The sequence below is a fragment of the Pollicipes pollicipes genome, unplaced genomic scaffold (genome assembly GCF_011947565.3).
Source record: "Pollicipes pollicipes isolate AB1234 unplaced genomic scaffold, Ppol_2.1 Scaffold_5724;HRSCAF=6776_pilon_pilon_pilon, whole genome shotgun sequence".
Taxonomy (NCBI): domain Eukaryota; kingdom Metazoa; phylum Arthropoda; class Thecostraca; order Pollicipedomorpha; family Pollicipedidae; genus Pollicipes; species Pollicipes pollicipes.
In genome coordinates this window covers 8936452-9005741 of record NW_023596746.1, presented here as the reverse complement: position 1 = coordinate 9005741, position 69290 = coordinate 8936452, and the positions used below count along the sequence as shown (strand labels likewise).

General features: G+C 50.9%; 2 protein-coding genes and 1 long non-coding RNA gene across 3 annotated transcripts; all 3 read right to left on the bottom strand.

Annotated features, from left to right (window-relative positions):
* Window positions 1-13129: 13129 nt before the first annotated feature.
* LOC119102458 (zwei Ig domain protein zig-8-like) lies at window positions 13130-13456 on the bottom strand (the record flags this gene model as incomplete). Its single annotated transcript, XM_037225829.1, has 1 exon — window positions 13130-13456. A coding segment is annotated over one exon (327 nt), but the record flags the coding sequence as incomplete, so codon positions are not given.
* Window position 13457: 1 nt separating this feature from the next.
* LOC119103979 (uncharacterized) lies at window positions 13458-37633 on the bottom strand. Its single transcript, XR_005094848.1, has 3 exons — window positions 37507-37633; window positions 28635-28719; window positions 13458-13494 (listed from the first exon to the last, which is right to left on the bottom strand). It is a non-coding gene; the product is annotated as an uncharacterized LOC119103979 (long non-coding RNA).
* A 3671-nt stretch (window positions 37634-41304) lies between these two features.
* On the bottom strand, window positions 41305-46767 carry LOC119102192 (uncharacterized). The gene is made up of 3 exons (XM_037225544.1): window positions 46706-46767; window positions 43207-43843; window positions 41305-42517 (listed from the first exon to the last, which is right to left on the bottom strand). Exons 2-3 carry the CDS (start codon window positions 43840-43842, stop codon window positions 41993-41995), a joined length of 1161 nt encoding a protein of 386 aa, XP_037081439.1. The 5' UTR covers window position 43843; window positions 46706-46767; the 3' UTR covers window positions 41305-41992.
* Between the last annotated feature and the right edge of the window lie 22523 nt (window positions 46768-69290).

Sequence of the window (69290 nt, the reverse complement as noted above, 5' to 3'; positions counted from 1 at the left end):
GGCTGTGCCCCCCCCCCCACACATACACTTACATCTCGGCCTCAGTACCCTAGCTCGAAAAGATCGGCCATATCCAGTTATAAACTTGAATGTCGATCAAATATGGGGCAGTTTTTCACAATTTTTCGCCATTTAATATAAATAAACAAACCGTAGTAGATGTCATGTTTTTATTGGTGTGTTGTCAACTTTGTCCGATGTCAACAAGCATACACAAATAAACTGCATAAAACGCAAGTTTAAACCAGCCAAAAATGAGCCTTATTATGTGTTTATCACAAAGTGCTGCTGTCAACAGATAGGTGAGTTGAGATGATGTTCAACATATAGGTTACTCTAAGTTAAGTTAAGTTAGTTAAATGCATAGCAAGTGACAATAATCATCTATGGTGCATAAAATCATAGCAAGTGACAACAATAATGACAAGATCTTTTTGCGATGAAATTTTTTGCTCCCACCCTAATTCAAAACCGATTCCACCTCACTGGATTTACCACCGTTGAGGTGCAGAAACATTGCACTAAAGCAACGGCCCGTGCGGTGCTTGGTATGGTTGGCAGGCTATGGAAGCACGATTTTTCGTGTGGTTTTAGTTTGTCCGCATGCGCCATTACTTGTCACACGTACTGATTGTTTCCGTCCCGTTGGTAAGTGCAGTTCTTCCCTGAAAGAGCCGCGTTCGCACCCGCGTAGCGCATACGGCCATGAATACCATGGATTATAGCAAATTTATATTAAATTATCATCGTTGGGAGCCTAAAGTGGACTTCCGTAGCTGCCAACATTATTGATCTAAATATTTCCAGGTGTGACTTTTTGAAACATCGGAAATGCTAGACACTCTCACATTCATCAAACTAACGGCAACTAGAATGTTGGCGTTAGCGCGACTTGTCAGTGTATGTGGAGTGTCAGGTGAGCTGATGCTGTTGTCGAAATGGTGCTTTTTGTTTACCACCGTGACGGAACCGACCTCAAAATTTTGATTTGTTCTTTATTTGACCAAGTTTTTGACGAGTTACACCTTTGAACTCTGACATCTCGTAACCGTCTTCCACTAGGCGCAGTTGTGCAGTTGAGTGCGGCGCCAATGACTGCATGCCAGCGTCGCCCGACGCCTGATGGACGCTTGGGGGTACTGCGCCGAGACGGGTGGGCGGCCGTCGAGCCTGACGAGCCAGATCGACCCGCGACAGCCGGCGCCGGCCGGCCTATCGTCTCCGCCAGCTGCCCGCCCCGACGATGGCCGACCTGCATAGGCGGGACAGTGGACACCGCCCGGATGACGGACACGGCTGCTGCAGACCGGTGTCAGGGCCCCAGCGACAGACTGCGTGGTCTGCTACCGCACACCGCGGGCCGCTCCGTCCCCGAGCGCGGCTCTGACCCCCGGCTTCGGGGGCACTAGACTCACCCACTGTGCGCGCCGCGTAAAACGTGCGCCGAGTACAGTGCGGTGTTGTCATGAGTTGAAAGTTCCTATGTTTAGTTACGACTCTCAATGTACCAACACTGGTTAAACGACGTCCTAGTGCAACAACGATTGCACCGATGACACTCAATATTTCGAGCTGTGCACTTCCTCAACAGTACGCTGACTGACAGTTTCTAAATAAGATTCACTACATTCACCATCGACCAGAACTATCCTAGCTAGTAAGGATAAACAAAGCGCGAAATGTTGAGCGCCGTTAATATAATCGTTCGTTAACATTTCGACGTCTTTCAACCTGCAACCCGGTTTTTTGAAGGTTCAAGGTTCAAGTATCAACAGAAAAGCTTCCAGCTCATAATGCCAAAAAATACGAGCCGAATGGAGGCCTTTCTTCAAGTACGGTAGGGTCTACAGAGTGGATGGGGTTAACACTTGCCAGAAAAAATGACACATTTGCAAGCAGGCATCATTAAATAAATCCGCGTGCAAAGAAGCACTCCCTGGGAATCCCTGCTTGCCAGCCGCACTCCCCGCTTGACAGCCGTGCTCTCTGTTTGACAGCCGTGCTCTCTGTTTGACAGCCGCACTCCCTGCTTGACAGCCGTGCGCCCTGCTTGGCAGCCGTACGTCCTGCTTGACAGCCGCACTTCCTGCTTGACGGCCGTGCGCCCTGCTTGACAGCCGTACTCCCTGCTTGACAACCGTGCTCCCTGCTTGACAGCCCTATCCCTGCCTGGCAGCCGTACGCCCTGCTTGACGGCCGCAGTCGCCTGGTGGCTCCCAATCGATATGTTTCAGCAGTTCAGTCATGCGAACGATATTCGCCTCGACGTTCAGTGCTCTTTCGCTGAAAATTGCCGACCTCCAGTGCATCAGTAAGACGCTTTGTGCTGTGCGCCACCAGTGAAATGATATCAGACGTCCTTATCACTAGGCAGACGGTACCTCGCATAAACGAATGGAGCCTGTCGGTCTTCGGGAAAATATATGATAGGGATTATCAAGACACGAGATTGCGATGCTTTCATAACGCTAGAAAACCAGCATTAAGGGGAATATTTCACATTTCAACATATTAAAGCATCAGATTTAGTGTGACAGGCTCGCTTATAACTATTGAAATACTAAGTGGAGAAGATTGCTCTAGACAACAGTATTTTCCATTTAGGAAATATGCTCCTTAATGCGTCATTGTTTGATCACGGTATGGTACCCTGCACAACGTTGATTGATAGCCAATTGACGGCCGTTATGTCTGGAAACCGTGCTCACAAACAATAGATATGAAGGCGTCGACAACTATGTTCTTTACTGTCATTGATCGCTGCATGGTTTATGGAATGGCAGGATATGAGTAAGGTTATCATGACGTCATGAATACCAAAGTGGCTTTGAAATACTCTCCACATTTTCGCGGACACTTAACTCAGAAACTATAGGGACTTAGATCTTGAGAAAAGCATTGTTGTGAACAGCACCAAAAAGTCGTCAAGGTGGCTATTTCAGTTCAAAACCACTAGAACTATAGAACACTCCCTTCAAAAGGGCGTGTTCCACGCACAACGTTCGCACTCCACTCCTTTAACACCCCCTTAAAAGGGAGTGCACCACATTTATATGGTGGTTTAGACTGAAATAGCCATCTTGAAGACTTGTCGATGCCGTTCACAATCCTGCCCTTCTTAAGACTTAATCCTCCCTAGTTTCCTAGTTATGCGCCCGCGAAAATTGGTAAAGGTATATCGGGGACAGTATGTCACAGTGACCTTGGCATTCATGATGTCGTAAAATCGTCATTCAAATTCTGCCATTCCATACGCCACGCGGCGATCAAGGCCAATTATAACATATTTGTCGAGGCGTCAATGTGCGCGATTTCCAGGTATAACGGCATTTAATTCGCTATCTATCAATATTATGCAGAGTACGATGACGTTATCAAACCATGACGTATTGGGGAGCATATTTACTCAACGGAGAATTGCGCTGTCTAGAGCGGTTCTTTCCATTTAAAAAGTATACCGATAGTTATACGATCATATCAGATGCTTGCTTCGGTATCTTCAAATGTGAAACATTCCCCTTTAAGCGATGCACAACCTTTTGGATATACCGTTTGGTGTTGGAGGGTGTCTTAGACAAAAAGTTTCAGTCTTGTACTTTTAATGTTTCAGCATTTGCTTCTCACCTATAGTAGCTTTTTGTGCTGATTTCGCCTGGAGCCAAAGTAACTGTACTGTAACGCCAAAGCTGGTGCCGACGTATCGGGAAATGTTTCCAAACACCGTCAGGTCCGATTGCGCGCGGGCGGTCTTGGCTGATAAATGCCTCAAATATGTGCTGGGCTAATATTGTTCTACGCATTCTGATTCAGATCCAAGTGGGTAGCACGTTGGTTAAAGGGAATGTTCCAGATTTGTGTGGCGTTTTAAACTGAAATAGCCATCTTGAGGACATTTTGATGCTATTCACGGACATGCCCTTTTAAGACCCAAAACGCTCTGGTTCCTGAGTTATACGCCTGCAAAGTAAGAAAAGGCTTATTACAGCCAACTTCAAAATCGCCTTCTGATTAATGACGCCGTAGAAACGTCATTAGATCCTCGTGATATCACAGGCTGTTTTTTGTTTATGGTCAAAACAGCATGGCCGCTGATACATTCACAAAGGCGATGATGCTGTACATGTGGTGTAGTCCGCGGAAGATGGTTCGAACCGGGGGATCGAAATGCGTGTTATCACTGGTGGTGTGTGCCAGTGGCTTGTATTGGTATTGATGTGATGGGGAGTGTGCGTGCGAGTTTTGTTCTTCTGAGAAAGAACATTGTTTGGGTATTCTTCAGTCTACTGACTCCCAATAAAATGCGATATATTGATGCCTGCCATATTTATGCCTACTGATATTGATGCCTGCCTCTACCTTTATGTTTGTGTTTGAACATGACAAAGGAATGCTGGCAAACTGAGAGAAACGCTAGCACTTTTATTGCAGGGGTGTACGAAGGCAAGTATTGGTACTGGTGCTTCATTATGATTTGGCCAACATTGTGAACTTATTGAGATATTGTAGCATGTAATTAATCCATTGCATGTCATTACACCACCAGCAATCATTTTGGCCGTAGGGCATGTGTGTGCAGCTCATTAATGGACATGCTCAGAATAGGTTCACACTATGTGGCTTTGCCAAATTGTCTTTCCCTGAAGAATTCTGAAAATATAGCGTTATTATTACTGATGTACATTGTACTGCCTTCGCAAACATTGTGTGCAGGCGAGCATTGCTCCTGAAAAATCAATGTTATAGTCACTGCAACTTGCGTGGGATGCTGGGTGCTGAGGAAGATGGAAAAGTATTGCTGCTGGTGTCTTGAACAGCACTTAATGATATGTTTATCATGAGGCTGGTGTGCACTGGCAGCCTCATCACTTCCTTGCATTTTGCCCATCCAACCATAACTGCATGTACTTGCCATGTCTCCAGCAATGTGCAAGGTCAGCATATTTGCAGTGTCATTTCACCACATGTAAAATTTTCCTGCCATTTCTAATAAAGCAGCCTGATGGCTGCAGCATGTTGCATGGCCATGAAAGTGAAATATGTGTTTGCATCTTTCTTACCTGCGTTTTCTGGATTCCCAAAGGAGGCTGAGCAAGTGATGCCATTTAATGGCTGTCCGCTTTGCTGAAAGTGTATATTGCATCATGTGTTTTTGGTCAGTGATATGCCAGATGGGAAGTCAATACAAGAGTGCGTGCTTGACGGATATGTTCGTGCTGAAATTTATTATGAGAGCGGCGTGGATTGCAGTCGAAAAAAAAACGTATTGTTGTTCATCATGTCATGCCACAGAACAGCACCGAGATAGTGCCAAAATGAAGCTATTGACCAGTGTCACTACACAATGTACCACATTGTTTGAGCACTCTTTGTCAAGCCTACAATATAGCAGCTTATAAGTTATGAACGACTTGTAAAAAAATTATTCAACAATGCCAACGGACTGTCTACGACAAGAATGTTGTTGTGCCACAATGGTTATATCAGGGTTAACTATGAATTGCATGAACAATCCTTAGCAAAAAAAAGTCATTGTAACCCAACCTTACCATCTTTACCATAGCAATACCATTGCTTTGACAATCAATGCATGGCAAGATTACAAATTTATCAATTTTTGCAGGACACCAAATTTCCAGTTACAAACAATAAAACAAAGTTACAAATTTATTTATATTTGGACGACACCCCACTCCCAGTTACAAACAATAAGGACAGTAACTACTGTACACATCACATTATATCAATGTCAGGGATACGGCACGGCGCGCAACGATGGGTCGACAATAAAGTATTGACAAAATCATGAACAGCAAAGCAGCAACAGCAGCAGCACCGCATATCGTGCCTTGATAATAATCTACCATAAAAGCTGGCGATCGCTACCTTGCGTATGTCAAACAGTCCACGAAAGCTTTTCTTACGGCCAGCATCAATACAAAAAAATCCACAAATAACCCACCCACCAATCCGCCCTCCCCCCCCCCCCTCCCCCCGACACAGCCCCCGCGACGAGAATAGCCGGTTAGCGTTAGCCTTCGTGTGTTTCGAGATATTCTTTAAGTCTGGCTGCCAGACGCTGCCAGGTTTTGCTGTCATCACAAGTCCATTTCATGACGCCATCAAACAATGACGTAATGAGGCCCATTTTTTAAACTTTGAAATTTTGTTACTTAACGTCGTTTTTGAACTTTGAAGGCTTACCAATAGTTACAGGGAAGCATTTCCCACGATATCTGATGCCTAACTCAACATCCTCAAATGTGGAAAATTCCCTTTAAGGGCTAATGCTATATACATATAATATATATATATATATATATATATACATATGTAGATTTATTTATCTATATATATATAAACGTGTATATATATATATATATATAATATATATATATATATATATATATATATATATATATATGTATATATAGCATTGGCCCTTAAAGGGAATTTTCCACATTTGAGGATGTTGAGTTAGGCATCAGATATCGTGGGAAATGCTTCCCTGTAACTATTGGTAAGCCTTCAAAGTTCAAAAACGACGTTAAGTAGCAAAATTTCAAAGTTTATAAAAATGGGCCTCATTACGTCATTGTTTGATGGCGTCATGAAATGGACTTGTGATGACAGCAAAACCTGGCAGCGTCTGGCAGCCAGACTTAAAGAATACTTCGAAACACACGAAGGCTAACACTAACCGGCTATTCTCGTCGCGGGGGCTGTGTCGGGGGGGGGGGGAGGGCGGATTGGTGGGTGGGTTATTTGTGGATTTTTTGCATTGATGCTGGCCGTAAGAAAAGCTTTCGTGGACTGTTGACATACGTAAGGTAGCGATCGCCAGCTTTTATGGTAGATTATTATCATGGATTAATTACATGCTACAATATCTCAATAAGTTCACAATTGGCCAAATCATAATGAAGCACCAGTACCAATACTTGCCTTTGTACACCCCTGCAATAAAAGTGCTAGCGTTTCTCTCAGTTTGCCAGCATTCCTTTGTCATGTTCAAACACAAACATAAAGGTAGAGGCCGGCATCAATATCAGTAGGCATAAATATGGCAGGCATCAATATATCGCCATTTTATTGGGAGTCAGTAGACTGAAGAATACCCAAACAATGTCTTCTCAGAAAGAACAAAACTCGCACGCACACTCCCCATCACATCAATACCAATACAGGCCACTGGCACCACACCACCAGTGATAACAAGCATTTCGATCCCCCGGTTCGAACCATCGTTATCGTATATACATCGCATATATATATAATATATATATATATTATATATATATATATATATATATATATATATATATAGTTTTTTCATCAGCGCTGAAGTCGCCAGTGACATTTTAAATCTCACAGTTGAATTCTCACCGTTTCGGAGAAAAAAATCTTCGGCAATATCTTGTTGTGTGGTTGCAAGACTACATTCGGTGGCGATTTTTTCGGCTCGATTGCAATATAACTTGGCAAAGTGAAGCGTTCAAGTGATCAGAAAACTGTCCACAGTTTTTTATATATCATTCCTAAAAGCGGTCATCCCTACAAAAAAACAAGGTTTAGGGCATTATGAGCTTTTGCAAGGCACGAAAAAAAATACTCGTACGCTATGTTGACCTGTTTCTAGTTGGGTGTGGTAAGACGTTGATTGGTCTCAGATTCCAATACGGTGGTATCCGCTTGCTAGGACATGGTTCATGCGCAGACGAATCATGCGAACGTACCGCACGAAGAATGGGCCGCGGCGGTGCGCCGCAGCCGGCTGCGGCGCCCCCCCCCCCCCCTATGGATTGTCGGGGCCGGGATAATTGGACAGGAGGGGGATGGGAAGGTAAGTGCGTACTGCGAGAGTGGTGTCTCTTGTTCACGTGGGCGACTCAGAAGTCAGACAAAGGCCTAGTGATGGGCATTGGGCTGGTGCCTGTGCGGCTGGAGCGCGTGGGTGTGTTGATAGTGCTTTGCGACAATGAAACGCTCAAAAAAGCTCAGTTTTGCGGATCCATTTGTGAAGCACAAAACGAAAGCATGCCGAGGTTGAAGCACCGCATCAAAATAACTGGTAAATCGTTTCTGCGGCCCGTGGATAGCAGCATGGCACGGGGTGAAGTGCATTTATATGATATTTTGAACTAAAATAGCGATGTTGAAGATCATTCCATGCAATTTTTAGCCCTGCCATTCTTAAGACCTAGGACCCGCTTAATTTCCAACCTGCGGGCCCGCAAAGATGCGCAGGCGGCTATTTTGTATCAATCCATTTCAGGGTTAACCGGGGATATATAACGTCATAATAACGTCATTCAGATCCTGCCATTCCATAGGCGGACTTGAGCGGGTCCATAATTTAACAGGCAAAAATATATGTTTGCTACCCTTTAGGTTTTAAAATCATCCAAAAAACATATTGTACTGCCAAACAAAAACCAATCATGAAAGATCATATATTTACTATTTGCAGCAGGAGCGCGAGTGCCAGAGAACCATGACAACACAAAACACATCAGAAATCAGTTTGCACACACTGAACAGCCTTAAGCAAACATCTCACTAGAAATGCAAAGAATGCCGGCCGAACCTTAGTAAAACTCCGGCCCCTGATTTCATTGAGCAACAGTGGGTAGTCAAAGTGCATACAGCTACACACTGCACTTAGGTGTTATTGTAATGGTGTGGTGTACCAACCTTTCCTAGTTAATACCAACCAGATCTCAAATATCACGATCAACGTCTATGCTGAATACGATACAAGGGAACTGTGAACCTTTCCTTGCCCCAGCTTTAATGACCTGTCAATACAGGCCGCGGACCCTGGTAGTATCAAGTGCGAACAGTTGTCGAAACTGAAAAAAAAGTGGTGGCATAGAGTTCGTCCACCCATATCTGAAAATATGCCAATTGACGGCTACGACCCACAGGGCATTTAATATAATACGTTCTACCATCACTGCAATTATTATAATATTTCGAATGTCCTGCATTACAGCTTCCGTTTTGTCCGATTTGTGAATTTTTTCTGACATTTGTATCTGAACGCAGCTCCCTGTGGAAAAAATTCACCCACAATAATACGTCAATGGGTGATTCGATTAAGACCGAAAGTTGAAGTCATCAGGTAATGTAAGAGGTGGAATCAACTCCTGGAATTCTTTTTACCACTTTAGTTGTTGATATATATGTTTTCTTCAGCATACAGCGGTACGTCACGTTGTTTGTTATGATGCTAAATGCCTTAATAATGTCTTTGGATGGGGAAACACTCATGGACAAAACATTATTGATATCCCTGCTTTCAGTTATGTCATGCAAAAATAAAAATGTGGATGATTTCAGAGCCACCAAGTGGTTTTTGTTTCGTGTTGTTGCATGATGGACAGCTTGCAGACTAGCTTGCAGATTACACTTTAACTTGTTTTTACTTTGTCAGTGTTGAGCCATCAGTCGATACATAAAAGTTAAGAAGAAATGGACTGTAGCCGTTCAGGTGAAGGTGGAAGAGTAAAATCTTTGGTACATTTATTTCTAGTGCAATGATGATTAAAACACAACACAAATGTGGGGTGGAAGGTTTTTGAATTATTTTGACATGATTTTTTGTACTGTTTCCTTTCATACTACGTGCATTACAAATGTTCAAATGCCACAATCAATATTTTCAACCAGTTCCTTGTGCAATGACGATTCCAAGCGCGGCAGACAGGTGGTTGTATTAAATGTGTTACCACGATGTAAGAAACTGTACGAATCTTTATAATGAAATGATATCAAAACCTTTCATGATACGTGTGTGTTGTGGTTGGAGTTGTCGCACCAGACATATTGATTGCGGCATTTGAACATTTGCAATGCATGTTGAACCATATTTCCACGGCATTTTGAACATTCTCTCATTTGCATGTAAAATAGTATAGTTCCCACGCCCTGATTCGACAATAATAGTTCTTGTGATATTGTCTGTTACGTGGATCTTGACTGAGGTCTGAGCCCCTTTTTGCTCCTTCAGAGCCTGTCAAAATATGCCAGATCTTGATTCTGAGCCAAGCAAGAGCCACGTTGTCAGGTACATTTGCAAGGAACATTATGCATATAGATGGGACAGTATTGACAGCCTTATTCCTCGTAGAATAAACGGGGGAATAGAGAGATAAGTGTGATACTTCGGTTACATGCCTTCATCGAAACGATTTTCATTAGCAAATTCAAAATTGCCTGCCGATGCTTCTCAATTTTTCTGTTTTTTTTTAAACAGCGAACAACAATTTTTTACAGGGATTTTACAGTGGTTTCCAGTATTTAGGTTTACGTATTTACTGCGGTTTACAGTTTTCAAACTAAACAGGCACCGCACATCACTTGTGTCACTTTTACAGGCCAATGATTACAATAAAACAGGCATCACGCGTCAGGCATCATACATGAAAACGATGTTAAACTGGCACGCATCACACATCAAGGCACTAGTCACATCCTTATAATCGACCATGATGAGCCCTGTTCGTTAATGTCTGTTCACCGACTTCTTGTAAGAATGGTTCACATATTTTCCTGCCTGGATGGCCCTGTGCTCTGTGGATGACTTCGAGCTTTTAAAGGGGTAAAGGGTCCGTACCTGTTTGGATCTCAACCTGCGTGTGTTTTGTCAAAGAAGTGGAACCTGTGGAGTCTGCATGTAACCGCGTTTTTCGCGAATCCTAGTTCTTAGCTGTTTACTGTATCATAGAAATGAATAGTAGTGGCTCCTTGTTTAATCCTCTAAATGTCGGAGACCTGTGAAAACTGCCGCTCCTTTTTTCAAAAAAGAAATAAAAATCGGGTGGGATCAGTAGACAATTTCGAATCTACTCCTGATATTCTCTTCGATAAAGGCACGCAGCCGAAATATCACATCTACCTCTCTATTCTCCTGTTTTGCCTGCGAGGAACAAGGTTATCATGGTTGTTTCATCAATGGAAAATGACGCGCGTTGGCTGGGGCTTAAACGTAATGAAACGCACATTTACTGAACTATAGTTAACAAACAGGCGAAGCAATCTGAAAGTTCTGAATACATGGATTTTTGGGTTCAGGGCTCACGGCAAGCGTCATCTGTGGTGTTGCCCTGACCCCTACTATCCGATCGTAAAGTTCCACATCGATGGAATAATTTGATAAAAAGTTCAATACGTCTCAATGCTCGGCACGGCTTGTCCTGCTCCCTGACGTCACTTGACCTTTAGCGGGGACGTTGCCACCGGCCGCAGACCATCTCAGTCAAGGACAAAAACCGAGCGCCTTAAAGCGACTCCAGTCCACGCCGCCACGGGTGGGTGGATCGGGAGGCAGGCGCTGTAACCAACTGAGCTACGGAACGGACGATGTGTACATGGTGTCTCCCCAACGTTGTCACGAGTGATAGGTGACGGGTGTCACCTACCTCTCTTGCGGCGCAACCTTCACCCCGCAGGGGGGGGGGGGGGTGACATGTTTGTCTGTATTTTCCCGGCATTGGACCCGGCACAGGACCAGCTTCCATTGGAGCAAATATTCGATAGGAATACAATTTGCTATCTATTTATTTTTTCAAAACAAACATATATGCCGGTGGTCCCTGGCAGCTGAATGCTCCACCCTATATACTATCGTTTCATTGAATGATTCCTCCACGCCTCATATAACATGTGCGTTTCAGTTCACCATTGGCCAGTGAGGTGAGATGTGAACATGTTATGCATATGAAAGGACATCTTATGCATGTGAGAAGATTATTTCCGGAAGGCTCAAAAGTCAATCCTGGATTTTCATCAGCTAATCATTGGTCCTCCATTGAAGGATGAACCTGACCACCTTCACCTTTTCCAAGGCCTTATTGGACCTCGGATCAGCCGCCAAAAGCAATGGCAACAATGATACTACAGCGCACCCTGTTTACAGCTTCTGTCGATGGTCCAAACCCCTCGCTGAAGAGCAGCTCAACGACATTTTCAAAATGACTTCCAAAATATGTGACGGATTGCCGCCTAAGTTTATATAGCTGTAGACAATTGAAGAACCATGGCCATGGATGAAAGGAAATTCTATTCTTGAGAAATATTTCATGCTGATACAAAGAATGCTTGGAAGCAGCCACACAGCATTGAGATGTTTTCTTTGTGAACTATCCATTCAGCTTAAAATTATAACCAGTGTTGTTGCCCATGGCTAAGGTCTGGTGCCGTGATGAAGACCGAAATAAAAATTGTAGCTGGAAAATTGGTTCGCAGGATGGCTTCTTGATATTTTGTATATGTCATGATTTCAATGCTTCGGGGTTCCATTCTCCTTCCCACCCAAGCGCGTCGTATTTAGTGGGCCGCCCGAGCGCGTGTTAAATACTCTTGCATTTTCCAGTTTGTTACGGCCTGTTAAGCCTTCTCATACAGACACCCACGCGTGCGCACACACACACGCACACGCCCGCACCCACAAGCACGCACTCATGCATGACCACATGCCAATGCACAAGCGCACCCCAAACGCACAACCATGCACAAGTGTTAACGAATTAGAATAAACACGAGGACAACCTAAGCTAATAAAAAACCTGGTGGAACAATGCTCGTCGGCAGCTAAATGTGGGACAGTGCAGAGGGTGCCCGTTACTCTGGCAGACGTCACGATGCGATGGAAATGTTTGTGTCCGTTTTACACGGTCGGGGTGTTTTGGGCAGTGATCCTCTTTCCTTTCCTTGACGATATTTAGTATTTATAACGCACCAGGCTGGCAGCCGTCTGCAGTGCGAATTTCTCTTAACATCGCACCCACATTATGCGTGCGTGAATAACAGCTGCTAACAGGACTGAAAAACAGCCTCTTGGACGGCTAGCTAGAAGTGCGCACGGTGTCCACGGGTGTCCAGGACTGGCGCATCGACCGCGGTGTACATCTTATGTAAGAGACCACACCACCACTGACAGACCAGAAGATAATCAATTTCAACGTGTGATGGTGTGAAACCGTACATGAAACAAAACCAATTAAGAGCTTAGCGCTGTTTCCACCCTTCGGTTGCCATGACAACGAACTTCACGAGGCCTCCCGGCCGTCAGGTCACTAACTCTCTCGAGACGCCCGTGGCGACATGTGTCCGCAAGCATGGCTGCTCGTCACTCACCTATGACGGTCAGGTGGACGGGGTAGGAGGCGGGCGGCGAGGTGCTGATCTGGCAGGCGTACATGCCGGCATCGCGGTGCTGCACGAACTTGACCTGCAGGGTCCAGTCGTGCGAGCGCGGCGAGTGGCGCGCTCGGAAGCGCTCGTCGCTCGTGTACGTGCTCTCGCCCACGGTGAGCAGGTGCACGTCCCGCAGGCGCACCCACGAGAGGGTGCGGTTGCCGAGGGCGCAGACGCGGCAGCTGAGGTAGGCACTGCGGCCGAGAAGCGCCGTCACGTTCCGGGTGGCGTCGCGCTGGAACCAGGGCCGGCCGGCGTGCGGTGCCACCGGCGGGTCCACGTCCAAACGGACCGGGTCTACCGGCAGGCACAGACAGACACCAGGTCAGCGGTGGCGGCAGGTCAGCTGTCAGCAGGTCAGCTATCAGCAGGTCGGTGGCGGGACCTCGATCGCTCCGAGCGCGTGTGCGGACATACGTTGACGTCCGACGGCGCTCAGGGAGAGACCCTCTTTCGGGGAAGCAAGGTCGGCCGCCGTCGAATGTCACAGGACAGCAGCGGAGGATAGACAACCGTAGTCGAGCTCGTGAGAGGAGGAGTGGAGCTGCAAGACGTTGATGCCCGGCGGCCAGGGTGAGTCGATATATGGGCGGCGGTGTGCGACACTGACTCACATCTCGATGCGAGTTCTGATATTTGACATACGAGTTCTGAAATACGCGGGCATTACGATAGCTGGGAACAATTGTCTGCTTCTGTTCTACCAAAGAATTTGGGGACCGCCATGGCAACGAACGATGATACATAACGATACGATGATACGATACACAATGATACGATGAACAACGATAAGATGATAAATTAAGTTGCCAGAATCGATGACGGCGAATTTTGTCAGGAGTCGGGTGGAGCGAATCTTATTTGTGACTCGCTTGTCTCCATGTAACGCAATTGTTTTAAGAAACGTGCACTGTAATCGCATTGCAATAGTACCGCTGTATGCACGTGCAGTAGTCCTTGCAGCTGCAATGAACAGCTTGCTCAATTGTTGTAATGCCAATGTTTCGAAAGAACCTGGGGTTCCTGCCAACCGCACTCGCTAGGTCACCACCTTCTCCGCACTCGTTCTTAATATTCCATCACGTGGAGCGCTTAAGTAGCTTCATTGCTTCCGGACACGCAACATTGCAGGCGAACGCATGCATGCAATGTCAGAAAAGCCTGAAATGAAGAGCCGAGTGCGACGCTTCCCAAAGTGCAATTGCGTCTCGTTTCTTTCAAATAAGCTCATAGATGTCTCTTCATCTATCATCTAAATAATTTCAACGTAAGTTCTAGCTACTATGCGTTTCTAAGGCAGCTGGCGAGCTGCGATGTGCAAAAGTAAATCCGCCGCCCACGCCACGTTACATGGCTGGCTGTTCCCGCCCCGCTGTGGTGTATTGCACCTGGTATGTGAAGGCCACAGTTCGCTGACACATGAGACCAGTCTTGTCTATTTACGCAGGTGAGATATAGCACCTACTTCTCTCGCGCCTCACAAGCTGGCGAAATTGCGCGTGCCGGGCGAAGTGCTGCTGTCACCGTAACTACTGCTGCCGGCCCGTCTTATAATGTCCACAGTGCATCAGGTTACGGTTCATAATGTCCACGGTTCATAATGTCCACAGCTTACCATATCCACGGTCCTTAATGTCCACAGTTCATAATGTTCACAGCTTACAATGTCCACAGTTCTTAATAATGTCCACCGCTTATAATGTCCACGACATATTTCCACCTGCGTCCGCTAGGACACTGCCTCGCTGTTATGTTTGAGAATACGGCGCCTGGAACCGCCAAGCCGACGAAACCAGTGCAGGGTCAAGCAGGGGGCAGGAGCGTGAAGCGACCTGTGAAACATATTATTTTCACAGTTCGTGGTGCTGAGTCGGATGCATAACACGATGGTATAGCCAATGAGTCACAGCAATTATATGTTCTGGAAAGCCTATTTTACGGCGCGTTCCAACTGCTGAGGTTGGCTGGATGAGCGCCAAGCTATCTATAGACATTTTTCTCCGGTTATTTTGACGTCCTCAATAATAAATTTGCTACGTGACTGTCCCAGTATAGCCAGGAACACGGTGACCAGTTTTATGCAGGGTCGAGTTTATTCCTGCTGGGTTGGTTTTCGGCTATCATATGCAAAGTCGATTTCATTTCAATCGGTGTGTTTAGGCCTATTATTCAGAGGCGGCCTCGTTCCAGTCGGGTTTATACAGAATCGGACTTCGGGAAGCCGCGAAAGATTCACTTTGCAGCAATAGTGCTGGACTGTATCAATTTAGAGGAAATGACTTTGGCGGACGCCTATCTCCCATGCGTACGAAATTTCTTACCCTGGCGGGTGCAGGCAGAACTAGCTTGCGCGCATTACGAACTGTGGGAATTTTGAACCGTGGACGTTATGACCTGTGGACATTTTGAGCTGTATACATTGTGAGCTGTGGACATCAAGACCTGTGGACTTAATGAAGAACCCCTATTACTGCATTGGACATGATGACCTGTGGACATCGTGAAATCCCCATTCTGCCGCAATAAGAGCTGGGCCGGTACAGCACGACACGGGTGGGCCGGGCGCTGACGCCGCCGACCGTCGGTCACTGGACGACAGCTGGTGCCGCGCGCCGGGCGCTGACGCCGCCGACCGTCGGTCACTGGACGGCAGCTGGTGCCGCGCGCCGGGCGCTGACGCCGCCGTCCGTCGGTCACTGGACAACAGCTGGTGCCGCGCGCCGGGCGCTGACGCCGCCGACCGTCGGTCACTGGACAACAGCTGGTGCCGCGCGCCGGGCGCTGACGCCGCCGTCCGTCGGTCACTGGACAACAGCTGGTGCCGCGCGCCGGGCGCTGACGCCGCCGTCCGTCGGTCACTGGACGACAGCCGGTGCCACGCACCGGGCGCTGACGCCGCCGTCCGTCGGTCACTGGACGACAGCTGGTGCCGCGCGCCGGGCGCTGACGCCGGCGAGCGTCGGCGAGCGGACGACAGGCAGCTGGTGCCGCGCACCGGGCGGAGCGACGGCCGCCAGCGCGTCGAGGAGAGGCTGGCGTGCGCCGTCATTTGTCCGCGTCACCTGACGCTAATGTCAACTGGCAGTCGGCTGCTAACTCGTCCGGTCCGCATCTGCCTCCAAACAGCGAGCCGACGGCTGGCAAAAAGACGAGACGCTCACGGCCGTCACGGGCGCGGCGTTCTTGTCCGCCCGCCGCCGTCGCCGCCGCAACAGCGAGGGGCGGAGCTGGGTCGCAGGCGGTGCCGCCACTCTCGGCTGCTTGGGGCTTACGTCTGAGTCGTCCTGCAAATGCATGTTCATCCATGGTGGAGGCGTACCAAATGTGAAATTGGCCCGACATTTGTGCCACAAACATGACTGTACCACGTACATGGTTGTCAAAGGTCTGCCCAGTTTTCGCGTCGCGTCGTGCGAGACCATCAACAGCGCTAAACAAATATTTACACAGTTCTGTCCGACAAGCATAGACAGCCGTTTTGGGAATAAGGCACAAACATGAATGAGACGATGCATTTTAATTTGTGCCAGCTAGCTCAGCGGAAAAAATGCGCGCTTTTGAAATATTTTACTGACGGGCATGCACCTGGTAAAACATTTGTATAAATATAGCGGATTAGGGCTGCATAAAAATGTGGTAAAAACCTGTCACGTAACGTAACGATACAAGGCCATGTTCGTTGGCACACATTTTTATGATAAGAAAGAGTAAAACTTCATAGACCAAGCGTTTTTATCGGCAACGAAAAGTACCACTGAGACAAAAACCACGAATGTCACGTTGACAGCAAAGCATCACATGGTTTTGCCAATGTTCGGCAATGCTATGTTTAGATGGATGTTCGAAGTTTTCGAGGTCTTATCACTGGACGTGGCAATGCTTAGCTATCAGAATCCCGTCGAGATAATGTAGGAGTTTTGATTGCAGTATGTGGATGGCTCATCCAGGAGTGCATCAAGCACTGTATCTGAGCGGGCACAGCAAACGAGAGTACTTGCAATAACAAAAAGCAGGTACTATGAAAAGAAAACGGCGCAGACTAAAGCATTCTGATGTTTGAAAGGTGCAGAAGTCTTACCATGTCTGAACATTCCAATGGGATTACGATCCGAGCCTTCCTAATGTATCACATTTCTTGAACTGGATTAACCACGATATCCAATTTACGAATTTCCAACCGAGGAATAAATCGAGTTGCTCAGTGTGCGTGAATATGCAACGCTGGACCGGAAATTCGAAAGCTGTGTGTCGTGATTCATAGCACATATTCTGCAAGAGCTGTCCACCATGGAGAATCAAACGGGCTAAGATTCAAACATCATGCCAATGCCCCTAAAACCAGGCTATACTGCACGCCACAAGCCCAAACCAAGCATCATGCTCAGACTGCAGGCTAGCCGGTTCGCCTAAGCCCAGACTCCCTCCAACCTCTGGTCGCTGGTTGGCGTGAACTTTTTTGGTGCGCATGGAGGGAGAAAATCTTAGCAAGGCACATTTGCACTTTTTAAGGAATGCGGTTGCACAGTTGCCAGCACTTTCCCTGGTTGCTCAAGTGGCCATTTCCCCCAAATTATTCTGGAGCCACGAGACAAAAACCAATGGATTGCTTTTGATCTAAGGTCACGGAAACTACCGCTGGGTGAGCAGCCGGATGCGAGGCAGATGTAGTAAGCCGGCAGCATGCCATGTCTGTGTGGGGTTCATTTAGAGGCCGTTTGACTGAAACCATTTGTAAGGCACTGAATGAATTCCTCACACGAGCTTTCGGGCTAGACAGACTGATGACATCGCGAGTAGCGGAGTCGAGGACTTGGGTGTCATCGGCGTAAGATAGTAAGCGGCCGTGAGGCAGAAACGATCGTCTAGGCGCGCGATCTTCCAGGTGCATAGAAAAGTGCGCGGTGTGATAAAAATGCTAATGAGATATAAAACGTGAGCGTCGATTACGGAGACAGCACATTTCATAACAATTTTGCACTGCGTAGCAAGGTATGCCATCGACGCAGTAGCCCTCGACGCGCTCATGTTCCCGATGGCTTCAGATGACTCCGGCAGGGCGGCTGAGTGCAGGGACTGCGACGAGGCACAGGCACGGCACGGGCGTGGTCCAGCCTGGGTCGCACCAGCACAACCACGCCCTACCACCGCCCCCGCAGCGATGTGGGGCCGACGGCAGCGAAGTGGGGCATGTAGTCTGTCCGTCCGCGTGTGTTGCGCGTTCTCACTGGCTGCGACCTGAACTGCCTCAGCGGCTCCAGAAGTCCTACAGCCCTGTCAGCAGACCGCTGCTCAGGCGCGAGCGTCGCACGAGAGCGATCAATCCCTTCACTCTGTTACGGCACCACTAGTACGCGCGGCGGCCTCTGCGGTACGGCAGCGCTCCCAGGTCTCGATGGCGCGGATGCGCTCCTCATGGCTGCGGGGACTGCGGTATCTCCATGCGGCCATGGGCAGCCGAGCCGGCGTGACGTCACGGCGATGGTCGTGCAGTGGGCGTGGACTGCGACGTCCCATGCTTCTATAAATATGTCCACCCTGTCACCGACGGCACCGGCGGCTCGCAGCGCGGTTCCGAACCGGCGAGCAGTCCTCAGGCTGAACGCGGTGGCGCCCAGACTGGCCGCTGGCGCTCTCTGGGGGCGGGAGCGCAGAGCAGCGCCGGCTGGGCTCTGCTGTCGAACAGCGCCCAGACGCCGACCGTGACGTGTGAAGACCATGTCGTCGTGTTGCGTATCCGAAGCGAGGGGCCAGTACGCTGGCTGGTGTGGACTGCTCCGGAAAAGAACAGCTGATAGTGGCATCGATGTAGGAGTAAGGGAGGAGAGGGGGAGTGCGGCTTCCCGCGACCTGCACGGCGTGGGGTTGACAACTACCTGACAATTACCACCACAATCATCACGGAAAGCGGGTGGAGCTGAGATCAAAACGTATCATAGCCGGGCCGAGGAATCAATCACTGGTGGTACGTAAAGTGATGCAGTGTCCTACTCATTTGGTGCCAGGGGAGTTAGCCCCCCACGCTTCCAAACTTGGCCTTCAACCACCTAACTTTGGAAGGAAAGTGCACCAAATCGGAGAGAAGCCCGTTTGTTGGCATCTTTTGGGGGCAGATTGGGGCAGTTTTTACTGTTCAGTTCCCCCGACTCATCTTGCGAAACTACGCCACTGGATGGGCATGTTGCCCAGTCTCCGCGCAGGTCACAGTGAGTGCGTCGTAAATCCGGCTTATGATCCGACTGCAGAACAGTGATGCCAATACCCCGCTTACACCCCGTAGAACGCTGACCACGGGCTCCGTCTACAGCCTATCTGTTGCCATGTGCATTGCTTACGGCACTGTATGAATCAACCCGGGACGCGCGAGTCCCGAAAAATAATGTAGTTTTACAGGTAGTCCTGTTTGAACGGTATGGGAAGCAACCATCTGTATTATGTTATGAAAACCTTCTCTTTTTTAGCAGGATCCCTGAGCGCCATAAGGCGGCAGATATATGATCACTGTCGTGCACATGTCGAACAGTCGGCTAGCAGGGAAAACGCTGGTACTGACGTGTATAAACAAGTTCACCGGTTTCATTATCTAATAAAGTGAGTCGCAGCAGATGATAAAATCGACGCACTGTCCACGCAGCTTCTGACATCTGGGGCACCCCAGCATATCGAGACAGGCTGCGGAGCTAATAAAAATTCAAAAGACGCCAGAAGTTTTTTAATCTGTGAGGCATTAATCTTAGACATTCGGTAGGATGGCATCGCGACGCTATAGGAAAAGTTGAAAAACACCACCGTGAGATAAAGCGCCAATTGCCTACCCTGACAGACAGCTGCGGTGTCGAATGGGAAAGTCGTTATTGGCTGTCGTGTGTTCTGTGAACAACGAACACTCCGATTCGTATGGATGTTCTCCGCATTTCCTTAAATTCATGAGGCACATGGGGTCGCCATTGTTTCGCCTTATCTCGCAGCTGGTTTTCAAGTATTCGGAGGATTTTGTACACGAGGAAGAGTGGTAGCCAACAACCACCCTTGCAAAAGGCCCATTATGCCTTAGTTCCGCGCAGAATGCTAGGAAGCAGTCAAACGGTCGGAGGCAACGAGTGCGAGAGATGCTATTAAGCCGGGTGACCGGTCAGAATGAGCAATTTCGTTATTCGTCTGGGTTTATCAGGAAAGGTGACCGCTTCCCTGATCCCCAATATACGTGGTAGTTTGGTGGCTGAGCGGGCGACACGTCGAGTACTTAGATCGGACGGGCCGAACTACGGACGGGCCGAACTTGCCGCACGCATGTAAAGTATTTGAAACCGGTGGTCGACAGATATGTCGACTGGTGAGTACACGCGCGTATGCTGGTGACGGGCTGTTCGGAAGATGTCTTGCGCTGCATTCTCGTATGGATTCGTGTGTAGGTCTTCTTTTGTAAGGAGGGGGGGGGGGGCAATCTCACTCGGTCAACAACAAATTTTTGGCGAGCGGGCCGTTGCCCGACCCGACGCCGGGATAATGCATTCTGGTGCCGAGAGTTTCAGAGTGAGTAGCGCCGGCGTTTATAGATAGCCCTGACTTGGTGGCAGCGCGGGTCTGATCAAGTGCGGCTTGATGTCAAAATTCCTTTTTCAGATTGCTGGAAATGACGCACCCACGAAAGATTAGCTGTGACATGCGAAACAGTTGCAGAATATAGGTTATATATGGTAAAATAGATACGAACAAAATGTCCAGGTGACAAAACTTTTATGTGACTTGTAACTGGTGCCTTGATTAATTTTTTCACGCAAAACAACTTGAGCACACAACTTTTTTGTGAGACAATACCGCTACAGACGAAACCTCTAAGCGATGACATTCCCAAGTTAAAAAAAAAAACGTGACGGACAACCCTTCCACCGACAACATTCCCAGCAATAGGGCCTGCGCGAGAACGCCTCCACGTGTAAAACTCGAAGTCGTTCCGCATGCGCCGAGCTGTACCCGACTGACACCTTGTCAGACTGCACCACTGAGTACCTCTGGTGCTGGGCCGTGCTCTCACCAGCCGACCAGACGTCAGGCTGCACCACTGAGTACCTCTGGTGCTGGGCCGTGCTCTCACCGGCCGACCAGATGTCAGGCTGCACCACTGAGTACCTCTGGTGCTGGGCCGTGCTCTCACCGGCCGATCAGATGTCAGGCTGCACCACTGAGTACCTCTGGTGCGGCTGGGCCGTGCTCTCTCACCGGCCGATCAGATGTCAGGCTGCACCACTGAGTACCTCTGGTGCTGGGCCGTGCTCTCACCGGCCGATCAGATGTCAGGCTGCACCACTGAGTACCTCTGGTGCGGCTGGGCCGTGCTCTCACCGGCCGACCAGACGTCAGGCTGCACCACTGAGTACCTCTGGTGCTGGGCCGTGCTCTCACCGGCCGATCAGATGTCGGCCTGCATCACTGAGTACCTCTGGTGCTGGGCCGTGCTCTCACCGGCCGACCAGACGTCAGGCTGCACCACTGAGTACCTCTGGTGCTGGGCCGTGCTCTCACCGGCCGATCAGATGTCGGCCTGCACCACTGAGTACCTCTGGTGCGGCTGGGCCGTGCTCTCACCGGCCGACCAGACGTCAGACTGCACCACTGAGTACCTCTGGTGCTGGGCCGTGCTCTCACCGGCCGACCAGACGTCAGGCTGCACCACTGAGTACCTCTGGTGCTGGGCCGTGCTCTCACCGGCCGATCAGATGTCGGCCTGCATCACTGAGTACCTCTGGTGCTGGGCCGTGCTCTCACCGGCCGATCAGATGTCGGCCTGCACCACTGAGTACCTCTGGTGCTGGGCCGTGCTCTCACACCGGCCGATCAGATGTCGGCCTGCACCACTGAGTACCTCTGGTGCTGGGCCGTGCTCTCACCGGCCGACCAGATGTCAGGCTGCACCACTGAGTACCTCTGGTGCTGGGCCGTGCTCTCACCGGCCGATCAGATGTCAGGCTGCACCACTGAGTACCTCTGGTGCGGCTGGGCCGTGCTCTCACCGGCCGATCAGATGTCGGCCTGCACCACTGAGTACCTCTGGTGCTGGGCCGTGCTCTCACCGGCCGACCAGATGTCAGGCTGCACCACTGAGTACCTCTGGTGCTGGGCCGTGCTCTCACACCGGCCGATCAGATGTCAGGCTGCACCACTGAGTACCTCTGGTGCTGGGCCGTGCTCTCACCGGCCGATCAGATGTCGGCCTGCATCACTGAGTACCTCTGGTGCGGCTGGGCCGTGCTCTCACCGGCCGACCAGACGTCAGGCTGCACCACTGAGTACCTCTGGTGCTGGGCCGTGCTCTCACCAGCCGATCAGATGTCAGGCTGCACCACTGAGTACCTCTGGTGCGGCTGGGCCGTGCTCTCACCGGCCGACCAGATGTCAGGCTGCACCACTGAGTACCTCTGGTGCTGGGCCGTGCTCTCACCAGCCGATCAGATGTCAGGCTGCACCACTGAGTACCTCTGGTGCGGCTGGGCCGTGCTCTCACCGGCCGACCAGATGTCAGGCTGCACCACTGAGTACCTCTGGTGCGGCTGGGCCGTGCTCTCACCAGCCGATCAGATGTCAGGCTGCACCACTGAGTACCTCTGGTGCGGCTGGGCCGTGCTCTCACCGGCCGACCAGATGTCAGGCTGCACCACTGAGTACCTCTGGTGCGGCTGGGCCGTGCTCTCACCGGCCGATCAGATGTCGGCCTGCACCACTCTGGGTCTGTGATATAGCCCGGACCGTGCTGCCGCCGGCTGATCAGACGTCAGTCGGGGGGCTCGATTGGACGGGTCACCGCTGACGGGGCCGACGGTGATTGGCTGGGCGGAGTCGTCCAGCCGGCAGCCGGCGTCGGGCGTCGGGCCAGGTCGCCGAGCCCGGGGCCCGGCGCGACACGATACACGCGGGTATAGCCACTGGAGCGCTTCCCGGATTTGATCAATCTACGCATCGGGGATCAATCCGCGGATCGGACCGGACCGGATCAGAAGTTTTTACCAGACATGGATTAGGACCGCTCCTGATTTTCAAATTTACCATTTTATACGGATGGAAACAAATGAAAAATAATTGCATAGAAATTTTCACTCCACGCAAATAATTCGTGCACCAATTCCAAAAGCAAATTGTCTGACGAACAGATCACATATGTGATAACAGATAACTAGTATGAGTGAGTGGCAATCATATATGCTGCTATGGAAAACTGAAGCTCTCATTTTTTCAGAGTAAATACAATGTTCAACAATATACTAACCTCCGTTAGTATCACCTAACTACCATCACTCCTGATCTTATCAGCAACACAATTTAGCTCCGATGAATTGTACTACATTTCATGGTTGACAAACTAGACAGGAGCATGTTTTATTGGTAAAATGCACACCACAGATTTCTGAAATCCAAGCTCCTACCGGGGTAAATTACAAAAATGTGAACTCAATGAAACACTGTAGTTTCTGTTGAGCTAATCACCCATACAAATTTGAGTCTAACACCAGCCTAAGACTAAGTACCTGCTTCAACCGATCCATTTCCGGGTGGCTGGCAATAAATAATGTTCCATCCTCACAGATCATTTCCTTTATCCTCACTCCCAAATTAATGTAATCAAAGAATGAACATGTTGACCTCTACAACCAGAAACCAGCCAGGTAACTTTATCACACAGCAGTTAGCTGTTTGATGTGAGCTAGGTACTCCGTATCCAGCAAACGCTTTGGGCATTTAGTGGGTCCTTATTGATTTATACTGTTTCTTATAGTTGCATGCCTGCTATTCTTCTTTAATTATTTAAAAGGCCCAGGGCACTTAACACAGAAATTCAGGAAGTCATTAACGTGGATGAACATCCCCATGACCGTTCACTCATATCTCAAATGAAGATTTGGTAAGATTTCGGGTAGCTTGTGCGGTCACCAGAGCCTTTGGCAAGTGGCTAGCATGTCTACGATGTGCCAAAGCATCAGCGGTCGTGGCAAATGTCGAATGACGGGCGACTGACAGGGTGTTGATGGTATCTCTGTTAGCGTGCTGAAAACAATAACGGTGGATGCAAAGTGAAGTAACATTGTCAACATGTCTACAATAGTTTGTTTTTTACTGTGTATATGTGACCTGCAGCTGTACGATGCCCGATTACAACCAAATTAGCTTTCGTATTTGTTCCTCGCAAAAAAGATATCTGGTAGCGTATGCTATATTAGCAACGGGGTTCAAAAACGACGCAACTATTTTGTTCTGCTGGATGAAAGAGTTGGTACCGCAGGCACCTACCAAAAGACGGTCGCGCGGGTAGATTGTAATTTTGACGCAGCAAGTACTCATGGTTCTTTCGTTCTGCTGGATGAATGAGTTGGTACTGCAGGCACCTCCCAATAGACGGTCGCGCGGGGGATTGTTATTTTGAAACAGCAGGTACTCGTGGTATGTCCGCGAGCGAACACACACTTGAAGAACCATGTATTTGGTGAAGTGTTCGTTCATATTAGGCATGCGAGGTGGGTGTCGTCATGCGCTTCTGAATTGGGTGCCGCTGACACTGTCAATCGATATGTGGCAATTTGTGTACCGACCAGGCGTCTGATATTGTTAGATAACATGCTCATGCCTGCATGTAATTGTGATGAGCAGCGATTTTGGTCGCTGCAATGTAGTGGTGTTTGAGAGGTATTGGCAGATATAATCGTGATATTGTCATTGATATGATGGGCCTTGCTTGTTCTGATCTTAATGCAAAATTACATTCCCGACAGGCAATAAGCTGTGTTAAGGAGCTCGACACCCACTGGTTTACAGCGTCTTTTCCAATGAGAATGAACAAATCATTAGCATTAAACGTACTCACTTAACTAGATTTACTGTTAAAGTTGTAAAGAGTCCTTAATTTTGCAAGCGGATTGGCACCGACTAATTCGATGAACTTTTGTGGTAAGTTCCACCAAATCGGATAGGACTGAAAAAAAATCACTGAAAATCGTGGAACAAAAATAACGAAAAATGTTTCAAGGGTCTGGCATACCCAGTATTGAATTGGACAAACAAGTTGCAGACAGTACATTCGCCTATGCTACGCAACTGTTTTGAAGCCTGTGTATGCTGCTTCGGTTGCCGGCATCTGATGTTAATCGTCAGAAAGCACTCCAGACCTCAGGGTCCATATTTTGCGCTCAAGATAGTGGGAATTGCGGACGACCGTCACGCATATTTGTGCCCATATAATTGTTCGTTCTGTTCTGAATCAGATCATGTCAATACCGCATCGCTGCTGCCCCGGGCGTCCAGACATAGTCGTGGTGTTCATTCGTGTTATGCCGAACATTTACAGGCTGCAAGAAAGCCTTCGGACATCCGGGCTAGTACGGAACTGGACAGCGCACGACGGGACACACAAGTTCATTAATGGATTGTAGGGAATATTTTGCATCTTGGGGTGAGACCGACACAACTCCAAGCAACTGAAGTGTTCGAGGGAATAACACAAGCGGTTTCTCCAAGACCTATTGGTCCAATCTGTTCCGTTCATGTGCCACTTTTTCCCTTCCGTGCCGTTAATCTTTTAAAAAACAAGCTATTGGTCCCGTCGGCGTTTAACCACTTGCAATTCTTGACCTGAAAGCTTTTCCCCTATTTGGGTTTTAGTCATGTGCCGTTTTACCTTTTTTGACTCCTGGAGCATTCATGTCTCCGTTCAAGAACACGACGTCGGATCACCCGATGTTTAAGAGGTTTAAAGATCGACGATATCATCTTTGAACTTTCTGTTTTAAGAAATGTTCACAGAGTTTATCGGAAACTTTATACAGATTATATGAGGGTACAGAACACTTATCAAAATTACTTATTAATACATGGCATGCACTTTGATTCGCACTTTCGCACACTTCGTACTTTGAAAAAACAGCATAGGTTTTTTCGTATGTTGTTCTGAAGTGAAGTTTGAAGCCCAGTAAAACGAGAACATTGATGGCTAAAATTATGTAAGCAATATTATGCCCTAATTAAACAATTCCAACCATTCAGTTAATCTTAGACCTTACTCTGCTGAAATAAAGTTTTCACTGTCATCATAGCACTCACAACCGATCGACCCATGCATACGGTACCTCAGTACTTCTGGATCCTAATTTTGTTCCCTCGAAGCCTTCGAGAAAAAAAACTTTGAAATTGCTTTATATTTCCGTTTAAATCTGCGTCAATAAGTTCGGAATGAGCGTCAGAAACTAAGGCATGAAGTATTTTTTCCAACTATAAAACGGTCTGATTTTACTTTTACCTGGCCATCAGACCGAATCAAAGCCAATGGACACTACCTCGTCGCATCATATTACGCGATTCCCTACGAATTGCCTTTGCTGACAGCCATTACCTGGCTTTGGCCTGCCGGTGGCCTCACAAGATTTATATAATTCATTGTTAGAAGATTGGCTTTTCAATTCCCTGCGGCAAAACAGCGTTTACCGGGGACTGCAGCGCAACCTAATGAAATGTGCTTCACGCACATCGCATGGAGTAAATCGATGCACGCTTTTGCTATTGTATCGCCCAATCTTACGTCCTAAGCTGGACTATGCATGCCTTATTTATGACAGCGCGTGTGAATCCACCAAATGCGTCCTTGACACTGTCCATCACACCGTTTTACGAGTTATCACATGGGCGTTCCGCACATCACCTACCGTAACCCTCATGGTGGAATCACACAAGCCGCTCTTGTCAGCGAGGAGGAAAATGCTCGGTATGCGTTGTGCGCTCAAGCTGCGACAGCTCCTCTCGCATCCGGCATATGGCACAGTTTCTCACGGTCTGCTGTACGTTTTCATAGCAGCGCACCTCGAGTACATGCTATGACTCTTGGCCTCCGAATGTACGCCTTACTGCAGGAAAGCGAAACTCCCATTCGAAGGGCGAAGCGGGCAGGACATCTGTGCAACCTCCCTGGCATTTGGCCTCACTCTCAATACATACGTCTCTAACAGATATGAACACTAATGTCGTCTTGCCAGATGAAATGAGGTCCAGGGCACTTGAGCGCAAGGGGTCATGTGAGGGCTACATAATTACTTACACGGACTGCTCTAAAACTTCTGGTGGTGTAGGTTGTGCGTTTGTGAGCTACTAGGACATCCGGTTGTTTTCATTGCCTCCACGCGCGTCGGTGTTCTCCGCGGAGTTGGTAGCGATCAACAGGGCGCTGTGTTTTATTAAGGTCGGCAACGAACCTTTTTTTTGACGGACCCTCTCATTAGCTTTCTTAGTCTTAGGCCTTTTCATCCCTCATATCCTCTCGTACAGGACATTTTAGGACGCCTGACTGAACTGGATGAGGCCCGGGAGAAAGTCATCTTGTGTTGGGTCCGCAGTCACATTGGAATCACCGGCAAAAGGGGGCTGCCGCGGCTGCCAGGGGAGCAGAGCTGGTTCCATGTGTACGCTCTCTTTCTAACCCTGCTACAGACTTTGACCCCGCAATAAGGACGTTTCTGTAGAACGAGTGGCAACGTTGCTGGTATGTGACCGATAGTATTAAGCTCAGAGCAATCAAACCCGAGTTGCATCAGTGGTTATCTTGTTCTCAGAAGGTGAGGCGAGGAGAGCTGATCCTCTGCAGACTACGCATCGGGAACAATCACGTAACCCACGGTTATATGTTGGAGGGAGCCGATAGACCTATCTCCCATCGACGAGGTGTTATTCTCACCGTTCGCCATGTGCTTATATCGTGTCCGCGCATTGTGAAAGAACGACAACGTCACTTTGGACGGCGTGACTCGCCCCTGACGCTCTGTGACATTTTAGGAGACAACTCACAATTTCTTGTATTTCAACAGGTCTTTTTCTTTCTCAGACCCATCAACTTTGGGACCATTTACGCGGTTCATTAGTTAGGTAAAACAAAACTCCTTTGGCGGCCAAATGACCACGGCAGTCGACGCGCCCGAAAACATCAATTAACAACCACAAGAGGCTGCACCGCACCGTTCGGAAGTTATTCAAGTAAACTTTCAGGGAAGAGTCAAACTATCCCACCGCCGCCCACCCTGCCCGAGCGCTTCTTAAGTCCTGCCACGCCGAAAACCAGAAGCCAGCTCAGCCCTACGCCCGAAGCCCGTTTCTCCTTGTTAGCCCAGGCAGCACCGGGCTCCACGCCGGCGACGCGCAGCACAATCGACAAAACAAGTCAGAGAGGCGAATATGCTATGAGTGCTTTAGGAAATTACTGTTTGGCACGCCGTACAAAAATAATCGGTCTTTTGGGATACAATGTTGCAGATAACTACGTAAACGACCCAAGTTCACATGAACCTCGCGAGTAAGCGCCTTCGCCTACACTCCCATGGGGAGTTAACACGCCGTCAGCGCCCAAAGCTCTCGACGCTGTTCTTGAACCACTCAATACCAATGCACAAGTTTGATAGATGAGCGACGTGAGTTACCTGTGGGTGAGAAGGGGCGCACAGCTGCCACCACGAGCAGCAGATGCAGGGCGGCAGCTCTCATACCGCCATGAATACAGACATTCTGAAACGACACGAACGCAACTGTGAGCACTTTTCCCCATACTTCCGTGCCTTACGGACTAGATTAGCGATTTAAAAGCTAGCGAGTTGGACGTTTTCTTACGTTCGCCGGACTAGTGTCGTATACGAACGTCACCTTGAAAGTGCATAATCTGGAGCCAGCCGGTGTGCGGCTGCACGCGTCTCCGAGTGCGGACACGTCAGACAGTGAGCCAGACACATTTAAAACCGTATGTTGGAAAGCGCATTTGCGAGGAACATTATGCTCATGGATGAGATAGAAGTAATGGCCTTATTCATCGGAGTAAAACCAGGAGAATGGAGACATAGATGCATTGATATCTCGGAACATGCCTTTATCGAAACGAAGAGCAGAAGTGGACTTCCACGAGGGGATTCCACGGATTTGAATCGCGGCATGGCCCGTGAGCAATGCAGCAGATGCAGTATGAGCAATGCAGTCGCTGCTGCTGTATAAATAAGGCGTGACGAAGTGCGTCCCGTTCCCTTCAAAAAGAGTTAAAGCCGCGAAACGAGCATTGGCGAGTTGCGTGCTTGGAAATGAAGCCAGATCTACCGATATTAAAGGATTTAAGGATTTGTCTCGCGCAACTTTAACATTCCCCTGAACAGTATGATGGCCAGAAGTTTACACAGGAAGGGCTTAAACCATACTCCAATTGGGGGAGCTTTGGGGACTGGAGATTATATCTAGACGTCTCGAGGACACATTTCTTGATGTTTTGAAAGCCCTACGAGCGTCTTAAGCTGCCACCAGAGGCAGGGGGCATGGTCTTGAAAGCCTTTCCCCTTGGTTACGCACTGCTTCTGAATCCTAAACTGATATTATCTACACATCCGTAGATCAACGAGGCCGACATGTGTGGGACATAGCTCGAAACCGGCGGCACCGTGCCACTGAACTAATGACACCCGCTGACTCACAAGACCTCTGCTCTCCTTGTCACCCAAATCATCCCGCGTCATGTGAGTCCTGGCCGTGCCGTCCAGTGATCGGATGTGATTCCTGATGGTGCCATCCAGTAATCGAGTGTGATTTCAGACTATACCGTCTAGTGATCAAGTGTGGTTCATGACCGTGCCGTCCAGTGATCGGTTGGGATTCCTGACAGTGCCGTCCAGTGATCAGGTGTGAGTGTTGACCGTGCCGTCCAGTGATCGGTCGGAATTCCTGACGGTGCCGTTCAGTGATCGGATGTGATTTCTGACCGTGCCGTCCAGTGATCGGACACCCACCGTACTTATATATTCCCGTTTGACTTTTCTGCTGTTTTATAGCGATCATTGATTGAGCTCAACAAACGTTTTTCAACGACTTTTCTCTCGTTACTAAAACGTGCTTTATTCTTGGGATGGTGGGTAGAGGTCAATGCACGAAGGACCGAATCAGCGTTAGAAGATTTGAGATGTCACGAGTCGGATCAGATCAGGCTCAGTGCTGGGTGCTATTCATGCATGATCCAGTGCAGCGCACTCTCCCACCGGCACGGCGCGATCTCTGAAGATAGAGGAGAGCCCTAAGTTCACTAACGTTACCTGCGGAGCGAGTCTGGCCAGTTTGACATCATCCGTTTATTCACTGATGTTCATCCACACTGTTGTCCAGCGGCTTTACGCAGGCTGTGCGGTGCCGCCCTCCGCCTGGCTCAAACGTGTTTGGTTTTTGGGATGGCACTGTGGTCTTCGGGCTCGTATTCCGACGAAGATGAGAACAACCGGTCGCCCACAGCGGACTAAACCTTGAGACATCCCAGACAGGCAGCTTGGTGCGCCCGACTCCGTTCCATCGCGGCAGCGACTGGCGCGTGTCCAGGTCCGATGGTCAGCATGCAGCGGAGTTCACCAGAGGCTGCCCGGTAAGATATGACGACATTTTCTCGGGGGCTATGTGGATCGAAACAGTTTGGTACCGTCGTTTTCTCCAAGACCGAGATGGCTGTCCCATCAACACTCGTATCGTCCCATCGCAGCCTCTTCTGAAGCACGCCGAGAAATACTGCGCCGATGGTGGCAACTCCGGTAACAAATACGCTGTTTGTAAAACTTGGGAGGTCTTGGGATACGTGCGATGCTGATATGGCATGATGCTGTATGACGTCGCATTTTTATTGACAGACGTCCGACACTTAGAGTTGCGATGCATGCAACGCAAAGTTGCGGACAAGGACCTGACACCGTATGTTACATAAATATTACATACCCGCTAATACAGGGACGCAAAATGGACAATTTCGCACTCGCCATGTACCGCGGAGCTCAGGACAGGCAACCCACCATCACACACCGCAGCTGCAGTCTCCACGGTTTCGCTACGTCCACGCTCGGTAGTTCCAATCTTGGCAATCTGAAGTGCCGTGAGGTTTACAATGCATTTTAAAACAGAGGCGGAAGTGGAAGTAAACCACTCTTTTTTAAGGCGCATGTAGCATCAGCTAGCAAGAACGCATCTGCCCAGCATACCTGACTTCATTATTAATTGCCTGTCGTTTTCTAACTAGCGTCTTCTAAAGATGGCACCCAACTGATGATTTGCAGTCATGGCGAAAAATATCTGCCGACTTGCTCAATACGATTGGTGACATACATGGAAACTTTTGCGAGCTATTTGGTCACAAAACCTGGAATGTGGAACCAAATTACCAAAGACCAGCACAGTTAGCCCAAACTCAAACCTTGGTAGGCTTGTACCCGTGAACGCTTAAAGCGTGAGCTAGTGTAGAACACATGTCTAAACATCGACGTTTTGCTGCATGAGCAACTCGAGCCACAACTTACTACACCGGCCATAGATGCCTATGCTGACGATACATGGTGCAGTCCGACATCCTTTTGAGAACGACAGTCATGAAACATCAGTTGCGGATCAAGCATAGTTGGGTGTTGTATGAAGCCTATTTATTATGGGTATGAATATTTCCTGACCCTTAATCAAAGCGTGGGTGTGTGAAATTGTGTAGGACCTATGCTTCCGAAACACATCGTTCTGGGATATTTTTGATAACAGAGTTGGAATTTTGCACATGATGGCACAAATGATGCAGCTGATTTCTGTACAAACCGTCTGGCACTTAATATCCAAGTTTTAGTGCATTGGCAGCCATTGCCATATTCAAAGATTGCGCATTTCGATTAGCAGTCTAGCGAGCTACTGGTCAATGTTGGCATTGCCATCACCACGCTCCTCTATATTTCTTGCCGTCTTTTGGGCGGAGTTTCTACATAACTGAGCGTGCCTTCAAGCTCTGTGGCATTAACAGCGGCTGGTATCCCATCTGGATGCCGGGCAGCGGACGTCATCATTCCTCGGCAACATCCCGGTCTGCCACATAGCCGTAGTGCCGGGCGCCGCTACCCAGCCACCGTGCCGGGCGCCTACCCAGCCATCGCGCCGGGGGCGCCGCTACCCAGCCACCGCGCTGGGCACCGCTACCTGCCACCGTGCCGGGCGCCGCTACCCTGCCACCGCGCCGGGCGCCGCTACCCTGCCACCGTGCGGGCGCTGCTACCCTGCCACCGCGCTGGGCACGCTACCCTGCCACCGTGCCGGGGCCGCTACCCTGCCACCGCGCCGGGCGCCGCTACCCTGCCACCGCGCCGGGCGCCGCTACCCTGCCACCGCGCTGGGCACCGCTACCCTGCACCGTGCCGGGCGCCGCTACCCTGCCACCGTGCCGGCGCCGCTACCCTGCCACCGTGCCGGGCGCCGCTACCCTGCCACCGCGCCGGGCGCCGCTACCCAGCCATCGCGCGGGCGCCGCTACCCTGCCACCGCGCCGGGCGCCGCTACCCAGCCACGCGCCGGGCGCCGCCTACCCTGCCACCGCGCCGGGCGCCGCTACCCTGCCACCGGCCGGGGCGCTACCCTGCCACCGAGCCGGGCCGCCGTACCCTGCCACCGCGCCGGGCGCCGCTACCTGCCACCGTGCCGGGCGCCGCTAACCTGCCACCGCGCCGGGCGCCGCTACCCTGCCACCGCGCTGGGCGCCGCTACCAGCCATCGCGCTGGGCACCGCTACCCTGCCACGAGCCGGGCGCCGCTACCCTGCCACGCGCCGGGCGCCGCTACCCTGCCATCGCGGGCGCCGTACCCTGCCACCGCGCGGGCGCCGCTACCCTGCCATCGCGCTGGGCGCCGCGCGTGTCGGTGTGCTGGGTGACGCAGCCGGTGGACAACACGCTGCCGGACCTATGCTGAACTGTCTGGGCTGCTGACGCCCAGCCCGCCCCGTTTCGTTGCTGACTGCATGCGCATCGCCGACCGTCATTGCGGTGACCTCCTCAGGGACACCCAGACCATTCGGAACCACTCCGGACCGACCCCGCGGTGATCGGGATCGCCCGGCACTGTAGCCGGGTCATGGCCGTCAGCCTGTGAGGCCGTCAGGCAGAAACCCGGGGAGTCGCACTCACTCCGACGTATGCAACGAAGCAGAGATGACGCAGGTAATGTTCAAAGCGGTGCTGAAGATGCGAGCGCAGACTGGTGACGTCGTTGCTGGCGGGTCCACCTGTCACCTGGCGCATTAGAGGTCGGACCAGCGCCATAAGCTAGTCCAGATCTATGGCTAGCAGAGGGTGGCGTGGTCGCAGCGTCATGGCCTCCCGCACACGCCATCGATGTGCTGCACCTCGCGCAGCGGGCGGCTTGCGCTACGGGTCAGCAGCCGGGTCAGATAGCTGGCTACCTTCAGCCCCCATTCAGGGAAGTAGCTCGCTGTGCGTGAGCAGTGTTACCACGCGCCCCACGTGATCCATGTGCTCATCGGCGTCGCCTGGACTGAAGTCAACGAGGACGAGCGGTGTTCTTTGTTCGGGGAGGCCTTGCACCACCAGGAGCTCTTTTCTACCTTACGCACCCCTACCGAGACTCTGGCTGCACCCCTGGGGACCTCTCGTGCCTGAGATACGCCGCTCCGTGCGCCGTTTTAGCTGCTCGGGTCGCTTCTGCGCTCAAGGAGCCCTGTGGCCAGTAACGAGTACCTGGCCGACTGCGTTTCCGCTGATTGTTCACGGGCTTCGCTGACTACCCGGCACTCCTCCGGTTACCTCTTTACCAAGGTACCTTTACCTTTACCACCCTTCTGACCACCTAAGTGTCGCCCGGTACCCACCAAGCCCCGCAAAACCTCATAGGCAGGCTGTCTCGAACCTGAGGTTCCCAGGAGTAGAAAGAGAAGCCGGGGGAGATCCAAAGCAGGGTCCGGTGGTTCGAGGTTGCCCCATAGGGAGATTCCGTTCGGGGCACGCAGCGTGACGGAAAATCGCTGGATTGTATGAAAGAGTAAATACAAGATTGTGCTGCTAAAATGCATTTCACGACAGTAGAACCACGGCTACTACTACCGCAATGTATGACTGCGGACAGACTGGAGCCGTGGGTCGACGGGGAAAGTCCGGATACCGTCCACGAGGAGAGTCCGGGTACCGTTACGACGAGGAGAGTCCGGGTACCGTCACGACGAGGAGTCCGGTACCGTCACACGAGGAGAGTCCGGTACCGTCACGACGAGGAGAGTCCGGGTACCGTCACGACGAGGAGAGTCCGGGTACCGTCACGACGAGGAGAGTCCGGTACCGTCACGACGAGGAGAGTCCGGGTACCGTCACGACGAGGAGAGTCCGGGTACCGTCACAACGAGGAGAGTCCGGGTACCGTCACGACGAGGAGAGTCCGGTACCGTCACGACGAGGAGTCCGGGTACCGTCACGACGAGGAGGTCCAGGTACCGTCACGACGAGGAGAGTCCGGTACCGTCACGACGAGGAGAGTCCGGGTACCGTCAACGACGGGGGTCCGGGTACCGTCACGACGAGGAGAGTCCGGTACCGTCACGACGAGGGAGTCCGGTACCGTCACGACGAGGAGAGTCCGGGTACCGTCACGACGAGGAGAGTCCAGGTACCGTCACGACGAGGAGAGTGGTACCGTCACGACGAGGAGGTCCGGGTACCGTCACGACGAGGAGGTCCGGTACCGTCACGACGAGGAGGGTCCAGGTACCGTCACGACGAGGAGGTCCGGGTACCGTCACGACGAGGGAGGTCCGGTACCGTCACGAGGGGGGTCCGGGTACCGTCACGACGAGGAGAGTCCGGGTACCGTCACGACGAGGAGAGTCCGGGTACCGTCACGACGAGGAGGGTCCAGGTACCGTCACGACGAGGAGAGTCCGGGTACCGTCACAACGAGGGGGTCCGGGTACCGTCACGACGAGGAGGGTCCAGGTACCGTCACGACGGGAGAGTCCGGGTACCGTCACGACGAGGAGAGTCCGGGTACCGTCACGACGAGGAGAGTCCGGGTACCGTCACGACGAGGAGGTCCGGGTACCGTCACGACGAGGAGAGTCCGGGTACCGTCACGACGAGGAGAGCAGGTACCGTCACGACGAGGGGAGTCCAGGTACCGTCACGACGGGAGAGTCCGGGTACCGTCACGACGGGGAGGGTCCGGGTACCGTCACGACGGGAGAGTCCAGGTACCGTCACGACGGGAGAGTCCGGGTACCGTCACGACGAGGAGAGTCCGGGTACCGTCACGACGAGGAGAGTCCGGGTAGCGTCACGACGAGGAGAGTCCGGATACCTTCACGCCAAACTCTTGTCGTGTGCCGAACCCCCTGGAAATGCTATTGATACCCGTAGACTACTCTACTCTAGCATGAATGGCTTGCACAAAATTCTGTTTTTCAAAACGGTGCTGCTGATAAACACGTCTTACCTGAATTTCCGCGCACCTCATACGCGAAAAAAGCTGTTGACTTGCTCTGGACGCAGTAAGAAAGGTTAATGATCCATAGACGGCCTAGCTCCAGCTTGAATAGCTGGGTGTTCAAGGAGGTGCAAATGGCGCTCGACTTGTGTTGACTGTATGAACTGACGTTCAAACAGAAATGAATTCCAATGACACTTAAGGCGTGGTTGCGCCGATGAGGAAAAATAAATTTGAAGATGCTGGATTGGAACAAAAGCGCACGCTTTTGGTGCGCCAAAATGCGCAAGGAAAGACAAGTTGAGCTTCTGTATGAAAGGGGTGATAAAATGGGATAATTATGGTGATTATTCGGTCGTGATAAATTGCTTGAAGCCCACATCAGGCGATCTCTCCAATGGCGACGAATTCTTAGCCTTTAGTCAAAATGTCGTGCACCTAGGGCTCGTCCAAAAGTGTTACAGCTTTCACCTGACGTCGGGTCTGCGAGGTCATTTTTCACAAATAGCTTCAGCCCTTTGGAAAAAATCATCATCAGCGGCCAATCTCAAAATAAAGTGGTCTTAAGCGGAGATGTTTCAAAATTGATGGATTGGACTCTTTTGTGATGGCATGGGTCCCAATAATGGCGGGCTCTTGGATCCTGAATTCCCCTTCTTTCCGAAGACGATCTCCTGCCCTGCTCATGTGAGCGAGAGCATGGCTTGTCGCGTCACGAAATCTAAACAGGCGTATTCCTCGTTCAGTGGCGAGTTCAATAGTGCACAGTTTTATGTGTTTTGAACGTAATGTATCATGTATGGTTCCGTGACTGCAGCAATGACGGCCCATTTCCGGCGGTTCGTGAAGCCGTCGGTTGCCGCCCGCTGCCCGAGCCGGCCGCAGATCACCGTGCAGTGTTCCCGAAACTGCCGCTGCTCCGAAACCAGGAATGGTACGCACACGTGCTCTTGTATCAAATCATGCGCAATGAATGCCTCATAAACTACTGAAAATTCGGGCGCAAATGTATGCAAACAGATTCGGATAAGTATACTCAGAAAACATTGAAGGGGCTCGCACCAGCACCACTACGCCCCCATCAGGACGAGGAGTCGACAGTTGTTTCTGCCAGGGCCGTATAAGAGAGGTAAACCCATTCAGAGATCCTCGCTTCACCTTCGCTTGACGTCACCGTGACGTCACTCGGGCCGAGACTTCAATGCGCGGCGGGCTGCCGGGCGCCTGATAATGCTGGATGCTCCGGCCTGGCAGCCGGAGCATCGAAACATTCACACAGATAACGAACAACCCTGCAGCGGAGGGTGCTTACGACCAGCGAACCGATCACATAGCATGTTATCGTAAATATGATGTGCTTTGGAAGCCTATGCGATGAACCGCTAAAATGCCTTGGCATGAAAAATTAAGACAGGCACACAAGGCTTGCTCGCAATATAGCGACAGGAACAGCGGTCTGTGTCCGCACCCATAACAAAAAGCTGTTAGTGGCACCTTAGTGACACTGAGCGTATGGTGCATAATTTAATGAAGAGAACGATTATATATGCGGCCAGTGACAGATCCAATGCGGCGGGTGCGAGCCCATCCCCCCCCCCCCCTTGTACTCGTTAACCAAGCGCTTGCAGTTTTCAATACTTGGTTCGGAATAATCAAACGTTTCAAGAAAAATGACATCAAAACTTACTCGTTGCGTTATGATTACATAGATGCGGTTAATGAGGCTACGTATGACTAAAATAAGTACAAGCAATAGTAGCATTACGCAGCATATGTTAAGTACCTACTCAACATTTCGTTAACGTCTTCCTCACCCCCGTACCCATATCCGTGTTTTTCCGAAAATCCGTACCCAGTTCAGCCTGCTAACCATTGCACGTGCGTACCCATTGGTTCACCCACCCCGGATGCTCTTTAACTTGTGGACTACGCCTGGTCCATGTAAATATCTGCCGTCCTTGCCAGATTTCCCTCTTTATTTATTTCGGGTGCCAACTAGTTTCAAATGCTAAGCCATGAAGTTCCACTTCCAGAGCGCCAGCGCGCTGTGCTTACCAGTAACATTCAGCCGCGTGCCGTCGGCTGTTAGCTTCAGCCCGTCACAGCACCGCGCCTCACCACTGTTCGTCACCAGCGCCGCTCGCGGCCGCGAGCTCGCATGCCGTCCGTGCTCCCGCGCTAGGCGATCGTCGACTGAGACCAGTCGCCGACGTGAGCGGCTGACGGCACCGACGCGCGCGGCCGTCGTCGGCGGACGAGGTCGGCCACACGCGGCGGCCAGACGGGCCTGGCGCGCCGGGTGGGACATGGGTCGGCCACACACGGCGGTCAGACCTGGCGCGCTGGGTAGGGCATGGGACGGCCACACTCAGCTGCCAGACGGACCTGGCGCGCTGGGTGTGAGGACAGATACTGCCTTTTGTGCCGTCGGCGGCGGCGCCAGCCGGCTGTGAAGGCCGGACGGCCGCCCCTCGGCAGCCGTCGCTCAGGGGGTCGCGCCCCACGCGACAGAGGACCGCTAGCACTGCTCTACACCATCTCCGCCCGGATGGAGGACCGCCAGTACCCACTGAATCACCTCCGTCCGGAAAGAGTACCGCCAGTACTCAACTACATCACCCCCGTCCGGATAAGAGGCCGCCATTACCCAACTACACCGTCTCCGTTTGAATGGAGGCCGCCAGTAGCCAACTACACCGTCTCCGTCCGGATGGAGAACCGCCAGTACCCAACTACACCGTCTCCGTCCGGAACGAGGACCGCCAGCACCCAACTACACCGCCCCACGCGATAGAGGACCGCCGGTGCTCGACTACATCGCCCCCGTCCGGATGCATAACGCGCAAACTTTGCCATCACACGACACGGAGGCACGCCATCGTTATAGCCGCGTGCCACGAACGTCGCACCGCTCTGTAAACACTCTAGAATGCGTAACGAAAGACACCGTATCTTGTTTTTATTATCAGTGGCGTCTGTAAGACGCACTGCATTCTCATTCCTCGTCCCCTCCCACACACACACACACATACGCAAGGCACCCACCCATTCGCGCTTACACGCACACAGTCTGGGACACATGCCACAAAGTAACTCATTCAAACGATATGCCGCAAGGACTTTAGCAGCTTCAAGGATCACGGACGCGACCCACGTTTCCCACGAGCACTTACCCACGACCCAAGGATCCTTCGTTCACTCATCCCGGGCGTTAGGTAGCGTTTTATGTATAAGATGCTGCACTGCAGAGACCCGACATTGTACCAACGCGGGAGGCGCCCACTAGCGTAAATAGACCTTGGTGGGCTGAGGATGCTGGTGGAAGCACTATGGAGCAGACGGAAGGGAAAGACAACTGCGAGATCGACAGCGGTCGCGGTTGCATCTAGGATATGGGCGGGGCATTGGCGAGAAAATATTTGACTTGTCAACGATGATCCATGGCCTCATTCAACGCAGCGCACCAGGCCCCATCACTCATCGGAACGGGAAGATAAAGGCTGCCTCGGCGGCGGCTCCGGCCGACATTCCGCGGCTTCTCGCCCCCGCTGCGTCAGCACTGCCGCCCGGCGGCGCCGCCTCAGCACCGCCGTCCTGGGACGGCGCCAGCATCCGGTCGTCAGCGACGCGTGGGCGTGTCCAGTTGACGGGAGCCACACGTGGACAGTGTGTCGGTACAGGTCACATCAAATGCTTGTGAGCAGTGCACAGGCGCAGCTGCCACCAGCGACGCGTGGGCGTGTCCAGTTGACGGCAGCCGCACGTGGACAGTGTGCCGGTACAGGTCATATAAAATGCTTGTGAGCAGTACAGGCGCTGCTGACGTCAGCTGTACGTGGTCGGTGTGCAAGTGCTGCTGACGTCAGCTGTGCGTGGACGATGTACAGGCACAGCTGACGTCAGCTGTGCGTCGACGGTGTACAGGTGCTGCTGATGTGAGGTACGCGTAAGGTGGTTTATTCGTACATGTAACTATGTCGACGACGAAAGCGATCATGTGCCGGTGATATTAGAAAAGGATGTACGTGAACCGCGTGCAGGCACAGGTAACAACAGCTGTGCGAAATGCAGAGGTTTGCTGACATCAGCTACACGTGGACAGTGTGCACTTACCTTATCACCGGTAGTGCGCAATACAAATTCGCTGGCATCAGCTGTAAGCGAAACGTGCGCATGTTCACTGGCATCAGCTTTACGTAGAGAGCGCACTGATCCATACGCGTTATCTTTACTGACGTGGTGAGATCTGAAGAAAACGGAAATCTACCGTTGGATAGAGTGGTGTGATGTAAAGACAGAACAGCTGTACGCGAAAAAAGCTTACCTAATCTGTAGAACCTGTTTACGTCCGGTCATTGCTCTGCATGCCTCATGTAACGAGCAGTGCAATGAGAAGTGGTATTAATCAGAAAACAGTCAAAAGGAGTAAGCCTATCTAAAGATAGCTCGCAATACAATTGTTTCTAATAGCCAGCACACAATTCAGAATCAAGTCGCGCCCCCTTCAAAAAGAAATGCAACCGATGATGCTAAAATGTCTGAGTGAATCATGCAGCTAAAAGATGATGCTGTTCGTCCGCTAGCTCAGTTGGTTGGAGTGTCTGCGTTCCGATTCGCCCACTGGCGGCTGGGTGGATCCGCGTCGCTCAAGTCGCTTGCCATTTCGTCCTCGCTGGAATAGCCTGGGCCAGCGCCTGGAGCTACGTTTAAGGTCATGTGATAGTAAAGGACAGGGTGGACTGTGGGTTTGCGACACATTAAGCTTTCGCCTCCAAATCATGCCGTTGACTCGGATTTTTCCGATCAGAGAGTAGGGTCAAGGCGCACGTAAGAAACAGGCGTTTTAAGGACTTTATAGGCGCTTTAAGGACTTAACAATTCTCTTTAGGCACTTAGATACTCCATCACACTTTTAACACTCAGACGCTTATTGGCGAGGGTGCTGATTTACAAAGACATCTAATCAAATGGTTTGGACTGAATCTGAAAACGAAACTCGACTTTGTCCACATCATAAGTACTTTACCGACAATTCACCGCCACCAATGATGGGACTGCGATCTTGCCGCCCAGAGCAGGTACTTTCTGTCCATGGAAACATTTTTGTAATTACGATCAGAGCTGCCACAAAAAAAACATTTATGTCCAGATGTAGGCCGTGGCTCACACCGTGGGCCTTTCCTGCCTTGTGACGATGATCTTCTGAGTGTCAAGATAATCCACGGCTGTTATATAGCATCACAACGTTAAAGGCAATCGTCGTGGAGCGAAGCCTACAGGCGGATTTATTGCCAATTATTCTTCAGCACCAGACGCTAGAGCAATGAACTGAGAGAAAAGGCCTTGGAATCACCTGATAATGACAATGTGAAGAACCACGTACCACTTTGTTTCGTTCTGAGGTGATCGAGTATTGCCTCTAATCATCCGAAATGTTTCGCAGTGGGTGCCGTACGTTGAGCGGGAGACATGCGGCGGCACTGCCCAGCTGTGGATGGTTCGCCTCGTCTGGCCGCTGTCCGCCGGCTGGACTCTCCTCTTCTCACAGAGTGGGCTGCACCGCGCTCACTGAGATCCGTGTCATTCGCTCTTTGCATGCGTACCACCATTACCTCCACAGGTCACCACAGTCGATTGGTCGAGCCAGAGCCCGTTAGTAGGTCAGAATAGGGCGTCCGTGATGCATGATACATGAAATGGAATTATTGCATGTACTTGGCACATATTTCATGCATCGCGTTTCTGCGATTTGCACTGTACGTTTGATCCCAGCATGCATGCGTATACCTGTTTCATCTCCGCCGTTCATTTCACAGGTGTCGCGAGTACTTGATAACATCAACAAACGCCTGCTGCTAGTCATGGTTTATTGAACGTTATTTGAAGTCCAGTCCTGCGCAACACTGACGCCGTTTGCCTCCGTCCAGCATGGACGAGGCACCTGCAAGCGATCTCCACAGGCCTCCCCGACAGCAGCGAGAGGCTGCTACAACAGCGGTTCCGTCGAAATCCTTCCCTGGAAAGTGTGACCCCAGGACGGTAGCTCTTCTTAGGAGGCTTTTCAGTGCGGGCGAAGGGCTCGGGCACTCTAGCACAGGCTCCATGGAAACTGACACCAAGGCATCAAGACCAAGAGTGCTGCATCGCGAAGAAAAATGCTTCATCGTGAGAGGGATGAGTAAGAGAGGCTTCACTGTTGAAAGATACGCTGCTTCGCCGTCAGTAGTCAGCAGAACAGCTCCGTCCTCTGGGGGACCGCTCTACTGCCAGGAGAACCGCTCCACCATCAGGAGGAGCGCTCCGCCGCCAAGAGGACCGCTCCGTCGTCAGGAGGACAGGTTCGCCCTCACGGGGACCGCTCCCTCTCAGGGGGACCGTTCCTCCGTCAGGAGGAGCGCTCTACCGTCAGGACGAGCGCTGTCCTGCGGAAGACCACTCCGCCCTCAGAGGGACCGCTCCGCCCTCAGAGGGACCGCTCGGTCGTCAAGAGAACTGCTCCGCCATCAGGAGGACCGCTCCTCTGTCAGCAGGATCTCTCCACTCAGAAGTTGAGGGCGTCCGCGGGCTCTGGGTAGTTGTAGCCGCACTCCTGCTTCACGGTGGACGTGATGGTGATCTCGCGCACCAGCGGGCGGGTGATGTAGGAAGTGATCAGCCGGTTGGAGACCTGAGTGCGCGTCACCACCTGCACGAGAGTGGAGGCCGGCAGCTGGAGCGTGCTGTGCTGCGTCTGGCTGCGCGTCAGGTACTCGGTGCTGGCCGACAGCAGAACCGTGCTGACCACGGTGCGCTGCTGGTACTGCGTGACCGGCACGTCCCGCTGCACGGTCAGTATACGCGTTTGGAACTGTGTGTGCGTGACGGGCTGCAGCCGCGTGCTGATCAGCAGCCGCTGCCGTGTCTGCGTGGCTGTCTGCGTCTCGGTAATGGTGGCCGTGTTGGTGATGCGCACCAGGCGAGGCACCAGCTGGGTGGAGACGATCACTTGGGTGCTGGGTACCAGCTCCGTGCGTGTAATGTGCAGCGTCTGAGCCGGCAGCTGCACGACCTTAGTGGCGTACGACGTCTGAAAAGGGTCACCAAATCGTTAGCTTTACAGACACATCGGATTTTTCATTGCAATTTTGGAAGTTCGTAGCATCGGACTGTGCTCGCTTTTCTCTTCTTCAGATAAACAGATACAGCCAATGCTACATGTTGATAACAACTTGTTAGTCGTCAATATCTCACCAGCTAATTATTCATATAGCTCTCGACAAAGCAAAGTCATGAACAAAGCTTTCTGAACAAAACAAAAGTCGATAATACGAGGCGACAGCGGCAATTAAACGCGCAGTACCAGCGTGACGGCGGCACCTGCCGCAGACCGCGCGGTCGACGGCAGCACCCGCCGCAGACCGCGCGGTCGACGGCAGCACCCGCCGCAGACCGCGCGGTCGACGGCAGCACCCGCCGCAGACCGCGCGGTCGACGGCAGCACCTGCCGCAGACCGCGCGGTCGACGGCAGCACCTGCCGCAGACCGCGCGGTCGACGGCAGCACCTGCCGCAGACCGCGCGGTCGACGGCAGCACCTGCCGCAGACCGCGCGGTCGACGGCAGCACCTGCCGCAGACCGCACGATCGACGGCGGCACCCGCCGCAGACCGCGCGGTCGACGGCAGCACCTGCCGCAGACCGCGCGGTCGACGGCAGCACCTGCCGCAGACCGCGCGATCGACGGCAGCCGGCGCCACGGGCGGACCGTCTGGCTGACCTGCGTGCTGGTGCGGGTGATGTACTGGGTGTCGGCCGGCAGCTGCTGCGTCTCGGTGGCCGTGAGGGTGGTGTACTTGGTCTGCTGGTACACCTGACCCGGCACCGTCTGCGTGGCGGTGTTCGTCTGGGTGATGAACTGGGGGCGCAGCTCGGTGCGCGTCAGCACCCGCGTCTGGTAGGCCGTGCGCACGACGGTGGTGGGCTGCACGTGCGTGCTGTGCACCACTGCCGTGCGGTACTCGGTGCTGACCTGCAGCTGCGTGCTAACTGCGTGCTCGGTGACGGTCTCGGCCGGCGCTGCCACCGTTTGTGTCACCTGATGATTCTGCACGCGCGTGCTGGTGATGTACTGCACCCGGGTGGTCGGAATCTGCTCCGTCTTCGTGAGGGTCGAGAAGTGGAACGACACCACCGGCACCGTCTCCGTCACCGTATAGTACGTCTGCTGGGGCACCACCTGAGTGCTCGTGACCTCATGTGCCAGCGTCGAGTAGGACGTGATGACCACGATGCTGGGCTCGGCCGGGGCGCACTGGGGCACGTCGAGGGCGGGCGGCGGCGGCAGGTACTGCTCCTGCGGCGCGGCGCCAGCTAGCGCCAGCAGCCAGCAGCACGTCAGTGTGCCCAGCAGCATCCTGCCGGCAGACAAAGGCTCAGCAGCCACGCCAGCGGTGCACGACTATCGCAGCAGACAGCGCGCAGTGACGTGAGGGCGCATTAGTCAGCTCATTCAGCTCGGTTAGCCAGCTCAAACCCGTCATATTAGTCAGCTCAGATTTGAAGCATATTGAACATACCTTGGAGACCACATACTCCATTTCACACCATTTCGATGTGAACTTAAACTGGAAACGAGTCCGGAAATAGAAAATCAGGACAAAGGAATAAAGCTATTCGAATGAGGAAAGAGCGAGCGGAACCTATATATCACAACAGGTTATACAACACATCAAAATTACAAGCGAGCGAGTGCTGGTTGCATTCATGGGAGGAGCTTTGAAAGAGATTGGGGTGGTTTCGCCAATGGTTACTCACCACTTCACTGATGTCGTTTCTAAGCACAAACGCCTCGATCCCGTATGATCCTACGTCACAAGTAGATAACTCGTTTTGAACGTAAAAATGCCAGATTTGTCTGTTGCAACGTGTATTTCCGGTAAGAGCACCAACGACGCCTGGGCGCTACAGAGCAGGTTTTGAAAAAGACAAAGAAAACCGCTGGTGAGGGGCGACGTCGATCCGATCCCAGCTCAGAAGCCGAACGGGTTGGCCGGCGGCTGGTAGTTGTACCCCTCACAGGGCTCCTTGACCTCAACAACGCGCGTGGAGACCTGCGGCACCACCCGAGTGCTGGTGATGGTGCTAGTGCTGAAGATCTGACTGGTGATGGTGCGTTCCTGCACCACGGGCGGAGCGCTGACTGTGACGATCCGCAGCTGGGTGGTAGCCACATGTCGTACCACCGGAGGCGGTACCACGCTGCTCACCACGGTGCGCGTGTTGGTGACGGTAACGGGCCGCGTCACAATGCTGGTGCGCGTCTGCGTCACCACATGCGACACGAAGACGGTGCTGGGCACCACCAAAGTGCTGTGCCGCGTGACGAAGTTGGTGCGTGTGGCGAAGTTGGTCTTGGTCCGCGTCACCGTGTCGTACTGGGTGTTGAAGCGCGGCTCGTGCACCGTCGAGGTGATCAGGACGGGCTGTGACTCCGTCACCACCTTCGTGAGCGTCACCGGGTCGCTGGCCACCTGTTCCGTCTCGGTGAGCGTCACGTAATTCAGCTTGCGCAGCACGCTGGTGATGGCGGGAGCCTGCTTGATAATCGTGGACGTCTCGTGCTGCAACTGCACGTGCGTGACGGTGATGGCCGGCGCCGATTGCGTGATGGTGGCGTACTTGACCACCTGGGACGGGTAGAACTGCGTGGACACGCTCACCTTGGTGGTCGTCACCGTGTCCAAGGCCGTCCGCGTGGACACAACCGTGCGGAGCAGCGTGGACGTGGCGTGGCGGAGCACGTGACTGGTCCTGGTCACGTGCTGAGTGGAGGTAAGAGTGCGCGTCGGACCCGGCACCTGGACGGTGCGCGTCTGCGTCTGGTCCAGCAGGCGCGTGTTGTAAAGGGTGGTGACCACTTCCAGCGGCACGGTCTGCAGCACGGTGCGGGTGAGCGTGCTCGGCACGGCCCGGGTCACCTGCTCGCTGACCGTGGCGTGCGAGACGAGCGTGGAGACGGCGTGCCGGGTGACGGTGGTCGAGACCAGCTGCGTCTGCGTAATGTACTCAGTGCGGGCCGCCGGGCAGGGCTGGTCGGCGGCCGGCGCGCTCGGCGGCGGCAGGTAACCACCGTCCGGCGGCGGCGGGAGCAGCTGCGCCGACGCACCCGCCAGCAATAGCACCAGACGCCACATCCTGGAAAAGAGATATTACGCGGCTGGTGAGGGGTGTGCGATTGGACCAACAGGCGGCGCAGCCGGGCAAGCGGCGGGTTTGGTGCGCAAGTCCAAGCAACACCCTCACCGCCTTGTAACATCTCTTTCCCAGTGTAAGCGCTGCAGCACTTCCATTTAAAAGCTTTTGTTCGTGAAAACTAAGCAGAATGACTTTTTAATATCATCAATTTCGCGCAACACAAATGAGGGTACTAACATAACGCTAGCTAAGCAACCCAAGCCAGGACTATTCAGCACCACAAGGAAAGTTCAACGGGGCCGAAGAAGACTTGCTTTTAAAGATTGTATCGGGGCGAGGCAGCCAGCGTAAATGAACGCCGCACTCGCCACATGGGCTTGGAACATACACCAGACATTAAGTTATTCATCCACTATGCAGTGTTTATGGGGTATACTTGTTGAAATGCAAGTTCTGACAATACTATTCGACGTCCAAAGGTTCAGTATCACTTGCCACATCGCCACTCATGTATGAGACCAAACCCAGGTCGTGTCAGAGCCTTAACGTAACGTGCCATAACGTGTCCTTAGCCATAACGTGCCCTCAGCTGGATCGCTGTCGATTGATCGAGGAAACTTAAACCCGGACGCGTGTGCCAATGCCATAGGCTGCGTGTGTCACATCACTGGTGGCGCCGCGTGGGACGGCCATCGCACGTGCGGAGCGTATGGCGCCGAAGCTTATCAGCACCCCGTTCAAGCCGCCCAACGACATCAATCTCCATGGGAGCAATCAGCCCGAGAGGACCCCGTGGAGCGATCGCCAGTTTACGGCCGACCCCGGGCTCAGGTCAGCCGCCCTGCGGTAACGCGGCTGTCGACACGGCGGACGGCGAGCCGCCGACGCCCGGCGCGCCGTAACGGAGTGACGACTGATGCCGCCATGTAACACGCTACGCGTCCCCCACCACCGGCAGGAAAAGCTCGTAGGGCTGCGGCCGGAAGGCTGCGCGCGATGCTGTAGGTACAGGCAAGGTTTCCGGGGAAATGCGCCAGATAACGCGCGAGGCATTAGTACCCATACGCAGCAACGCCACTTACCTGAAAGTCTTTGCGGAGAGGGGCTGGTAAAGAAGCACTGGTTGGAGAGCGAGGGGCAAACGTTGTTTTTATACTGGATGCCGCCGGCCGAGGCGGGTTGGAGGCGCCGGGGGCTGTCCCACGCCGTCCGCCGACCCCTCGGAGGGACGCCGCTGGCCCGGGCCGCGGCGGACAGTCGGCTTCCGGCCAGCCGGCAGCAGGGTCATCACCCACAGGCGCCCAGCAGCCAGCGCTGCAGCTCACCGGCACCCGACCAGGGGGCGGCGATCCACGAGCACCCCGCAACTGGGATCGTGATTGAGAGGCGCTCGACAAGTATCAACAGACTTGTGCCCAGTTGGATTCCAAATCACAATCGTCCCATAAATCGCGCCGAAGATGGCTTAATAAAGTTTGATTGGAATCAGTTTTTGGCAGATTCAGAATCAAAAGTGAGTGAGCTATTTTGTTATGGTTTATGGCTGAGTGGAATCAAAGTATAAATGCAGCATATATTTAAAGCATTCCGGCTGGTTTCCACTAGTAAAGCGAAAGTCATAGCGGAACAACATTTTTTCATGTGCAGCGGCGAATAAATTCTGAATAAGTTGTATAGGCAGTAGGTATTTTTCATATGCTTGTCCTCTGTGCACACGTACCCGGGTGGCCGGCTGAGTACCCTTCGCTCGGGTGGCGTAGGACGGGGATGTCAGCTTGACTTTTTGAGATGTAAAAAAGCTAAGGGAGCTAGACTTACAAAATTCACATTGCGCGTTGGTCTGCATGTGAACTCACTTGTGCCATAATGTGAGGCCAAGAGGTCATGACCTTAAGGTCACATAAGGCCAAAACAAGGTCAAACTCAACATTTTTGTTCGAAGTGCCGCCAGACCTCATGCAAATACATTCAACCTAGATATCTGTTCTAGGGAAAAAGACCCTGGTGTTCACTTTTGGTCAGTGACGTTGTTTGACCCTTAGAATGCCACGGTGACCAAAAACCTACGAAATCGTGTGCTGCTTTTTTAAGTTATTTGAGCAAGCGTTAAGGATTGCGCTAGACCGTGCGTTCCTAAACACAGAGGGTTGATCTGGCTGAGTTTAAGTCACTGACCTACACTGACCTATAGGAAGCCCATTAAAAATGTCTTTTGTGGTCACTGTTATCAAGAATTTCGAGATAAACATAATAAACTACCTCATAATATGTTTTCCAGTGAAAAAGTTCGTTGGTTTTGACCACAGTCGGACCTTCATATCTGACCCTAGATCAACGACATTTGTTGAAAAGCGTGTTCAGCACACTGATAACGCCAAGCGTTGGTGAACATGGCAGAAAAACTCGGGCGGCAGTTGCTGAAAGCGGCTAAAGGCACAGTTGGCATATCGCAGCATTTGCAAATCAGCGGCAGCAAAGTATTTTCGCACATCACAGTCATCTGTCCAAAATATATGACAGAAAGGAGACAAAGTACAGACTATAAAGGGCGACCATAGGTGCTAGAAGTTTCTGGAGATAAAAAAGATGTAAGAGGACACCCATCCGTAACTTGTCCCAAAAAGCGATGTCCACCGGATAGGCCAAAGACATCATGATGGACAACAAGTTCAGCTCCAACTATTCTGGCAATCAAATGCCAGGTACGGACTCCCTATGCGTTGTATATATATATATATATATATATATATATATATATATATATATATATATATATATATAGTAGATCCCAAGGATAAGTCAAGTGGTCTATATACTGATGTATACAGATATATGATGTATTCATATAGTTATATATTCACATATCTATGACTATATATATATATATAGCATCTATATATATATATATATATATATATTCATCTATATCTATATATTACATATATTTACATTTGATATTTATAGTATATATGCACATGTATATGAATTTAAGCATATATATATATATATATATATATATATTCAAGGTTGTATACACCCGCTGGAAGGATATCCTCCTTGAAGTAAGCTTCATGAGCGACGCAAGTGCCTACGCAAGTTACTGATGTGGCCGCCATTAGCCCACGTGAATGATCGTAATGATACTCAGATTGACGATCACACAACATGTGATCATACCAAGCAGGAAGAATGTGAACGGGCTAACATGCCACCAGAACTGTATATAGGGGGATTTCTTACCTTTTCTGAGAACCCAGTACCGTGATTGCCAGCAGATCTCGGGACCAGATCTCGCCAGCAGACATGACCAGTTTTCGCCAGCAGATCTCATGACCAGATCTCGCCAGCAGACATGGCCAGATTTCGTCAGCAGGTCTCATGACCAGATCTTGCCAGTAGACCTCATGACCAAGTCTCGCCAGCGCACATGGCCAAATTTCGCCAGCAGATCTCATGGCTGAAATTGACATGGACCTATCCATTTTCCGCTTGGACGCGTGAAACAAAGGCCTTGGCGTTCTCTTACATTGCCGAATCCTTATTTTGGACAATAACATCAAGCTAGTGTATCACTTGACCTAAGGAAACATAGCTTGCGGGGGAGGGGGTAGCAGTGCTTTAAAGTGAAAATGTCGTTTTGTACCAAGATGGGCGTCAAACGGACCCTCACAACAAAAGCAGCTCTGTGGTGAGAAAAATCGCCGTAGGCTCTGTTGACCTCTCTTTAACCCCATCTGCCATCACTTCGAGCTTCCTACCCTCTGTTTGACGTCGACAAAGGAAAAATCAACCGTGTGAAATTTGAATTTCCGTGTCAAACAAGCTTTCACTTTACATCGTTACCTCATCGACAAATTATTATGCTCAGAATCATTCGCCACTGGCATGGACTGGGTCGAAGCCAATGCTGCCTTCTCATTAGGAAGCCAGAGCTACCTTCACATAGCTGCCATCTCATTATCCCATCGCTGACGTCAACCGAGACTACGCAGAACACCACCATCTCGGGCCTCAAATAGGCTACGTAGCCACACATAATGGCCAAAGTTATTCCTACCACGGGCTTTACAGCCATCCTGTCGCGCAACAGGCTCTGGTGCAGCCTCAGGTGTTTTCCTAGAGCGTCAGCGGCAGTGTACCTGGGTGAATGTCTGCACCGGTGTCAGCTGACGCCCCAAGGAAAGACCTGAAGCCGTACCAGGACCCAAGGAAAGACCTGAAGCCATACCTGGCCCTGCTGCGCAACCGGACGGTCGAGGGACCCGTGGCCGGAGCAGCGTTGGACGACATGCATCTCCACTTGACTTATTTGAGGCCCCAGACCGTCGTGTTCTGTCTGGTTTCGGGTGATGTCAATGCTAATGGAACACGCTGCTGTGGCCTTGATGCTGTCGTTCATGCCGGTAGCGAATAATTTTGAAGATGCTATACCATTCGCCAACTCGGAGCAAGGATTGTTGGATCTGGTAGATGAGTCCTCTTGGCTAGTGTTTCATCTTACTCAGATCGATACTAGCCGGTGGCCAAGCAAACCAAATGACGAATGGGAAGCAAACGATGGCTGCCCGTTTTGCCGTGAATTTGAACGGCAAGAAGATGTGTCAATGATTGAGACCTTCGCAAGCATTGAAGACGGTGACAGAGGTTAGCTGCAGTGCCTCCTGCAAGTGGTGGGAGTTCACCGGCAGCACGTCAGGATCTTTAATATGCGCGCACTGCAGACATTTCAATGTGTAGTGACGTACAATACACGACGTACTCAGAACTATCGTGTTGCAGAGTAATGACGTGAAGCGTTGTTATGTTTGCTACGTCTATTTTTATTTCACCTTGCTTGATATTTTCTGTCCTTTTGGCAGGGTTCGAAGGAAGGGCATCAGTGTCAGAAAAGTTTGGACGGGATTAAAGGGAAATAAAATGTGCCCACCCTGCATATCATCGAGCTGCACTCATCGCGGTATTTGTTTTATACCCAATTCGACTCAGTTTAAACCATCTCCATTGTCAAGCACTGCTGTTTCCCCTGCCCTAATTCTTACACCGTTCGATCAGGCGAAACACCAACTAGGTGTTATTGTTGAAAATGAGGAATCGGCATGGTAAGAGAGCGCTGAGGGCTTAGTATCCAACGTTCAAGTCCTTGTCAATCTTTAAAACGCTCTGTTGACCCACCTGGAGCAAAAGACGTCGAAACGACCAATTGTTAAGCTCCTTGTTACCCTATAAACATGAATGAATTGGGACAAAAATGACACCACTTGACTCGTCTTGAGCTGGAAAACTAATCTAGCACTAAGCACTCATACTTTTCAAAAAGTGTTTTTTTGACAGTTTAATGTGCGCTTAGCAGGCAAATTTGAAATCGTGGCCTCATCACATCACATCCTGGAAGAAAAAAGCAGGATATTGGTGAGACTGATGCGTTGATATTTTAGCAATGTACTTTTACCAACACGAATATCAGTAGTGAAACTACTACTAATCAAACTACTACTACTGAAACTACTAGCAATCAAACTACTGTTGATATTCGCCTTGATAAAGACATGTTGCCGAAATATGTACACATCTATCTCTCCATTCTCCTAGCATTCTGCGGGGAATAAGGCTATTACTTCTGTCTATATCTATGTGCATAACGTTCCTCGCAAACGCACATGACAACCTGCGTAGAAAAGGTACCTGAATGTAGGCCACTTAAATGCGCACAACAGCGTCCACGTTTTTGAATGCAGTCGTTCGTTGGTGGCGTAGCTACCTGTGACGTCATGGATTAAAAACGCAGATATCGGGATTGCCAGGGAAGAACTCTGTGCTAACTCTTGACGATTCATGAAACTAACATCAGAGCGTCAGAGTTTAAGCGAAAATCAATACGCAGCGAGTTTAACCTGCCGGCTGTGCAGGGGATTAGTGTGGCAAAATGAGCTGTGGGGGGGGGGGGGGCTGATCACTGAAAAAAAGAACTACCGGACCCTACTACGCCGGGCAATGAGTCTCTCCCGGATTTCGCCCATTTTCTTTTCAGAGTTGAATGGGGACTGGAGCTCAAGCTGTGGGGAGGGGGCCTGGAGCATTCCCAAACCGATAGTAAGCTGCACCCTGCGACTGTTGGCTGCAGGCTGAGCCTGGGGGATAAGTGGTGACTGGGGTCTTTGCTTCGTCGCCAAACACTCAGGTGACAGCCCGTATCGTAATAATTAGGTGCGTCAGATACGGGTATAAATGAAGCAGTTCAGTAAAACGATGGCTAGAACTTCGATTCTGCTGACTTGATCCAAGGAGGCGCACAGAGTGCGGCAATGGCGCATTTTTTACATTACCGAATTGCGCGGTTATAGGAAGCGATTTGGCCAAAAATACCATCGTCCATCACATCCACACGCCGGTGAGAGCAGCCCATTTTCCCAAAATGTGGGATCATGAACATCTGTTGGCCATTAGCACGCGTAGAATGTTAAGGGCTACAGCTTACCGCACATACTTCATCGGACATTTAAAAATAGAATTGACCTTGGCATGACACCACGGGTAAGTCAGGGAGCTTCTTCAAAGGTCAACAGGCGCTACCAGAAGTAGTCAATAGTCTTCAAATTGTCAATGAGAGACCTGCTCCTATGTTATTCCCTGCTAGAGATCTACTGTGGTACGAGGCAGGTGAATATCTGCACTTGCACTACCTGCAGTCGTCAATTAACGGCTGTTGACGCTGCTCAGGGCTTTAACCTTCAGAGCGACCTGTATGCCTCACATCATGCTCCCTAATTCGTGCCAGTTAGTGAGACAGCTGCATATCTCTCGATCCACCACCATATTTGTGACCTTTAATCATAGAATTGATATGCTCACCTGGTAGGCCACAGATTCGAGATTGCAGTTCTGCAAGTTCGATACACACAATTGTTTGTGCACCTACGTCTTGGCTGCCGACAGTCGGGACATATGGACCAGGGACTTTGGGCCTGACGCAGGCTCCTCCCGAATAACAATCAGGCCCATGACCTTTGTACTCGAGGCGGCACGATATTGAGCGGGCTTCGAAGTACCGGAATAAAACCCGGCGCTGCAGCAGTGACTCCCCGAAATAAGCAGAACGCGTTACAGTCAAGATCTCGACACTGGCTGGATGGAACTTAACAACAGATTCAGAGTTGGGACGGACGGGGCTCCAGCACATGCCGGCCCGGACCGAATAACACGCATGGGTGCAATGATTGTTACTCAGGTGTAAACAATCAAATTTTCGAATCGGAGACAATTCCAGCACGTGATGAAACCGCTGCAGATGACTTATATATATATATATATATATATATATATATATATGCATAGGAAAAATTTATCACAGATTGGCGCGTTGCAGCCTTCATGCCTTTGACCAGTGGTGTAGATCCCAATTCATTTGATTGCGCTCTGGCCGTCCCCAACTCTGGGATGAAACAATTGTCAAATCCGAGGTAAAGCCCATTTGCCGGCGTATTTTTGGGGTAGTTTGCGTAGTTTTGCACTGCTCAGTGCCCCAAGCCATTTTGCGAAACTACGCCTTTGTTTCCGACACAGCTCTTGTAGGCGCCTCTGCAGTGTCGCCGACCATAAATGGAATACACTGTCATTTGCAACGAACATCTTAGCGACTGGCTCCGAGCTCACTTGCATGTCCCCGTTTCGTCTTGCCTGATTATCCGATGATCGACGCTATTTTATTAAAATTGCTTCGCCACTATTTTAGACGGCATCCTCGCAGAAAACAATCACTTCCATCGATTCTGTGACCATGGTAACAAAGAGAGCCTTGGAACAGCTAGGAAATGACCTTTCCGGAGAGGCGAGCAGTTCTCCGCACTGAGTTCCCAGCACGAGTTCGCAGCCATCACTTAGCTTGTTAGCCTCGGGAAAGGTTCTATGTGTGTTCGCAACCGGTTGAAACTTACAATTCATCGCACATGTTGCATTTGGAAGTTAGTAAATCTTAGTTAGTAAATCTAAAAAGCAGACTCAACACGGAACAGCTGACTGGCTAAGCAATCAAGCCCGAGAACGATTCGTGAATTCCCGATGCGTTTAACTGGTTTTGTCCAGCGCTAATAATAGCACTATGTATCAGAAGGAAGTCTGCGATCGGTCGGCATAAAGGAAGGAAGCTTTGGGCAACCAAACTTGAAAAACTGGCTGAGCGCTGCGCGCTTGTAAAATATTGTGGCTTATATCAAGAGCAGGCGATGTTTCCTTGGTTTGGTGAGGGCGAAGACGGCATCGTTTGTTTCTCGGGAGTAGGTGTAGCGATCAGAGGTGCATTCTGTCCAGTGATCAACTCATAGCCTGCCCTTGTGCGGTCGAATTCAACCTGACCGAGAGATGCTCACTATTCCATCATGATCCGACTTCAGCGCTGGAGTCACATGAAATGAATTGAATAGGACTCCAGCGCTGAAGTCGGATCATCACTTGAAATGGCAGTAATGTATATCAAAACATTTAAGGAAACGCTTATCACATATCCAGTGGCCATTAAGCACAAGCTATAGCACATCTGACAATACTCAACACATAGGTAGGTGTTAGCTGCACACGTGGGCTCAGGAAAGTGCTCGTGGAATCTGCGTCATGATATTCTCTATGACGTCTAAAAACCTAACACGTAGCCTCCGTGGGTGGTGCGCAAGTGAGTAAAACAACCCCAAACAGTGCCTCATGTTACTCAATTGTGTGGTAGTGGCTTCATACAGACAATACGGAACCCTGGATCCTGCTTTCTGCTGGTGTTTTCGGCAAACCAATAGCTTAGATACTAGTTTCCACTGGTCATTTAGACAAAACAAAATCCTGGGTCACCAAAAGACCAGAACTCCATCAACCCTTTGACAAAGGCAAATGCTGTATCCGGGTTTCGTCTGGTGCTTATTATATGAAAACCATGAACCCTGGTTTTCACTGTTTTGTCTTTCTCAACAAAGCAAAACCTTGGACTCCTGTTTGATCTGGTTCCTGCGACAAAACGAACCCCTGAAACCTGGTTTCCACTGGTTCTTTAGCAGACCATGGGCTTGTTTACTGGTTCCTGGTTCCCGTTGGCTCCTGCAAGAACTGAATACTGGTTGCCACCGATATTTCATATGTGCGGAACGCTGACTCACGGTTCACAGCCACAAAGTCAGGAACTTCACACGAGACAACCCGTATATTTTTGCTTTAACAATCGCAGGCAAGTCACGCACTACGTGACCGTGACCGTGACTATGACCTTGAGCACAGCTTGACAGGTCCAGTTTTGTCAACACAGCTAAAATCCGCTGAACAATGCTGTTTAACAGTATACCATGATTCCTGAAGACCGATTATTGTCAGAATTAGAACTTCCAACTCACAATAAAAAAGAGGTCAACCCCTTGCTTTGTTATGCATCAAGCCACGTAGGTTTATAAGATTGGCTTTGGACGTCATATGCGCGTTCACCAGAAATAATGAGCTTCAAGTAATTGACCTTGGACAATAAAGACAATTTTCACTTGACAACGTTGGCTTACCAGTGCATCCTGGTATGCTGAAGTGCAACAAATCATATCATCAGAACTAAGAACAACGAACATCACCAGAAAGGAACTCAAGGCCCTGTTTGCGTCTTACATGCCAAGAGAGAATGCTCGTTCTGCACGGCGCTTTCTGCTTGCGCCCCAAGCCCGTTCTTGTGGCGCGCTGGAACGGTAGAACACTAGGTGATGTAGGATACGGCGAAAAATGAGAAAACCTGTGATGCCATTTCATTTTTCCGTTCATCATGGTTTGTCTAATGGTTTGACACGAATGACACGAATGACATCAATGGTTTGTCTAAACCATTGATGAAAATCAACAAGTGATGCACATGTTTTCCACCTTCGGAGATGTCTGGCCAGGCTGCCGCTTATTTTCAGTTTCCAAGCAACATCGACTTGAGTTCCACCATGTGCGACAAAAGCGCCAATTCATTGTCCGTCGCGACCGCTTCCAGTTTCCGGCACCTGCGTTCAGGGTACCTGAACATACCGGTGGACGTCCTCCGTACGTGGATGAAACAAACAACTTGTTTTCGCTTAAATCCTATGGCAACGGGCTGGCCGCTTGGCGAGCCGAGGTCAGGGTTATTGTACCCACTGTTTACTGAGCATCTGCGGTGCGGCTCTCACTAGCACCAGTCACTGTCGGTCCTCCCCAGAGCTCGGCTTTGGCCGGCCAAACAGACTTGTTTGCTGGCGTCGCCTCCGGCCAGGTTTATTGCCCGCCCCTGTTTTTTTAACGCGGAGTCATTCGTAAACAATCCAGCAGAACGGAGATCTAGGGGACGGCGGGGACTCCACTGCGGCCGGCAGGCCAGCCGGCGCGTTCACGCTTCTCCAGGCCGCGGCGAGCCGGCAGTGCGGCTCGTCGAACTCTGGCGCGCGTCGCCGCGCCACCGGCTGGGGCTGGACGGGGACAGGGGAAGCTCAGGTGGCGCCGCAGGGCACCACGTTCCGGACCGGCCGCCTCCTTTCCGGAGCGCCTCGAGTATGGGGTCCAGGGTGATGCCCTGGTGGAATGCGCCTCAGCCACTCCGCCGGGCCGACCACCCGCTCTCACCGCCGCACAGCGAGTTAACACGACCGGTGAGAGGTGCATTCAACAGTTAACGCGACCGGTGAGAGGTACATTCAACTGTTAACGCGACCGGTGAGAGGTGCATTCAACAGCAACACTCGCTGAACATAAGCCCACAGGCCAACTGGAATATTTCACAGGGCTACAGGCAGGGCAGGGAACATTTCACAGACCAGGGCCCCGGGATCTGTATTTATTTCTTATTTTTGGTCAGCGCGTAACCAATATTCGCCCCGTCTTGAAAGGGCCAATATTAAATTATTCAAACGTCAGGAATTTTAACCCCTTCTTGGTCCCCCATTCGCCACACCCCCGACGGAGGAAATACAAGTTTTCGCACCGAAAACCTTCTGCAACTCTGACACCTGCAACTCTAACGAAATTTGAAAGAGACTCTGATGGCTGGATAATTGAAATTCTACCAGTGTTTCTATTATGTTGCAATCGAGCGGGAAGATCCTGAAGTTGATCTTCAACTAGGAGTTCGGCTTCGATAGTTGAGGTGGTAGTATCAGGACATGCTGATTGTTTGACTTCACTATGGTGTATGACTTTTGATGCATGTGTGAGCAAAAATGCATTAGTTGTCCCGTGTGACTCACATGACTTTGTGGGTAAGAGTCATTAGTTCGTGTCTTTTCCTTTGGAAAAAATCGGTGACAATCAGTTTTTAAGGTCCAGTGTTTTTGAAAGAACCTATGGGAACCAGAAACCAGGAACTAGGCCAATGGTTTGCTAAAAAAAAAAACCCAGAGGGAACCGGGATGCAGAGTTTGGTTTTCTTCGAAGCAGGCAGTGCGGACCGGAGTCCGGGTTTTTATTTTGTCGGAAGAACCAGAGAGAGTCAATATCCAGGGTCTTGGATTGTCAAGAAGGCCAGCAGGAGCCAGTATGCAGGGTTTGTTTTGTCGAAAGAGGCAGTGGAAACCAGTAGAGAAAATTCTTAGCAACGTTAATCATAGTCGTAATTTTTTTACGCGCCTTGAACTTTGCTCCATGAACCTGCGCTGTGCCTGACAGTACCACAGTTCTGTGGAGACACGCAGCCATTACAACGGCATCCGCAACAATGCATTTTGTACAGACATCGAATTCAGTCCCTTTGAGAAGTTTGGGTTCCAACAGCAACTTCTACTAAATTCTTCCGGTTATCTCCATTACATACGTTTAAAAACCCAGAGGCAGCCGATGACCGACAGTATGGCCTACTTTGCTAGATTTTATGACATAAGTTGTTCATAGGAATTCATACCATTGAGAAAATATGAATTAACCCAGGCGATGAGACGCATTGCGTTGCAAGAAATGTACTGTCCCGTAAGTACGTCAATGGCTGCCATATTCATAGGTACCCGACGCCTTGAGAATGGCATGGCTGCGAACTGTACTGAATGCTGTTTAAAAATGACATCTCAGTTCAAAACCCCATAGCGATGTGGAACACCCCCTTTAATAAATTTTAATGGATCATTGGCAAAGTGCGAATGCCATGGTACTGGTGACTTCACACGATATTGCGAGTTGATCTTGCACATAGATGTGCTTGCAAGACATGACTGGATCGTCATCAAGATGACAGGATATCAATAAGCAGGGAAAAGGCATGACATTTACCATTTTCATAGTAGTGATATAAGGTGACGCTCAAATCGTGACTATGAAACAGTCTTGCCAAGCCAATCGCTGGTTTGCCTTTCACATCCATCGAATACATTTTGGGATACTGTACAAATATATTTCGAAATGTTCTTACACAGATTTTTCAGTAAAGTTTAAGACCTAGGACTTCCGACGATCCTTTGAGTGTTTCAAAAATATTCAGGATCCTAAAAGATCCGTTGAAAAAACTTTAAAAATATGCTGGATCTCACGGACGCTTTGATAACATTAGGAAAACAACTTAGAATCCCAGAGAGTCTCTCGGCAAAATTTCAAACACCACGCATGATCTAAAAAATCCGGGATTCAGATCTTAGGGATCCATAACCGGGATCTCTTAGTTCTTGGCACATGTCTGATGTTTGGCGTCCATTGATGCGTTGCCATTGTGACGGGTGGCTGCCGAGAACACTCGCAATATCGCGATGAATGCTGGCCATCTCCGTGTTCCCCGCGGGACCGGACTCCCAGCGGTGCGCGACCCCTGCGCAGCACCTTCATCATTGATGACTTCCCGACGGTATTTGGGCATCGCTTCACGCGTGATGCTGGCACGGCCGGGAGTGATCCGCTTTGTGCCCAGCGAGCGTCGAGATGAATAGGCCATTAAGATAAACGGGGCAATTACGTCTGTATCAGTGGTGTCCAAGCTGCTCGAGCAGAGGGCCGTGCGGGCCGCCACCAGACGCGTGCACATCGCAGACGCACCAGGCCACCCTTGCTGATCAGCTCAGCCGCAGACCATCCCTGCAGTCCGCTGCTGGGCATGGCCCGACGGCATCATCAGACGTCCATCAACTACTTACACCAAACGGCACGTAGCCCCACGGTATTACTTCGTATGTTCCGGGCAACAAATTCTCTCTGAAAACACCATGCATGAAGAGCAGCGAAGTGGCCTAACGTCGCCGCTTCTAGCGTCCCAGGGGAACTTTCTAACCACCTTCTCACATTGTCACATTCATTCCACATTGGCTATAGCCTGCGCGTCTACGCATTTCGGCAGCGTTGATGTGTTTTGTAAAAAGGGTAAAAAAGGCTACCGACCTGAACTGAAAACTAGCGACATTCTGTTTAGAATGCCTATCTAGGTTTAAGGCGGTGCATCAGGTCCGTGACACTTTTTGACACTAATCTGGAGTTTGACCTTGTTTAACCTTATTTGACTCCAATCTTATGAACTGGTATGGCCTAGGAAACTAAAATTTTGACACCAGCGAGTTCACATTTAGACTGAACAACCCTGCGAATTTGGGGTGTCTAGCTTTTTAGTCTTTTCTGAGATCTCAGCGGGTCAAATTGACTCCCACGCCCGGGCGAGGGCATTGAACCGGACAGCCGCGCGCGTGTGAGGCGTTTTGCTCTCAGTTCGCAACTAAGCTGTGCATATGATCGTTGCCGTCAAAGGCCGAACCCGGCTACCTCCGTGAACACTGCTCAATTTCGGGCACCCGTCCAGTTCGTGGCGTCACGCATTCCACGCTGCGTTCGATTCGTCGAATGCGAATAACATGGGTGCCAGCTCCACACCGTCCACCGGGAACAGACTGTTGGTGTGTGAGCACCGGCACAACACCCGCAACGGTCAGCTGATAACATTATTTCCGATTTAGGCATCTGTGGCTGAAGCGTATTCAAGCCCAAGGTAGTAGCTGCAGACACCGGCTTGCCAGCTCATACGATGCCCGAGTGGCAAAGGTGCTGGAAATCGAATCCAATCGACCAAATTTAAGCGCTGCCCAAATACAAACCTCTTAACGGATACCGCACGAGGAAACAGACACCACTTGGTGGGAGCACGCCTGCGGCGACTGCAGTAATGACAGGCCTCTGTTTTACACCATCATTGTGGTTTAGCAGCCAGATATGCAGGCCTCCGACCCCGCGTTCAGCGGCTGAGCACGCCATTTGTAAACGCCTGCAGATGAGCGGCGTTTTGGGATTCCGAGCAGTGATTTCGCATTCAAGGAACGCTATGGAAGCGTTTTGCTAGGCAGACGAACAATGACTATAAACACAAAAACGCCCAAATGTTGAAGGATCTGTAAGACGAAGAAACATGACAAAGAATATGTTTGCGTACATACGACAGGTTTAAACTTTAACATTTCTCATAAAACACCTAAAGTCTATTTCACGTTCAAGCGATTATGAAATTTGGTTGTTGTCTAAAAGGTATGACTACAGGGAGAAGGCCAAGCCAGAACATGACAAATCATTCTGCACCAATGACCGCTGCATGGAACGAATGCATTACGCAGCCTTACAAAGTCATAGAATCTGCGGCATTGACCCCAATATCACTTGTCCCACACTGCCGGAATAGAAAGCTGAAGAACATTTGCGGGTATGCCTGGCGGACAAATGAAGGATGTTCCGATGAAGAGGAAGCCGAGATCATTGTTCCAGTGCTACCGTGACTAGTACTGCCGATGTGTGTCAGTCGCCGCACAGATCATTGTTCAAGTGCTACCGTGACTAGTACTGCCAACGTGCGTCAGTCACCGCTCCGGTGCTCCCGGTGATCCCATGACGATTGCTCCGATGCTCCTGGTAACGCCCTGTCGAACTCTGCCGTGATCCCGGTGCTCCGGTGGTGACCGCTCCACTGATCCCTGTGCTCCCATGGCAGGAGGCGCAGTGCCGGTCCATTGTTCCCGTGACAACATCTCTCCAGTGCTCCCGGTGTACCCGGGACAGCTGCTTCCGGTGTCAGCGTGACAAAGGCTCCTGTGCTCCCGTGGGTACGGTGTTCCGGCGACAGCTGTTACGCCGCCTCCGAAGCTGCCGTGACCACTGCTCTCTCCAGTATTCTCCGACGCAGCTCTGACTGCCTCCAGTGCTCGCGGTGCTCTCCTGAGGCGTCGCCTGCCTGCGTGGTGGAGCACCCAGTGCGGCGGAACATCCAGCTGGCGGCCCCGGCCGGGCTGCGGTGGAGCAGCCAGTCGGCGGGCGACCCCGGCCGGGCCCCGGTGCCGCCCTGACGGCGTGACGTCACCGATGGCACGTCTCCCGGCGGGAGCCCCGATCAATCTTCAGTCACGCCTATCTCCGCCGCCGCCGCGATTAGGCGGCGCGCGGCATTCTTGACATAATGGGGCGTGAAGCTCCGACGGTCCAGCTGGCCTGACTGCCCCGATTCGGATGGTCCCAACCCAAGTTACCGGTGGTCTCACTCCGCGGTCCGGTCCTTTCTCCATGGTCCGGCAGCGCTGCTGACCGCGGCTCGTGGTTTCGAAGTTCGAGAAGAAGTTTAGAAGTTCGAAGTCCGGTCGAGATGGCCCGAATCTGAAACGCCACTGGCTAAGCAAAACTCCTCGGAGGTTTCGCCGCGGGACTGGTCCAGAAAGCATGATAGCTGGTCATCGGCAGTCCAACTCGACCTGAGAATAATCCGAAGAGTTGGCATCAAGGGAACCATCTGTTTCAACAGTCCAAGAAACATTCCACAGAGGGTTTGCGAACATGTGTAACGGTCGGTCTTTTTCCTAGTTTTCGGTTAACGAGACATACAAATTGTGTGCACCCGCCGGCACATTGAACTAACCTTATCGACATTTCTTTGTTTCTGCGACCACATACGCGCTTTTATGGGGACAGCCATTATCTGTTCGGTCCAATCTACCCTGTTACTCGACTTCTACCGAAGAATATGCTAAAGGCCATCTAATTGACGCACATCGAACCGCATATCTGTTTTTGAGACATTGTGTAAGGCAGCAACTTGACCATGCCTGATTCAACTCGGCTGGCGATCTCTCAGAAACCCCGTCCCGACACCCTTCCTCGGCTTGCCATCAGCGATACAGAATGGCCCATTTAAGAACATCTGCGGAACTGGCTCGGAAACACGCGACACCTTACACGCAGGACTGCGACAAGGGTTGTCCCTTAGCAGTACACAGGTTCCAAGCCCATTTGCATAACTCCAAATTCAGCGCAGGCAGATCCTAAGCCCAGCCTGCTCCTACTGTCAGCAACAGGAGGCACAAAACACATCTTCTGTTTTACTCACTTAACGCCGCTCCGACAGCGTTTACGCGATTATATACAGTCGCCCCCAATTTGGTTTCCATTTCATCGTAACGAAAATTAGCCATTTCTGCTCGGCATAGGTCTGCCATCTGGCGATTGAGTGCAAACTGCACTAAAATTTCATGCAATCGCATCATCTTTCGCTTCAGCAAGGCTTTATGATCACCTTAAAAAACTGATCGAACAGCGACTCGACGGCGGTGCTCAGCGGTTGGGTAGCAACAGCCAGGACCCCTCTCCAGCAGCGCGCCGGCGAAGGTCGAACGGTGCCCTGGCGGTCACCGACATTTGTGTTACGTCACGACATCTTGCCACGGGGGAAAACGGTAATGTTCTTGCTTTTATGCAAAGATATCACATAGCATGCTTTTCAAATATTATGGACGCCCATTGATTCTCCGTCAAAATCGAGCGTAGAGTGCACGGTTCAATAACGGATCGCGTTTTGTGCTACAAAACATAAAATGTTCGGCATGACTGAAAGTTTGACAGCAATATGACTGATCAAATAGCTTGGCAAAAGCGCCATAACCGAACCTGTGAATGCATGCAATTTTTTTAAACTCACGGATACCTATGCAAGGCCATCATGACAAAGCGCCTAAACACGAGCACATAGCGTTATTTGGCTCAGCGAAGACCCCCAGCACCGTGATACCATCTCCAGCTGAGTTTGAAGCACTAATTCAGTGCAAAGGTAGCAATGTCGCACGGCTAGTATGGCGGCATCTCAACATCATATAAACGTTTTATAACACAACCAAAAAATAACGCATTGAGGTGCATATTTACTAACACAGGGACTTGTTGTCTAGAGCAGTCGTTTCCAGATAAAACTATAGCAGTAGTTATAAGTGAGCCTGTTTCATCGTATCTGATACTTGCTTTAATGCTTTCAAACGTAGAACATTCCCTTTAAGCAGGGGGTCTCGGCATCCTGGATCAAGGCAATTGCAGATCAGCTGGTGTTTGGTCCTCCATTCCGGAGATACCCTTGAAACAGCATGGTACAAATTAGGACAAAGCATCAACTGGTTAGTTCAACTGACATAACTATCACAATTTTAAGATGAATTGCTATGTAAATCATTGCACTTTGTGTGGTATGCATACATTTTGCAATTAAAGCTTACTCAACTTAAAGATAATTTTCAACATCTGAAAATATCGGAGTAAGCACCAGGCGTGATGAAACAAAGTCACTTGTAACGATTGGGTTGCCTATTTTTATATGGAAACGAGCGCTCCATACGACCCAATTTATCCGAATAGTAAATATGCTCCTAAATTCATCATTGTCTGATTACGTCATCGAACTTGCACGACATTGATTGAGAGCCAATTGACGGCCGCTATATCTGAAAGTCGTGCTCACGAACGTCAGATAGAACGGCTCGACAATTATATCTCCCTACGTCATGGCCATGGTTTAGATACATTGTATGGCCATGCTCACCGCATAGCTGATGAAATGACAGGATTTAAATAACGATGTTAGGACACCATGGGTGCCTGGGTGACCTTGAAATAGTCTCTCCGAAAAACCTACATGTCATCGCGGATGTATAGCTCAACAGCTAGAGGGGTTCAGGTCTCGAAAAAGGCAGAGCTGTGAACTCCACCGAGAGATCTTCAAGATGGTTATTTCAGGTCAAAACACTATGTACATCTGGAACACTCTCTTTCATGCAATCCCTCTGAGCTAGTTATTTCCAAAATGATCATTCGAAAAACACAGGCTGTTTGGCGTTATCTTAGAGGGTCTGTGCCGTAGCTTGGCTGAGCTTTACCTAGTGCTGCTTTAACATTGTCTTCAGGGGTGCGTTCTCAGCGGAGGACTGTTAGCTCTCGTACGTGCAGCTGCTGCTACGCACCTCGGCGGCCTGCGTTCCCAGCTTGACAACCAACACGCTGGCCGGCGCTGTTAATGTCCTACGCTTGATAGCAGGCTTGTAGGCCTGCAGGAACGGCAAAGCATCACACCCAGTGTCGGCGCTGGGCCCGGGCTCGCACTCCCGCCAGGAAGCGGATCGACACGAGGCTTTCCAGCGAGGTGCTGCGAGCGAACTACAGCTCGCAACTTTACGACGAGACGGTTCTGGGCACACATAGCGTGCTGAGCCCACACCTTTCGCGGTCGGCCCGTCGTTCGCAGACGTTCTTTGACGCCCGTGAACTGATGCACATCAAAGCGAGGGAGGAGAATAAAGGAGACAAACGTGGCTCCATGGAGACCTCTGGACGGCATCAAAACGCGCTTCTTCCTCTCCCTGGCTTTCACTACGAGACCGGAACGGACTCAGCCAGGCCGTCCACGCTGGACACCGCCAGCCGTCCACGACCCGGTCAAGCCGTTCACGGTGGACGCCCTCAGCTGTCCATGGTCCAGTCAAGCCGTTAACGGCGGACGCCGCCAGCCGTCCACGGAGAACGCTGCCAGCCGTCCACGGCCCAGTCAGGCCTTTCACGGTGGACGCCGTCAGCCGTCCATGGCCCGGTCAAGCCTTTCACGGTGGACGCTGTCAGCCGTCCAGGGCCCGGTCAGGCCGTCCACGTTGGACGCCACCAGCCGCTTACTGTCCGGTCAGGCAGTCCACGGTGGACACGATCAGCACCGGTCAGACCCGGTTCTGCTAGGAAAGCGAGCGCACCCAGTGTAGGCTCGGACCAATTTGCCGCTAATGGCGCCACTCCGACCTGACAGCCACAGCTCAGTTAAACGCTGGACAACAGATCGACCTCTTTGCAGAAATGTTCTTAATCTGGCGCCGTAAAGGAGCCGACCGAGTGAGTGACCAGATCTGATCCCGCCCGGCAGTCATGAGAACAGAGGGCGCCATTTCCCCACACAGTACAAGTCATTGCGAATTCTAGGGCCATTTTCCCAGTAAAAAGGCAGGCTATGCAGATTCGTTAGTCTTTATCACCCGCAATAATACTCGTTCGAAGAATGCTTACCGCTCCGCTGGCGTTTGCACGGTACAAATCGAGGTCTCGTTGGAGCGTGGGAAGGAGGGGGCGGGGGGGGGGGACGACGCGGCATAACGTCCCCTGCACTTACCAAGACGGTTCTCGCGCGTTCTCGGTGGGGAGGGACTCGCTATCACGTCCTCTGTCCCCCAAAGTGAAGCTTTGGACTTGAAGTTTTGAGCTTGACGCGAGCTAAACAAGGAGTCGGAGATAGTGTACTAATGTTCCGTGGCATCTCGATTGACATTAAAAAGTTTAAAGCCCCTCCATCTCCAGGGCTGATGCAGAGAGAACAGGGCACAGGGCAACCAGTCCGCGCTCCATTCCCCAGGATGGTGAAGGTTGATACAAAATGACACATGTCTGGAATTTCAACAAACATTCGATGAACTCTCAATGCGCGAACTTGGTGAGAGTAAGGCCGTGTAACGGCGGGAGTGCGGTTAGCATGAGCGCAGTGGTGGGGTGTGTATGCCGAGCAGTTTGAAAGTCCAAACGGTCGTCCAATGGACGACCAAACGACTTTCCACGTCGGCCGTGGAAAGATGCGCGTGGGGGGGACATGGCATCGATCAGCAGGGCTGCGTTCAACGTGCGAGCCATCGCTGAATACGACTGGATAAATGACGTGGAGTGGGGCGGTCAGCGCGCGCCGAGCTCCTGTTTGAGTATCGCGGCGTTGCCTGTTGCCGGCGCGGGACGTCCTCTGTGCCTGACCGGCGGTGCGTTTGTTATTTGGCCATAGTTGTCGGTATAGGCAAGCTCACTCAACGCCGTGCGATCCGCGCTATTCGCGGTGCTCGCGCTTGATTGGTATGCCGCATGCCACGCATTCTCCAGCCAGCACCTTCAGCCAGAAGAATCTGTCGATACGTATCTAGTAAGCCGCAGCGGCTGGCGACTCCGGCACAGCGAGCCGGCGCTGTGCAGAAACGTCTGCTCGCCTGTGCCTTGGTCGCCGCGCTCCCCGGGGCCGTGCGCCAGGCAATGCCGCTGCCTTCCTCGGAAAGGGGCGAAGGCTGAGGTTCATTCTTTGAAGCACTCGACGGCGCGCCTAATTTCCTGTCCAAACTCTGAAATGTATTGATGGCATGCATTCAACCAGTTTGTGATTAGTTGTGCCGTTGGCCAAGTTCAGAGGGCCGAGAGATCCGCGCGCGTTTACGAATATTGACCTCAACATGTCGGTAATGCCCAGGCAAATGCCGAGTTTTGATACCTGTAGCTATTCCCTGCATCCAGGTACAGGGCGTGCTCATATCAACTGGGCTATTGGAACGGGGTCCGATTTGCTCGCATCGAGCTCATAAAAACGCTTATGTCGAGCCGAAATAAGCTTCGTGGAAAGTTACAGATTCACAGATTCCAGAAAGGTTCCAAAGGCTGCCAAAGTTCCGCGGCATTACGGGAAGTTTTACCAGTCGTCAATTATTGCACCGTGGAGACATCATCTATCCCACGGCAGAAGTAATGAGACATTAATCCCACCCGACACAGTACGCCCGCCAAAAAAGAGACAGACAATATGGCACTGACTTACAATCGCAGATTGTTGGTACGTTACTTGCCAACACCAGTCGAATACGACCACGTACAGCGCAGCATCCTCGTATGAGCAGGGCGAACTCACTGCTTGTAAAATATATATGCATCGTATGTCTACTGCGACGCCGAACATGGGAGTTACTTCATTGACTTTCGATGTCTTCTGGGTACTGAGAGGAAGCAACGCCAATGCACGTTGAAACAGCCCAACGGGCTGACGACATGACCTAGCGCTGCCAGGGTGAGCACCAAGGTTGTTCATGATGCGGTACGTAGTAAAACCGACCGGATGAGATCAACGACCGCCAAGGATCCTCACGTGAGGAAAAAAGGTTACACGTAAAACAAACGTAAAGCCATAAAACTTGTACAGCAGCTGAGCCGTCCGAAAACAGCAGAAGCCTTGACACGCGCCGGATGGCCGGCAAGATATCCTTCTCTCGGGTGGGGGTCAATTTGACCCCACTGAGATCTCGGGAACTAAGAAAGCTAGAGACACCACATTTAGAGGGTGTATTGACCTGTACTTAGACTCACTTCGGTCAAATTTTGAGGTTTCTAGGTCATGACCTTCAGGTCAAATAAGGTCAAATAAGGTCAAATTTCAGGTTGGTCTCCGAAGTACCCCCGGAACCTAGATATCTGTTTCTAAGACAAATGTCACAAGCTCATTTAAGGTCAGTGAACTCGTTCGACCTTTTGAAGGTCATGGTGACAAAAATCATACAAGACTGCTTTGAGTTTTGCGTTGAAATAAGGGACATAGGTATGCTAGGCAGTATGTTCCTAAAAACAAAATGTCTGTCTAGATCATCTTAGGTCAATGACCTATTATGACCTGTAATAAGTCAGTGGCAGGTGTATAATGTGGTTCCTGCTATCAATAAATTCGAAATGAGCACCAGAAGCTTTCCCAAACAGAAAGCCTTAGAATTATAAAACAGGCTGGTTTTGACCTTGGTATGGCCTTCACACCTGACCTTAGGTCAACGTAATTTGCTCATTCAATATTTATGTTGCCTAAGAAAGCATCTCAAAGATGTATGACTTCGTCCAACACTCCTTCGTTGCATGATATTGAACGATTTCCTAGAAATTGCCTTCGCTAAAACCATGGCCTGACTTTGACCCGCCATAGGTCAACGACCTTACAAGGTACACCTAAATTTTGATATCAAAAGTCCGCTATTCCATTGTCCACAGCTGTGCATAATTTGGCGCGGCTACGCCGCGCCTTTCGGAAACCATTCTGGAAAAACCTTCGAGGGGGCGGGGTGTGAAGTTGACCCCCACCCGGGCGCGTGTTAAAGTTTCAAAGTGGCTGCACGATTTTCTGGGTAGAAATTAAGGCGTTAAGGTAAACCAATTGGTGAAAAACGGGATGAACGAGAAGTGAACAAAGTGATGGCCAAAGGGATGACCGAGAACACATCTTCAGCACAACTTCCACTTATCCTTTAGAATTCACGCTGTAACTGAATAAGATGCATTGCCCTTAAAGCTGCATCGCAAGGTATGTTACGATGCGGAACATGGCAGACCTATCCTTGCAAAACTACCGTCGTGACGGATGCAACGAAAATAGTTGTCAAAGCTTGCAAAGTTGCGGGATGTTCTCCTAATTCATCTGACATCTTTTGTTTTGCCAGGGGTTAGTTCACTACCCAGCAATAACTCTGCAAAGTTTTGTCCATGGCATTAGCAACTATGAAATGCATGCCGTGCTTTAGAAGATAACAGCACCTAGAGTGGTCCTCTGAAATATGACAGCACTAAAGGCAAGGCGATGCGGATGCGTCAGCTGAACAAATCATTGCAAAAATGGCAGCAGTGATGTTGGTCTGTCCTTGGTAATACAGCTCAAAGTAAACTTTTCACATTGAGAATGCCTTGGTGGCGCTCATCCCTTCAGGTTTGTCTGCAGACGGCGACATGAAAGCGGCTAACGAGGCATGAGGGCGGTGAAGGATACCGGAACAGACCGCCCGGCTGCGGAGAGACAGTATTGGGTGGGCAGTCCGCTGACCCAAACACCGTCGGGTCGCTAGGCTAGCCAATTTTGTGACCAGGTGGTGCGTAATGACTGGTGTAGGATCTCGGAATCGGTTTTGCTGCTGGGTGCGGAGTGAAAAATTCCCCATCTGTTTGTATTCAATCCATCAGCTTACATGCATCGTAATGGCCCGAACACCAAGCTGATTTACAAAGATTTTGGTAAATTACCTTGGGTGTACCAAGTCTTGGAAAGCATATCTGTACTTTGTAAAACTATCGACCATCAGAAATCCTCATCATCACAACCTCTCCCTAGAATAAGTATCTAGTTACTTTAACTCAGTTGTTTCCCTACAATTTCAATCTGCTCGACAGTTTTCCATACGCTTGAGGAATGGAATACTTCACGGACTGAGCTATTAGAGTCCGGTCCGATCCATCCCGGCGCTCTAGAGCCCAGTCCGCCGCCAATCCGGATTTTTAAAATTTCTGACTCTGATCCGGTCCCGTCCGGCTTAGCAAAAGTTCCTCGAAAAATGTTCTTTAGTCCACAAGCGAGGTTTTGCCCTTGTCTTCATAAAAAGACAACTATCGCATATCGCAGCAGACCTGATTGCTTTCTTTAGCATGTTCCCTGTAAGCATTTTGACTGGCTACAAAAGTCAGCAATCAACGGGGTCAGTTTGGAACATTCTGAATGGTTGCGAGAGTCAACCGCTACCGACGGATGAGCCTAATTATTAACCTGACTTGTATGCGAGTGTCCCCTGGCATATTTCTGGGACACGAACCAGACATTCTGAAGCCTACATTCATTGTTAATGACCATAAATCCCCAACCGCGACATAAAG

Bases quoted from the DNA above. Each gene is read 5' to 3' on its own strand.
- LOC119102192 (XM_037225544.1), bottom strand. From the start codon at position 43,842: ATGCTGCTGGGCACACTGACGTGCTGCTGGCTGCTGGCGCTAGCTGGC. The intron at 42,518-43,206 runs GTCAGCCAGACG...GACCCTTTTCAG, and splicing joins TCACCCGCACCAGCACGCAG to ACGTCGTACGCCACTAAGGT.